We start from the raw sequence: 72089 nt of genomic DNA, 5'->3' as shown, positions 1-72089 counted from the left end.
TATCCTTATTAATGGGGATAATTTAAGGTAACATCAGAAAAACCACCATCTAGCTAATTTATCTGCTGCCCCCTCATCATTTCCCTCAATGACAACCAGGGTTTTTTCCGACAGATTTAGACACAGAGAAGTCATAAATTAGCTAAGAATCCACACGCTAAAAAAGAGAACAGAAAGGCTGAGATATTACGGCAGCAGGTACAACTCTACTCCAGACTCTCCTGCGTTTGGAAGATAAAAGGAAGAGAACCGCTAGAAGCTTTTAGACCTATCCACCAGATAATCATGGTACAAGTGCGTAAACAGGGTCCATTTCAACAGCCATTCACTCAAGTGCAACGTGGCTGCCAAATTCTTCCCTCCCAGGAAATACTTTATGAATAGCAAATAATGAATTGTTTGGAAAACCTGTCTCTAACAAGCCCATGATGTCAGTCATGAGTATTTAGGGTCTCCCTCTTTCCAGATAAGAGGCTGCCTGAGAAATTCTGACATTAGAACTTGCAGGCTCCAGAGGGCCTGTGGAGAAGATCTGAAGTGATGAACCCTGTGCACCCTGCCTTCGAGGGCGGGGGCCTGGGGGGGAGATACTCTTTCCAAGTAGCTGTGAAAGGCTCCCTCGATTTCCATTTCCAACATATGACAGACTGCATACCCTGAAAAACCCACCTGATTGAAAGAGCTAAAACACTGGATAAAATATTTAAAACAGGCTTTGTGACAAGTGCTGCTGAACAGGCAGAAAGGGAGAGACTCTTGAAGTGCCAACAATAAAATGTAACTCAGTGGTGAGTGAGAGTTAAAGCAACTCTCCACCACCAAGTCTCCGCCCAGCTGGGGACCTAGCGCTTCCCGGCGGTGGCACAGGGCTCCACGCGGGATATTCAAGCCCGGGACTCTTCCGAGGTGGGTGACTTCACGGAAGGCTACCTCGTTCCTCTGGAGAAGGTGCCATCTCAAAGTTCACTCATCCCTCATTGTAAGGTCACAAAAAAATATAAAAAGAGGTGTAATACTAGTTTCCTATTGCTGCTCTAACAAGCTACCACAAACTTAGTTGCTTCCAACACAAAATTATTATTTTAGAAATCTGGAGGTCAGAAATCTAAAAGCAAGATATTGCCAGGGATGAATTCCAACTGAAGTTTGCAAGAAAGAACCTGTCTCCTTGCCTTTTCCAGCTTCTAGAGACCAACTATATTTCTTAGCTCCTTCACTCTGACCTCCTGCTTCCAACTCCACACCTCCTACTTTCTAGCTGACCCCACCTGTGTCTCTCTTATAAAGCGTCTTGTATTATCATACCACCATAATAATCCAGGATAATCTCCCATCTCAATATCCTTAACAAGATCACATCTGCAAAGCCTCTTCTGCCATATAAGGTAACGTTCATAATTCCCAGGGATGAAGACATGGACATTTGGGGGGTATTATCTAGCCTAACACAGGGTATCCAAGGGGAAGTTTGTCATTTTTTGAGTTAAAGGAAAATAAATCTCCTTTGAGGTTTATTCCTCTTCTCAATGGTATGCAGCTTGAATTTATGCTATTGATGTAGTCCAAAATATTTCAGAGAGGTTAGTTGAAAGTGGTCACAGGTAGGTAGTGGCTACAACTGACTGGACATAGTAAATGCACATCCTCTCTGGAGCACGGAACCTCACCCCATGCCTCAAAAGCACTAGTCTGGCAAACATCTGAGCAGCTCACAGACAAGTCACAATATAAAGGAAATGAAGAGTCAGAAAAAGTCTACAGAAACAACATCCAGCAAAAATCAGACCAGAAAAATCTCAAAATATAAAACCACATTTAGTATGTTAAATCTTTAATTTGTTAAAAATACAAAAAGTATCGTATAAGTATGAAAAAGGAATAAAGAACCATAAAGAATACCCAAGCAGATCCTTGAAGAACTTTAGAAATAAAAAATACAATTAAAATTAAAAACTCAAGGCTTTGCTGGTGGTGCAGTGGTTGAGAGTCCTCCTGCTGATGCAGGGTACACGGGTTCGTGCCCCGGTCCGGGAGGATCCCGCATGCTGCGGAGCATCTGGGCCCCCTGGACCGTGGCCGCTGAGCCTGCGCGTCCGGAGCCTGTGCTCTGCGGCGGGAGAGACGGCAGCAGTGAGAGGCCCGTGTACCGCCAAAAAAAAAAAAAAAAAAAAAAATTAAAAACTCAGAGGATGGATTAAACAGCAAATTAGACATAATTGAAAAAAATAGTGAACTACAAATCTGAAAATATTACACAGAAGGCAGCTCAAAGACAAGACACAAAAAGTACAAAAGTGATTGACAGGATGAACAAACTAGTAAGTTCTAAAATTCATTTAGCTGGAATTTAAGAGTAAATAGAATGGAAAAAAGAATACACAAAGATGTTGGCTGAGAATTTTCTAGGTCTTGTGATAGAAATAAATCCTCATGTTGATAATAAATGCCAAGGGACTTCCCTGGTGGTCCAGTAGTTAAGACTCCGTGCCCCCAATGCAGGGGGGCCCAGGTTTGATCCCTGGTCAGAGAACTAGATCCCACATGCTGCAACTAAAAGATCCCGCATGCTACAACTAAAAGATCCCGCATGCCGCAACTAAAGGATCCCACATGCCGCAACTAAAGGATCCCACATGCCACAACTAAGACCCGGTGCAGCCAAATAAATATTTTTAAAATATTATAATGCCAAAAGAATTAAAAATAAATCTATACCTAGATACACAACAGTGAACTGAAGAGCATTACAGAAAAAGAAAAGATCTAAAAAGCAGTCAGAGAGAAAAAAAAAATGACCATCTTCCAAATAATGGCCATTTGACTGATGGCTTGACTTCCAAAATAAGTCAGAGCTGTAATATTTTATTTTAATGTGCTAAGATCAGTGTCAACCTAAAATTCCATAAGCAATGAAATTCATCTTCACAATTAAGAGCCAAAATAAAGACACTTTCAGATATTGATAAATGAAAACTATTTATCACCAATGGATCCTTACTGAAAGAACTTCTAAAGGATATACTTCATGAAGAAGCCATATGAGCGCAGACAGAACAGTTTAAGTATAGGGAGGAATGCTGCTATGAACATTAGGGTGCATGTATCTTTTTGAACTAGTGTTTTTATTTTTTTGGATATATACCCAAGAGTGCAATTGCTGGGTCATATGGTAACTCTATTTTCAGTTTTGTGAGAAACCTCAATACTGTTTCCCACAGTGGCTACATCAATTTACATTCCCATCAACAGTGTATTAGGATTCTCTTTTCTCCAGATCCTCACCAACATTTGTTCTTTGTGTTCTTTTTGATATTTCATTGACATGTGAGGTGATATCTCATTGTGGTTTTGACTTGCATTTCCCGGATGATTAGCCACGTTGACCATTTTTTCATGTGTATTGGCCACCTGTGTTTCCTCTTTGAAAACATGTCTATTCAGTTCTTCTGCCCATTTTTAATCAGGTTGTTTGTTTTCTTCATGTTGAGTTGTATGAGCTGTTTATATCTATTGGATATTAATCTCTTATTGGTCATATCACTTGCAAATAGTTCCTTCCATTCAGTAGGTTTTCTTTGCATTTTGATGGTTTCCTTCGCCATGCAAAAGCTTTTAAGTTTAATTAGGCTCCATTTGTTTATTTTTGCTTTTATTTCCTTTGCTTTAGGAGACGGGTCCAAAAAAATATTATGCAATTTATGTCAAAGAGTGTTCTGCCAATGTTTTTCTCCAGGAGTTTTATTATAGTACCTGGTTTTACATTTAAGTCTTTAATCCATTTTTAGTTTATTCTTGTATATGGTGATAGAGGATATTCTAATTTCATTCATTTACATGTGGCTATCCAGTTTTCCCAACACCATTTATTGAAGAGACTTTCTTTCCTCCACTGTAGTCTTGCCTCCTTTATCATAATTGACCATAGTGCATGGGTTTATTTCTGAACTTTCTATCCTGTTCCATTGACTTATGTGGCTGTTTTTGTGCCAGTACCACACCGTTTTGATTACCATAGCTTTTTAGTACAGTCTGAAGTCAGGGTGCCTGATTCCTCCAGTTTCATGTTTCTTTCTCAAGATTGCTTTGGCTATTCGGGGTCTTTTCTATTTCCATACAAATTTTAAAATTTTTTGTTCTAGTTCTGTGAAAAATACCATTGGTATTTTACTAGGGATTGCATTCAATTTGCAATTGCCAAGATATGGAAGCAACCTAAGTGTCCATCAACACATGAATGGATAAAGAAGATGTAGTGTGTGTGTGTGTATGTATATATATATACACACATACACATATACACACACACACACACACACACACACAATGGAGTATTACTCAGCCATAAAAAAATGACATAATGCAATTTGCAGCAACATGGATGGACCTAGAGATTATCATACTAAGTGAAGTAAGCCAGACAGACAAACACTGTGTGATATCACTTATATGTGGAATCTAAAAAATACAACAAACTAGTAAATATAGCAAAAAAAAAAAAGCAGACTCACAGATATAGAGAACAAACTAGTGGTTACCAGTGGGGAGAGGGAAGGAGGGAGGGGCAATATAGGGGTGGGGGAATTAAGAAGTACAAACTATTAGGTGTAAAATAAGCTACAAGGATATATTGTACAACATGGAGAATATAGCGAATATTTTATAATAACTATAAATGGAATATAACCTTTAAAAATTGTGAATCACTGTATTGTACACCTGTAACTTGTATGATGTTGTATATCAACTATACTTAAATAACAAAATAAAAATAAAAACAATTGGTATATTATAGGTATTGACCCATCAGAATAGATCTGCCAACCAATCAAAACTATGCCAGTCATAACCAGTATGTCCACTGGGATACTGACGAGAAAGCCCTTAGTCCAGCTAGATGCTCTTTTCATAAGTCACATCTAAAACATACGGACACGTAAATGTTGAGAACTGAGAAGTGGAAGAAGAGGCACTTGATAAACATCAAAGAAAAGAAAGTTGTTAGGTGATACTAGTATCAGACAAAATAGATTTTAGGACAAAAAACACTACCAGGGCTAGACAGGCACCATATAATTATGAAAAATATAGGAGCGTGTTGCCACTTCTGCCTTCTCACCGCAGCAAAGCTATTCATCCTGTCCCACTGAGGTCGGCAGTTTAGCCACACACGTACTCTGAGGTTTGGGAGGAATCCCTTACCAATTTGTTAATACAGCCATGGGGTTTTTCATTTCTTGTCTTTATTAGTCACTTTGGTTTGTAAGAGGAGTTTGGGGAAAGTTTTTAAATTAAGTTGTCGTCATATTCATGTTTAAATTATATTCATTTTGAAATTACTGGTTTCCTACCTCACTGTCAAATCATCTTTCCCAATAGTTTGTAGCATTTTATTTGCCCTTCACCAAGTGTCTGTCTTGTAGCACAAAGGTAGCACCCCAATCTACACGAGCTATACTCGTGATTAGAATGTACTCCCTGGGCTGAGGCTTGAGGGGGACTCCCTGAAAAGTCACTGGTCCTATTCAATCTGCTATCTTTACTCCACAGTTCACGTGCTTGCCAAAAAAGGACACGTTGTGCTCTGCTCTTCAGAAGGTAGTTAGCTAAAAAGCAACTGAAATCCAAGAACTAGAAGGGGAAGAACAGTTTACTCTGTTTATAGTTTCCATAAAGAGGAGAAATGCTTTGTGTAGACGCCAGCAATTATCCTGTATATTTTACTGTAATGCAGGCAGCCACGCCTGGGTAGTTAAGGCAATAAAGGGAAATGAATAAATCCCTGTCCTGTTATTATCTTTCAGATCCTACGGATCGGTAAAAGTTGTGGTGGGGGGGGAATGTTCGTCAAATAACTTTAGAAGGAAATGTTAATGCCCCAGAAGTTCCGGAGCCATTTAATTCCTCCGATGCTTGCTGTGTCAGTCACACTTTACCCAGTTAACGGAAGGCTCAATGTGTTTTTCACATGTGACTAAGTAGAAAATTTAACTTTTAGAATTATGCTGATTGACAAACAACTTTTCTAGGATTATTCCTGTTTGTAAACAATTAATCTTTCATTGCATGAGGATGAGTATTATAGAAAACCAGGTGAGGTACAAATTAATCTGTTCCGACAGAAAGAAGATCAGTAGCTGTCTGGGAATGGGGGCAGGGCAGAGAGGCAGTGGGAAGGATTACAGTGAGGCACGAGGAAACTCCAGAGTGATGAACATGTTCATTTTCTTGGCTGTGATGATGGTTTCATGGATGTACCTATATTAAAACTTCCCAAATTGTACACTTTAAATCTGTGCAATGTATTGCATGTCAATTACACCTCAATCAAGTGATTTAAAAGAAAAGGAATGGTGGATAGAAATGTACCACTTTGTAACCCTAAATGAAATGACATCAGGCAATCATCATCAGTGGAAGGCTGTCAGCACCTGGGACGACTCCATCTCAGCATCACTCAAGGTAGGACACTGGCCTCTTTGTGAAACACCCAGGAACACCTTGGAATATTCTCGGCCAAAAATTTGAACCTAAATATAATCAAGCCTCTAGCCTAGAGCTAACTTCCACTTTTACGAACGAGAAATGGAGGAACAGGTTAAATGAAACAAGAAAGCAAAAAGACAAATCCAGACTGTGGAACATTCTGTAAGACAAGTAACCCGATTTCTGCACAAATCGATGGCTGAGAAAGAAGGGGCTTGAGGAGGAGAAGGGTCTGCTCTAGATTTAAAAAAACCAAAAAGGCTTAAGGGATTTAACTAAATGCAACCTGCAGAATTTATAGTGAGACACTATTTCCCCAGGCTTTGGGACCACTGGAATAATTTGATTATGGACTGGGTATTAGATAATACCAAGGAGTTACTGCCAGTTTTGTTATGTATACTACATACTATATAACATGGCATGTAAGAACATGTCCTGGGGGCTTCCCTGGTGGCACAGTGGTTGAGAGTCCGCCTGCCGATGCAAGGGACAAGGGTTTGTGCCCTGGTCCAGGAAGATCCCACATGCCGCGGAGTGGCTGGGCCCGTGAGCCATGGCCGCTGAGCCTGCGCGTCCGGAGCCTGTGCTCCGCAACGGGAGAGGCCACAACAGTGAGAGGCCCGCGTACCGCAAAAAAAAAAGAAAAAAAAAAAATGTCCTGGGAGTTCCTTGGTGGCCTAGTGGTTAGGATTCCAGACTTTCACTGCCGTGGCCCAGCAACCCGGGTTCAATCCCTGGTTGGGGAACTGAGATTCCACAAGCCACATGGCACAGGCCAAAAAAAAAAAAGAAAGAAAGAAAAAAGAAAATGTCCTTTGATTCATTTTTAAAGACATAGGTATGAATAACATGATGTCTGAGATTTTTCTTTAACATACTTAAAAGATTTTTTAAAAAAGGAAAACCAAAACAAAAAGGTAGATAAATGTGGCAAAGTCTTGATGATCAGATAGATCTGGCTGATAGCTAGGTGTTGTTCTCTATACTAAAGTTATTTTTGTGTTTGTTTGAAATGTTCAGAAGAGTTTAATGAAATCAATTTCTTCATGAAACTGAGAATTCACCAATATTATGAAATTATCTGAACTCTTCAAGAACATATATAGCCACCTAGATTGTTATACTGAAATTCTGAGTGACATACCATACAAGTGAAGAATACTTGAATTGCCATTACCGTATTCAATCGATGTGCTGATCTGAGAATACTTAACAGTCTGATCACAGGAGTGGATACAGACCTTTAGAAGTTCAACAATCATTGTCCAGAATGGGCATAAAAGCTTACTGTTCAACAAATGTACTCTCATGCATGTCAGTAGTAATACCTGCTCCCAACTTTTAACTCCTACTGCATGCCAGACATGGGCACTGTAGTAGGTACTCACATATATTATTTCTGATTCTATTTCTGACTTACTTCTATTTCTGATTCATCCTACAATCTCAAAAGGTTGCTATTATTATCACCACTTTACAGATAAGAAAAAAGATTCAGAAAGTAACTTGCCCAAGGGCACACTTCCCAGGTCTCTTTGAATACTAAAACCAGAGTCATTTCACTACCCACAGCCTAAGAATTATGCCAAACTTTATTTCCTACAAATGTACATGTACTGATTATGTAGATTCCAATATAATTCTTGCCAAAGAAATAAACCAAGATGACCCACTGGCAGAAGGCTGCAAAAAGTTCAGGGGATTTTGATCCATTTTCAAATTTGTCCAAATGGACAGTGTAGCACTGTGTGATGTCCTGTCACCAGTCCTACCTGGATTCAAACTCCAGTTCTGCCACTTACAACCTAAGTGACCTCTGGCAACTTAATTCCTGAGTCTCAGTTTTGACACAACTGAAATGTGACAGTAATACCAAAAAGAGCAATTGATGAAAAGCTCCTGATTTAGTGCCTGGGACATAGCTGGATTCTAAATGTGAGCACCCTTCTCTCACCCACCTTTTACAATTTGTGCATAGAGAAAATTTCCAAATATAACTTTCTTTGAAGGCTAACCCTCATTGCCGTTAGCGAAAAAGAACCATCTATTGCCTGATATATTGCTTTTCTTGGCCCAAGGCATGGTTGCCGTGAATCTTTCCATATACAATTCTATGTTTTAACTTAAACATGATACGTAAGTCAGGACTGTACTGCTGTTCTCAAGAGTGGCTGGCAGTGGGCAGCAGAATTTACCTTCAACACAATGTCACTTAAAAAGCTGCTTTAGGAGAAACTGCTCCATCTGCAGTGTTTGCATCCTGCCTTGCACCCTTCCCCATTAGCAGACACTTTGGCTAAGTCAGATAAACTCTGCTACATACTGGCTTTATTCACTGAGAGTCAAGATAGCCTTGACAGGTGGAAAAAAAGAGCTGACGATCATTTGGAGGAAGACTTTTTTTTTAATTAGAGGCTTTTTATTATGCTATAGCTTATGTAGCATTGAGTTTTGGTATCTAAGATTTTAACCTGTACATACCCTTCCAAAGCCCTCTAGATGTTTTATGAGTTAATATTTAGACCAATATTCCTCCATGGGAAAACACCCTGAGGATGAAGACTCTGATTGACAGACCCAAAAAGAAAATATATAGCCTTATAGAAAAATATTTGTGAGCTTTATTTACTAGCAACCCATGATGCTCAATTTGGCCAAAAAAGTTAAAAGTAAATTACTTTAAAATAAATCTAGGACATCTTCCACTCTCATCCCTGAAGAAGTACTCATGTTCAAAATATATCAAATTTTCTGCTTTTAATTAGTTGCCATTTTGATGTCAACCTCCAGACAGCATGAAAGTGATCAGCTCACAGAAAACTGAGCATGACAAAAATCAAGGCATCTGAAACACAAAACGCCACCTTCTTGACTTTTGAAATTCCCAGCTCTTACTGTCATATGTAGAATGGGAAGCGGAAGGAGATGAAAGACAATTACAAACTCCCCTTCCACTCTCAAGAAAGACTCTCCATTTTCACAGCTCCAGTAAGCCGGCCAACAGAGGTTTCGCTCAAGAGAATTAAGACCTGCTATATGCAGTGAGTAAATCTTACAAGTTCTTTAAGGGATGCTCGAGAAACCTGGATATGTTATTTAGCCCTAACAGCTGCCAATATTTACATCTGAAGTCATCACTCACCAGGGATTGAGAAAAATCAAGATAAGACAAGGCTTTTTGAATTGCAGACAGTGGGCAGGATAAAGAGTTTGCATGTTATACGGACTGATAGCCCCAGAGTACACTGAAGCCCCTGTGGATTTTTGTAGACTTGGAAAATAAATAAAATAATCCCATGGACCTTAGTTATATACAGTAGAGAGGAATAAAAAAAACAATGGTGTAGAAATCCCACGATGAAATGTGTTAGGGAAAAATTTGGCAAACAATATGATGGAGAAAGGGAACCCTCAAACCGTGATCATTCGTTCATCACTGAAAGAGTGACTGTCAACTTCTATGTACATAAAAATTATAATGGCAATGGGTGGTTATTAAAGATTTTGAATCTAGGAAGCCAGCCTCAGAGGCTGTGACTTAGAAAGCCTTGGAAAGGACCCTGGGAATCTGAATTTTTAATAAGCACTGCAAGTAATGACAATGCACATGGTCTGAAAACTGTACTTTGAGAAACACTTCAATGAAGGAGAAAAAGAAAAAACAACACAAACTCGACTCTCAGAAACTAGAAAACCAGATAAAACCCCAAATTTCACATACATATGGAAGAGCTGCCGCTAGCAGTGAAAATCAAAGCACTAAGTCTGAAGAAGCGAAGCGGGGAGCAGAGGCAGAGCTCAGAGCCATCACGGTCTACTTCCGAAAGCTGAGGGACACATACTGAGGTGCAAAATCTAAGTCCCTTTTTTTTGTTTTTGTTTTTGTTTTGTTTTTGGCCGCACCCCATGGCATGTGGGATCTTAGTTCCCCAACCAAGGATTGAACCCAGGCTCCCTGCAGTGGAAGTGCAGAGTCTTAACCACTGGACCACCAGGAAATTCCCATCTAAGTCCCTTTTTTTTGAAAAGGAAGAGCAGGATGTAGAGGTAAGTGCCAGGAGTTTACTGGACTAGATGTGGCTCTAAGACGAAAGAGGATAGAGCCCCTTAGATGAGCTAGATCTGCAAGCAGTACTGTCTTCCAGGAGGGAAAGAGAAACTTTGAAAAAGGGAGGAGGTTCACTAACCACCTATTTATGCTGACTTGCAAACAGTAAAGTTTAAGCAAACTCACACACACAAAAATGCTGGATGAAGAAAATGCCATCTAATCTTAACAGGGCCTTGACCTCTCCCCAGTTTAATCATCCTGCAACCTCTGTTCCAGAAAACCGTCACCTCTTTCAAATAGAATAATTAGAAAGCAAATCAGGATCTACTGAAAGGTGTCGTAAGCAAAAAGGAACAAGAAAAACAAGAAACAGCTCTCACTAGAAACCTTTGGCCATGAAGCAGATGAAAATTGCCACCAAAACTTTTGCCATGAATTTTTAAATCAAGAAAAGCAACTGCCTCTAAGAAACAAGGGCACAGTGCAGAGAAGAAAGACTCATGTAGAGATGGAGGAAAAATTAGGGGGAGAGGAAACATGACTAGCATAGAGAATGAGAGGAGAGGGTCAGGGGTGGTAATCGCACCATGAGAGAAGTTGAAGCAAGACTGAAAGAATCATAAGGAGAATGGACACAGTTGAAAATACAGAAAGAGATATAAAGAGTAGAAATGAGAAACTAAAAAAAATGAAATGCAAGTAAATGTTTTAAAAGAATTAGAAATAAACTGACAGTTACTATGGGATGGCATAAGCATAACTTGCTACTCAAAGGTGGGGAATACAAGGTAGAGCTGAGCACTTAGAGCCATAACTTAAGAATGTCCATCAACAGATGAATGGATAACAAAGATGTGGTACGAAGATGTGGTGTGTATATATATATATATATATATATATATATATATATACACCATGGAATACTACTCAGCCATAAAAAAGAATGAAATAATGCCATTTGCGGCAACATGGATGGATCTAGAGATTACCATACGAAGTGAGGCAGACAAAGACAAAATCATTTGATATCACTTATATGCGGGATCTAAAAAAATAAAATGACAGAAATGAACTTATTTACAAAACAGAAACAGACTCACAGACTTAGAGCATGAACTTATGGTAACCAGGGAAAAGGATCGGGGTGGGGAGAGATAGACTGGGAGTTTGGGATTGACATGTACACACTGCTATATTTAAAATAGATAACAAGGACCTACTGCATAGCACAGGGAACTCTGCTCAATACCCCATAATAACCTAAATCAGAAAAGAATTTGAAAAAGAATATACATGTATATGTATAACTGAATCACTTTGCTGTGCACCTGAAACTAACAATAGAGTTAATCAACTATGCTCCATTATAAAATTTTAAAAATTTTTTAATTCCTGAAAACATGAAGGTATACTGAAAGGGTACATCATGTCCCAAGACAAACTAACCCAGAAGAGCAAACATCAGAAATAGTCTAGGAAAGTTTGTGTACTTTAAAGATAACGGATCATGTGTGCAGCCAAGAAGAAAAGGTCAAGTTCTAAGAGGATAATAAAATCAGGCTGGCCTCCATCTCCTCCAGATATATTCAACTATATCCTTTCCCACAACTATTCCTTTCTCCCTAAGGCTGAGTGAAATCTCAGGTGAAACCCAAAACTGTCTGGGTTGCTCTTGAATAACAAGAAGTTACATCTAATCCCAAGGACATTCCCAGCTCAGTATTTACATTTTCCAGTCTCATGTAACAGCAAACTTCATTTAAAAATAAATTCCTTGCTATATATTGAATTTTTAAATTCTTAATTGTTGGAGAGGAAATCATTAATATGGCTCAAATACATAAATAAAATAATTTTTTTAATAAAAAATAAATTTCATCCCAAACCTGCCTGGCTCTGTCCACTTTGAGCCAGAAGCCAATGACGGCAAAGGCAAGGGCAAGGTAGTGTCTTCAATTCCAGGGCCTGGGCTTCTTCTCCTTCACAGTTTAGAGCCAACTGTGGCTTCTGGCCCTCTAGGGTTAGCATACAAGAGGGAGAGGAGTGAGTTTGGGGCACAGCATAGTTCTTGCCTGGTACCATCATGATCTGGAAGCAGCTTCTGGGCTTAGATGGTACCTAAATCTGACATTCTCTCTTAGAACATATTGTCAATTCTTTGGAGACCTTCTCATCACAAGGATTCTCACACCAGCTTTTCCATTAATACAAGTTATGTCCCTCTGGCCAGGTGCTCATGGTGGGGCAGGGTGACATCACTTACCCCTCAGAGACAGTCCTCTCAGACAGCATCCTTTTCAAAATGGCCCTAGGCTAACATCTTCTCCATGTAAGAGTGGCATCGTAGAGGAGCGGATCTGAGTATTTCCAATTAGTGTGGTCTTCATATTCCAAAACAAAACTCTCAGACTTTTGTGCAGAAAGACTTTCTGAAGGTTGTATTTTTAAGATTCCAAACACTAAGACAGTTAGTTGGTGGGAATGAGGCAGGAAAGATGCTTAAGAAGAAAGACCATTGGTCATAAGCAGCCAGAGGATGCGGGTATTTGGGGCCAAATCTGGGGAGATGGAAGAGGTCTCCCATGTGAGAGCAACATGCAGTTGGGAGGCCTATACGACCTTCAAAGGAATTCACATACACCCCACAGTTGGACAGCAACCTCACAGAGGCCCTCCGTGGCTAGCAAGTTACCCAGAAAGGCAGTGCCAGCGACCAGTTACACGAGATGGTCTGTCTCCCAATTTCACGTCCACATCCACCCCCCCACACACAGGACATTTAACTAGAAGCAAAATATGTCTCTAACCAGGCAATACCCACCTCCCAACCGCAAGATGCCAAAATTGGAGGAGAAATGCAACAGATCGTGTTGCCACCCCACTCGAGGTCCCCTACCAGGGGAGGACAGCAGAGGAAACGAGATTTAAATCAGGTAACAACAGGAACCATCACAAGCACACAGAGCAATTATATTCCAGGTACTGTCCTAAGTGCCTTACGTGTCTTACTTTCATCCTCAACGACTATGAGGGTAGATGCAAGTGCTCTTATGTAAAGAACAGGAAATTGAGGGCAGAGAGTTTAGTCTACACACAGCTACGAGCAAAGAACAAAAAAAGTTTCTAGCTCTGCCCCAGGAGTCTATGTTCCTAAGCCCTACCCTCTACTAAAGGAAAAGTCAAGCTCTAAACAGGCAGGACCAGACTTTCACCAACTAAAATTAGTTGGGGAAGCAAGTAGACCTGCCTGAGATATCCATACAAGACAAGAGAGGGAGACTTGAAAGCATTTAAGGGCTGTGAATGAACAAGAATAAAAATTCATACTGAAGGGAGACTCTTCAGATAAAGCCACGTCTCAGCCTAGATGGCAAATGGGCAAGACGGGCTTTCCCAGCCCCTACCTTGCTCTTGCCATCCCCACAGTTGCCGTCTGATTTGGGAGCGGTCAACCACGGTCATACATCTGCTGGTCCAAAATCAGCCTCTGTGATGCCAGATGTCTGCCTGAATCTCTACCTGCAGCCTTTTCTCAGGTCCCTTCTTGCTCTGACACCTACTCCCACACCAGGTGCATCTCCTAAATCCTATCACCTTGCTTAGACGCCACCTGACTGCCTGTCACCTTCCTCTGCAGCCCCATCTTCTCCTGCTGTGTCTAATTTTCAGGCCCCTCCTCCCCCCCAAACTACTCTATCATATCACCTCAAGTTCCTGACCCTATCATTTTATATCTCCAATTTCCTCTCCTTTTCAATGCTAAGAATTCTGGATTTACTACCCATCAGCCTATAGCATAAAAACACTAGAGAACTAGAAGTGAAGACAAATTTGGAGGTCAGAAGAAGGACTCGACCTAGATCCCAGCTCTGGAATTCAGCAGGATTTGTGAGCAGTAAATAAGAGCCCAAAGACCTCTCCCAAGACCCAGTACATCAGGCAGACACCACAATTCCCAAAGCTTCGCTTTTATGGTTGTATCAGAAGCAAATTTCCCCTGAATGCTGGATGCGCCTTAGAGCACACCTCTAACACACAGAGACCCAGACCCTCAGAACTCTCGAGTTGTATTTACACAGAAAATGTCATAAAGGGAATCTCCCTCAACTCACTGGCATGCACGCATATGTAGGGTGTTCATTTTTTTGGTTAAATTATATACAGTTCTGGACTTCCGTGGTGGTGCAGTGGTTAAGAATCCACCTGCCAATGCAGGGGACATGGGTTCGAGCCCTGGTCCGGGAAGATCCCACATGCCAAGGAGGAACTAAGCCCGTGCACCACAACTACTGAGCCCACGTGCCACAACTACTGAAGCCCGTGCACCTAGAGCCCGTGCTCCACGACAAGAGAAGCCACTGCAATGAGAAGCCTGCGCACCGCAACGAAGAGTAGCCCCGCTAGCGGCAGCTAGAGAGAGTCCGCGTGCAGCAATGAAGACCCAACACAGCCAAAAAATAAAGTTTTTAAAAAGTATGTACAGTTCTGGGAAAACTATAGGAATTACAGCTTGCCTACTACTTCTTGAAACCGAAAAGCTTGTTGTGTCTTCTTAGAGCCCGCCCCCACAGAGATACTAAGGAAATTCGCTTCTGTTTCAAAACCACTCTTCTGATATGCTCAGTACCCAAACTCCTTCCCCCAATATCCTTTGTTACAGCTCATGCCTGAAACCTAAATGTGCATCCTAACTCAGGACATCCCTGGGGTGTCTGAATTTGCATAATCATGTTAGGAAATCTTTCCTGTAAGGACATGTACAGGCCTCATGGCTTATCTCCACTAATTCAACACTAAAGATGTTCTCCTGCAGTACAGATCCAGCTCTGTTCGTTAGAAAGTAGGTCACCTGGCTGCCCTACTGAGTTCCTCACAGCCAGTCGGAAAGAAGGCAGAAATGACTCAGCATTCAGCCTGGTCTAAAATGGTCCGGAGGTCTGCTTTCTAAGGCAAATCCCAGTACCCTCATAGCTACACCTAGACTTTTCACAATACTTACAGGTAAATGCATTCCAACCTCATCATGGCGCTATCAACTGGAGCCAAGTACTTGTATTACCTCAGGAACACAGTATTTCCCTTTCCAAATAATAAGTTACATGCTTCCTCATAAATAAGGCAGACATTAAAATAAACAAATTGGTGGGCTTCCCTGGTGGCACAGTGGTTAAGAATCCGTCTGCCAATGCAGGGGACATGGGTTCGAGCCCTAGTCCGGGAAGATCCCACATGCCGTGGAGCAACTAAGCCCATGCACCACAACTATTGAGCCCGCGTGCTGCAACTACTGAAGCCCGTGCACCTAGAGCCCGTGCTCCGCAACAAGAGAAGCCACCACAATGAGAAGCCCGTGCGCTGCAAGGAAGAGTAGCCCCCGTTCGCCACAACTAGAGAAAGTCCGTCTGCAGCAACGAAGGTCCAAAACAGCCAAAAATAAATAAATAAAATAAATAAATTTTTAAAGATAAATAAATAAATAATTGGTGATATCTCTTTAATTGTACCACAGAGTAAATATTGAGCACTGCATCCCACATCTAACAAATTAGCATCGCCAATGTGGCAGAGAATTTTAGCTTTGTGATTGTTCTGTGTAACTACCGTTTCTTAGGCTCTAAGGAGAAAAAAGCAGACCCCACTATGCCTGTCAGAATGAGTCAGTGATAAAGATCCTTTGCCTTGATACGTGCACAGCAGGTCCTGAACTGCTGAAACTCTAAGGAAACTTCTTGAATACGCTGGTTCTCTCCATGTGATTTTTAAGACATGCAATGCACTGTTCCTTTTATCATAAGCTATCCGAGCCATAGCTCTTATCTCATAAAGATTCTTGTCAGTATGACATAACTCAGTTTATGACCTGAAGGGCGTGCAAGTAATTCAGATGTCCATATAAACAGTTATTACAAACATCTTTAGATTTTAAGTGATTTTCACAAACATTGACCCCAATCCTAGTACATTCCTGAAAATTGCCATTTCTTTCCGAAAATAAAAAATGTATGCCAGTGAAGAAGAAAGAAAGATATCATTAAAGGAAAAAAGTACAAGCGAAAAGTCTTATGATATTTAGAGTTATTTTACTGGCGTCAGGTAATTACAAAATAGGTATGAAGGAAGAGTAACTTATTTGATGGTTACTAAGTTTCATTAACATTACAAGGTAAACAATGGAATAACTTACCATTCTAAGTTATCTGTTTAGATGAAGTGAGTGTAGCCATGCCTTAGGAAAAAGGATACCTACTAAATACAATCTGAGGATCTCTTCCAGGTTACAAGTATGTATCCTTATCTACTTGGTTCGTTCTTAACTACTTCTTAATTTGTTTTTAATTTTATTGGAGTATAGTTGATTTACAACATTGTGTTACTTTCTGCATATACATATATCCACTGTTTTTCAGATTCTTTTCCCATATAGGTCATTACAGAGTATTGAGTAGAGGTCCCTGTGCTATACAGCAATCCCACTCCTGGGCATATACCCAGAGAAAACCATAATTCAAAGACACATGCACCCCAATGTTCACTGCAGCACTATTTACAATAGCCAGGTCATGAAAGCAACCTAAATGTCCATCAATAGATGAATGGATAAAGAAGATGTGGTATGTGTGTGTGTATATATATATATGTGTATGTATGTATACACACACACAATGGAATATTACTCAGCCATAAAAAGGAATGAAATAATGCCATTAGCAGCAACATGAATGGACCTAGACACTGTCATACTAGGTGAAGTAAGTCAGACAGAGAAAGATAAATATCATATGATATCACTTATATGTGGAATCTAAACAAATGGTACCAATAAACATACGTAATACTTTGTAATTTAATGATGTAACTAGTCCAGGAGCCTCTGGAGCACACTGAGCCTGTCAGCTTACATGCAAAAGAAGTGCACTTGGATAGTATCCCTCCCTAGCCTCCTATCAGAAGACCAGGACAGGAAAAGCTGCGCCAGCAGCTCTCAGAGGTCATCTTGTGAGAACAGGGATCTAGAGACACCTGATCCTTCCATCTGTTTTACAAACAGGGCTTCCATGTAAGCATGCGCTTGAAGAACGTTTCCAAAACCAAAATGGGTTCAGAAGCACTCTGGGAGCGAAGTCAGAAAGAGAAAAGCAGGTATCATATACTACTGCATATATGTGGAATCTAGAAAAACGGTGTAGATGATCTTATCTGCAAAGCAGAAATAGAAACACGGATGTAGAGAACAAATGTATGGATACCAAGGGTGAAGGGGGGGGATGGGATGAACTGGGAGATTGGGATTGACATATATGCACTGCTACGTACAAAATAGGTAACTAATGAGAACCAACTGTATTAGCACAGGGGAAAAAAGTTTTTAATAAATAAAAATAATTGTGTTGTCTGGAAAAAAATAAAGCACTCTGGGTGTTGAACTCAACTGCTTGGTAAACACTGCTGCTTCCACTTTCTCCTTCACCTTTGTCTCCTCTCCCCACTCCTCTTATTTACCACCATAGGTTGGATCAAGGCAATTATCCTTAGAGATAAGTCAAACACCTGACCCTAAAACCCTTCACCCCCTAGGTTACCACCCCCTTAGCAGGATGGCTTACTGGAACCATCTTACTACTTTACCAGGATGGCTTGATTCACGTTTCTGAAGTTAAGAGTTTTTATTGAGAAAATTCAAAGATAAATCAATGGTACAGTCAGGCATAAAACATTTAGTCATCAAACCTGTATTAATGTTCAAAGGACAAAGATGTTTAAAGTTTTTCCTGTTTCCCTTTGTATTACTGAAGAAACTTTTACATTGCTGAGACCTATCATTAAAATAAGACACTTGGCTCACATTTCACATTAAAACATTTCCTTGGGCTTCCCTGGTGGCGCAGTGGTTGAGAGTCCGCCTGCCGATGCAGCGGACACGGGTTCGTACCCCAGTCCGGGAAGATCCAACATGCCGCGGAGCGGCTGGGCCCGTGAGCCATGGCCGCTGAGCCCGCGCCTCCGGAGCCTGCGCTCCGCAACGGGAGAGACCACAACAGTGAGAGGCCCGCGTACCGCAAAACAAACAAACAAAAAAACACATCTCCTAAAAATGTTCCCCTTTAAGCAAACTTTTATTAGTCCACTTAAATATCCTTTCAAAGGATTAGTATGCCTGTGTTAATACTGGTATAATACTATGTAGGACTACTACGTATACACACTAAGAGCTTGAAAAATCATTCTTTCTCACAATAGTATATATATATCAAGGTGAGCGAGAAATGATTTAAAATGTGTGACTAGAAATTGTGAGATTATTAGAATAAGCTTCCTATGCCTTTCACCACTAGAACTCACTGTTTAGATTGAATTCTAGTGTGTGATGAGTTCTGAACAAAACTGCCACTTCTGAGTAGAAAGTACAGACACAGATTCACAATTATTCCGTATATAAACATGTGAAAAGCTGAACACTGTATTAGAAATGTTATCTAAAATTTCAGACATGACATCTAGGATTTAAGATCATCACCTAACAAGACATCAAAATAAAAAAGACTAAGAGAGCTTAATTTCCACCATAAACTTTTAAAGAAAGAGCTCTAAAACGGAGAAATAAATTTCAAGTAACAGAAAAGCTACCCCTAAAAACTTTATTATTTAAAAAGGGACTTAACTATGTATTGGGTTGGCCAAAAAGTTTGTTCGGGCTTTTCTGCACAATCTCTGTTAGACATGAAAAACCAGAACGAACTTTTTGGCCAATCCAATACTTAGCGAGCCCAGGAATGGGTGGGTCCAGGGGCCCATATGTGGAGAGTCACCGTCCTTCTCTCCTGTCTGTGCCGATTCTGCTTTCAAGTGGGCTTTCCCAACAAGGTGAGAAGGATGTTAATTACAACTTCCAAGCTCACAGATGACCAGTTCTGCAAGCTCAGCAGAAAGAGGGCACATTTTCCTCATAGTACCAGCAGAGGTCTAGGGGGCCTCTGATTCATCCAGGCCAGGAGTTGGAGGTGGCATCTGCCCCATCCAGGCCACACAGACCAAGAGCGAGCAAGATATGTTCTTCCAAAGAGAAATCCGGTCCTGCTACCACCAAAGAAGCACAAACAGCTGATTTCCCCTACATGAAATTGAACGGGGTTGCCGAACCCAATTCCCATGTGTGTGGGAGTCTTCCCAATATCAGTAAGCAATTCTCAAATCCCAGGAGGATGTCAACTCAATTCTAACACTACCTACCCAGAGATAGAAGCAGATTCCACAGGCCAAGAGCTCAACCCCACAAGACCACCCTCCACTTCAGGTGGCAGTCGCAAGCCCTCCCTGTTACCTGGTGTTCTGACCAACTGGCTACAAGCTCAAGGTTTCCGTGATCTCCTCTTCAAGTACTTTACTAGAACAGCTCACAGAACTCAGGAAAAACCTCTTGACTCACTACTCATTTTTATTACAAAGGATGTTAAAGGACATGAAACAACAGTCAGATGAAGAGACACACAGAGCGAGGTCCCCAGCAAAGGAGCTCCTGTCCTCCTGGACGTTGGGGCCTGGCACGGTGCCAGGTGGAAGGGTTCTGGTTCCCCACTGTGGAAGCCCTCCAAAGGCCAAAAAGTGTTCTTTCAGGTTTTTATGGAGGTTTCATTACACAGTCACGATTGACTAAGTCACTGACTAACAGCAAATGATTCAACCTCAAGCTCCTCCCAGAAATCAGGAGGTGGGACTGACAGCTCCAACCTGCTCATCACATGGTTGGTTACCCTGGCAACCAGCCTCCATCTTCAGGTGCTTCTGAGAGCTACCTTATCCACATAACAAAGGGTACTTTTCTCACACTTAGGAAATCCCAAGGGTCTGGGGCACTATGAGCCAGCAACTGTGGATGAAGACCAAATATATATGAGAAATCTATTTTGGTTTTTTTTTTTTGTTTGTTTGTTTGTTTTTTGCGGTACGCGGGCCTCTCACTGTTGTGGCCTCTCCCGTTGCGGAGCACAGGCTCCGGACGTGCAGGCTCAGCGGCCATGGCTCACGGGCTCAGCTGCAGAGCGGCATGTGGGATCCTCCCGGACCGGGGCACGAACCCGTGTCCCCTGCATCAGCTGGCGGACTCTCAACCACTGCGCCACCAGGGAAGCCCGAGAAATCTATTTTGGCCGTCTGAATGACTACTACATGCTCAACTAGGAAGCCTCCACAGCAGGGGCTTGAGCCGTCCTGAAGCCCATCACTCCTCCTCTCGCCTCACCGACTGCTGCCAGAGTGCCACGCCCCCACCTGAGTCCTGAGGAGGGGTCCTGGCTGCCCGTACTGGGGGGCTGCCTCCTGCCCCGACATGGATGGCACAGCAGGCACAAGCCAGCACCAGCAGGAGGTGCCAGCGCCCTGGGAATCCCTGCTGATCCCGCCCAAGGGCCAAGGGTATGAGAAAGTGCTGTCCAGACTGAAAAAAGAAATTGAATTCCTACAATTCCTGGATTTAATAACAACACAAAACAAAAAAACAATGCTAAGTCCTAAACAACTGGAACCTATCTCCTACATCTACCAAGACAAAGAAGTTTCTCTGTTGGAATATGGAGAAGACTGTTTTACAGGAAGATATAAACCTTACCTGCTAACACCCCACATGTGGCAAGGATTCAGGAAGTTCTCACATCTACAAATGCCCATCTGAATTGGCATTGGGCCAACTGGGTCCACCCGCAGGAATTAAGTCTGATAAATTACCTGTAGAATTCAATTGGCTATTAATTATAAACTGCAATTGGCCGAAGACATTATTTCTCTGGTACCTTTGGCTACAAGTTACATTATCTACCTTGTATTATTTACTTTTGTACCTGTTTTAGGATAATCACCATGCTTGATCTATCATTCGTCTCTCATGTAATGCTGTCTGGTTCAGTCTCTTTTAGCCATTTATTATTTAATAAATATTTATTGATCTGCCTTAATTGTTAATATTCTAAGAGAAAAGACCTGGTTTTTTCAGGTTCTCATCATTAGGCCCCATGAAACCATACAGAGAAAGGAGCAAGGTTTGCAAGTGCAGCCGTATCTTCACTTTTAAGAATTATTTAGTTTTCTTCAGAAAAACAGAATGATTTCTTTTTCTTACATTTGTTGCTTGAAAGTCTGGGGGCTGCTTCCATTACAAATACAAAAAAATTGAACTTAAGAAAAACAGTGCATTCTTACTATTTGAAAAGTCATTTTATAGCATTGGGATCAAAATGCAAATTGTACTTATTTGCTGTAAGTGGTTTCCATTAAGATAATACCACTGTGAAACATTTTCATTTTTCATTGTATCTTTTTACAATACATACCTAGTACCATGAAACAGTGTTAGTACTTAGCAAATTATTTGTACTCCTAAGTGTTTTGCAGATGCTTCCTTATACTTTTCTAAAACTCATTATCACCATTTTCTCACTTTGAGTCATTGGGACCCAGCTTTCTCTATTCAGGATACTGAGTTGAGATCCATGGGGCTATGTATAACTATTTACCTCAAGTAAGTGGGGCTATGTCAAACAATATATCACAAATTCTTTGTTCTCAAAAGTCTGAAAACTGTCTAACAAATCAGAAAGCCTGTGAATCTATGCTTTTTGTATAGGTTGGACTTTTTACACTGGTCCATATATAAGGCCACATCCCTGCCTCGTATGTGGATAAGCAACATTAACATGGACTCAAGGGACCACATTGATTTTGAGCCTGAGAAAGGCCACCTTTCCAAAACCAGTACCTACACAAGCTTGAAATCTTACCGTTGGAGATTCAGTCCTTCAAAGCAAGGCCTTGGATAATTGAGAAAAAAAAACAAAAAACAGAAGCCCTGGACTAGAGAAAGAAAGAAGGAACTAAAAGGGAAGTTGAAGCCACACCAAGTACTTCATACCTTCCCTTAGGTCAGGCCTGACTGCCCCTTCATTTAAGTCCATGAAAGCAAGCACAGTCAGAGCACAAGAATCAGGGAGCAGGGCTTCCCGGGTGGCGCACTGGTTGAGAGTCCGCCTGCCGATGCAGGGGACACGGGTTCGTGCCCTGGTCCAGGAAGATCCCACATGCCGCAGAGCGGCTAGGCCCGTGAGCCATGGCCGCTGAGCCTGCGCGTCCAGAGCCTGTGCTCCACAACGGGAGAGGCCACAGCAGTGAGAGGCCCGCGTACCGAAAAAAAAAAAAAAGAAAGAAAAAAAAGAACATAAGAATCGGGGAGCAGTCAGTAAAACACAACATCGCCCCAGCACTGACAAGCGCCAATTCCCAGGCCTCGGCCCAGAGTGGAAAAGGGCACTGCAGGCAGCTTGGTACTGTACCTATGTTTGGATGCTTTTGAAGATTCACAATGAAGTGGTGGGTTTTCTACCAAAGAAGCACAAAAACATCACTACAATAGCACCTAAAAAAAAAAAGGGAGTCCCTTCATATGAAACTTCACTACACATTTTAAATTTCTTTCCAATAAATTACATAGTGAAATACAAATTTACACAGATAGGTAGACATATGATCTTTAAAAACAATACCTTCTGGATACATCCTAGGAAACTTTTTCCCTTGAGCTTCTGTTTTCTTCCTCTTACCAAATAGTGCCAGTCCTGTGCATTGTTCTGCACCGTAAGTTGAGCAGGTGACACATGCAATTGGATTATTAAAAATCTCATTTTCCCCTGATTATAATTTCCAACCAACAACTACATACTGTCTTTAAATAAGTTTGATTAGAATTCTAAGGGTCATGACATGTGAATCACATTATTTCCAAAGGTTTGAACTGTGTGAGAGTTAAACACTGAAGTCTACTTTCTAACCATCACCAGCAAATGTCCTCAGTGAACAAGTGGACACCATGAAAAACCATGATCAGTCCCACTATCCAGTGCTGTTCTATGTAAAAACAAAATACTACAAGTCCTCCTGATTTGGCCCTCAATATTAAAGTAATGTAGCATGTATGGAGGAGCACTGAGAAAGGTAAGAGAAAAACGAATCAAGTCACTTATTCAAAGTGATTTGAAGCACATTCTATTCCATATGGCTTTTCCAAGGAAATCCCAAATTTGAGGAGAGCAGCTCATTCATTTCGATGGCTTCTAACACATTTAAGAAGCTGATGGGTCAAGAAATGCCCTAAGGAAGGTTTTAAAGTTTTTAAACCAAGTCCTTTGCCTTTATCTTTATTTGCTGCCACCAGAATACTAATGATAAAATCTGAAATTGACTATGTTCTCAGAACTGTTCTAAAGTGCATTTTATATAAATTGTTGCAACAGAGACCATGTGGCCTACAAAGCCATAAATTTCCACTATTTGTCGTTCCCTGGTCTGAAAAATGTGTGTGGACCCCAGTCCCAATCTAAACTCAAGAGGTTTTAAGATTCTCCCTGTTTCATTGCTTTGGTTAAATGTCGGCTTTTCCTGTTACTGCATAGTCAAAGTCTCCGCATTTAAATTCTGCAGCTCAACTCTACTTACTAAGAATCAAGTCTCCCGTCAGCTCTCATGAATCTACACGTTGCTAAGAAAAAAAGTATGTTTATACACAGCCCTTTCGCTTCTGTATCATAAACCTGCCTTCCAGGTACTCCTTTGATATGGGTCTCATCTGACTTTTATAAGCAAAGTATAGGACAGCCTTAGAGCGATCCCAGCTGTTTCTAATTATCTAACTGAGCAAACAATGAGGCAACCAGACATTTTAAAGTCTATTTTTCACCTACTGCAGCTAGTAAATAAAGCTCTAAATTTTAGTCACTAATCTCACTGGAAAGGGAGAGACCAATTCACGCTTCTTTCATGAAAGTAGCAGTTTTCTGGAACAGGCCCTTAGAAGAAGGCAGCACTAAAACAAAGAGAAAGAAACCCCAAGGGCTGGAGTTGGCAGGATGAGAAGGAAAATGTGGAATACCTGTTGATAATCTTTCTGTTTATCCCCTTCATCTCAACAGTTAAATTCCTACAGCTGCCTGCCCTTCCATCTTTCCATTTCCCTTTTTTTTTTTCTTTTCCTTATTTTCTCTTTCCTTGTCTCCTGGAAGAGCAGAGCGGAACCCCATATCAGACAGGAAAGAAAAAGAAAGCAGCAGAGAAAAAATTAGTTTTGTTCCTTCTCTGCTCAAACCCTGGTCCCATCCCACCCTGTCCGAAAGGCTGACACTGCGATGCATTTTGCTGTGAGATACATTACACATTCAACATGAAACATCACAAAAGGTAGCACAATGTCCTAGAGAGAGACTTCAGCCACATGCATTATGTAGGATCACTAATTAAACACAAAGCCTCAAAACTAACAGATAGAAGCAATGAGGTCCAAACCAAGAGGAAATCACACTGTTTTCAAACAGGACTCTTAATAAATATGGAAATCCTGACCTATTCCTCAAGGGTGTTGTCAATATTCAGGTTACAGTTTGGGTCAGGGCAAGAAGAAACGAGGTCAAAAGACATAGCGTGCATGGATAAAGAGGATTCTAGAAGAACTACTGAATAATCTTCAGGAGAAATGACCTGTACCGCCGGCAATAAAGAAGTCTTTGGGGACCCTTGATAAGATTCTTCCACAGAGCAAAGGGGGAAGCTCGACAGTCACACCGTGGGAAACAGAAGTAGGAACAGAATCTGTGGATCCAAAGGACAAAGATAAAAGAATAAGGGTTTGAAGCATAAAAACCCGAGGCTCCTACTCCATCCATATCTCATTATATTTTTCTATCACTGCAACACGGGAGTTCTAATTAAAAGCAGTAATTGAAAGAGAACAGAGGAGCAGAGAGAGAGGAGGGAAGAGAAAAGAGGGGAGGGGGACCGAGAGAAGGTAAGAAATATGTGCAAGAAGGAGCTGGAGACTGTAAACGGTCAAAGACAGAATTGTTGGCTGGAAAACAGAAATCCAGTACAAAAAAAATCAAAGTGTAGAGCGAGGGAGAAACAACGTAAGGGGACACAGGAGAAGGACAAGAACCAGGGAACAAAGGGGGAGTCCTACTCAATGAAAAAGAGAACTGAGGAGAGAATTAATGGAGAATTAATCCCCAAGGAGGACGACGACGACGAAGAAGCAACGATGAAAGAAATATTAACCCAAAAGCAGGGAGCTACAAAATACTAGTTTTTAAGATACCACCAGAAATTCGAAACCATCATGGTACTGTCTATTGGTATATGTTATTTTAAAAAATTGTTTAACTCAAAAGAGGGAAAAGATACTCCTTTTCAGAATCAAGGTTCAGGATGGAAGGAGAGGATCTGGGCTAGGCTGGGATTTGAGATGCGGACTCTGAAAATTCTGATGAGTTCAGGAAAAGAGACCTCTTTCAACATAATTTGGCTATTCAAGTACAGTGACAGGAATCATCGCATGTTGAGAATGGTGTTCTTTTAACATGCTCTGGGGTAGAAAGCATCTTCATTAGTCATTCGACTCCAGCAAGAGAGGGAGAATGAAAAACTGCACTGTCTATGTCGCCGTGTGCCCAGCACAAAGTAGGGGCTCATTAAATATTGATAGAATGAACTCATCTCTTTCATTAATGTTACGAAATATTTAAATATCATGGGTTAAAGGACATCTGAAATCCCAACCCAGGAGCTGTAAGAAACAACTATGTCTTTCTGAAGCTGTAACCAAAAAGAGACAGGAGCCAGGATATCTCTGAAAAACCACTCCTGCTTGTTGAACTCCTAAGTGTGAGACAAGATCCTATGCCCTCTTTGTACATAATCTCATTTGATTGTCACAGCCTACCTGCAAGATGGGTCTTATTCTCTCCTACAAAACTAAGGCTCAAAGAATTTCAGTGTCTTACCCACTAGTCAGTGAGGACCTTTAAGGAACGGACCACATCTACCAGAATGTAAACCCCGTGAGGCCAAGGGTTTGGGGATTTGGCCTATTTTGGTCTCTGCCGTTCCCTCTTAGATAAACGCCTGACACAAAGAAGAAACTAAATACTTATTAATGAATAACTAAATGAATGAATGCCTATTTATGATAAGACAATCATTATGGCCAGGAAAAAATACATCACCTCGCCAGCTGATCTTATTTTGAATTCATCATGGTTAGCCTCCAAAGTGGGCTCCTCGCCTTGACATAGCAAATCCAAGTTCTTTCAGTCCATTTTATTTTTATGTTATATTTAAAGCCATGAGTCAGGATGAACTCACTTCAAAATGAGTGTAGGGGAAAGAAAAGATCCAATGTTTACAAGCCAGGGAGGTAAGGAAAAACCAGAAAACTCTAAGAGGAGCTAGTGTGGCAGGGGAAGACCTAAGAACGTGGCCCAAAGAGAAAGGAGTATTTTGAAAAGGAGGGGATAATCGGTCAGTTTCCCTAAGAAACAGACTTCAAGAAGTTTTACTGCGGGATTAGGACAAATAAGGCATTAGGAAACACGAGATACTGCAGAGGCCTTGGCCAGTCTTACAGGGGGTTCAGAGGCTGGAAGAGCCCTGTAGGTATTCCCCCCATCACCCTCCAAGCGAGAGGCCGGCACCCAGCTGTCACTGATGTAGCCGTTCTTGAGGCCACACCTGACATTCATTCTCATTCACCCGCCTCTATTCACTAGATGCACTTAACCCTTGGGGTGGCCCCAAATTCCCCTCCTGATCACCAGATCAAGAATTAAGGTCAAGGGCTTCCCTGGTGGCGCAGTGGTTGAGAGTCCGCCTGCCAATGCAGGGGACACGGGTTCGTGCCCCGGTCCGGGAAGATCTCACATGCCGCGCAGAGCGGCTGGACCCGTGAGCCATGGCCGCTGAGCCTGCGCGTCTGGAGCCTGTGCTCCGCAACGGGAGAGACCACAACAGTGAGAGGCCCGCGTACCGCAAAAAAAAAAGGAAAGAAATAAAGTGAAGTCACAATAAAATCTGACGAGAAAAGTTCTGGGCCTGCTAAGGAGAGGAAAGGGTCTTAACACCAGAAGAGCTGCAGGGTTTAGCACCATGTTCACCCTTCCATATACCTTCTAGCGCTGGGCGCAGTAGGTTTGCTCAAATGCTCACTTGTGTGTGGTCTGGACCACTGACACACTGCTTCCCCCTACAGCCGATGGTGCCCCTTATGCCATCTCCCTGAGAGGTTATACATGGACTCCCCTGTTGAGGCCCCCTCGGTCCTTGAGGATTTTCGCTTCGGGGTTCAACACTATTCTCTCCAACACTATTTTGGCCCTAATTCTCGGTGAGTTCAATATCCACAAAGGGGAATCCTGCAATACCCCATCATTTCAGTCCTCTGACCTCCTGTCTTCCAAAAGCGCCTGCTGTTTACACTTCCGCACCTGCCCCCTTGCGAGCTTATGCACAGCCAAGACGGAGGCCGCAGCCCGTCTCCCTCCGCCATGACGGAGAACCGCTGAAGACAGACGAAAGACAGAGCTGAACTGGACCTGCTTACCCACTCTCTGCAAGGCTGTCATCTTCGTGTCCGATGCTGGAACTGGAAGTCCTCAGGGGAGGCGGCTGGAAATGAAGTGGGGGAAAGCAAAGACAAGTGAGAACCCAGAAGGACAGACTGGAAACCATGTCAGGCTCTGGCAGCCTCCCACCTGGATGACGTGGGCACCCTGCGGGACACAGACCTGGCCCAGGGGCCGAGAGGCTGGAGGAGGGTCCCGGCTGGTGCGGTGGCAGGACTGGGGCTGCCTCACAGCAGCGCGGCAGCCAGCATACTGGCGACCATGCGTAGGAGCTGCAAAAGCGCCGGCCTCCTGCGCAGGAAAACAACATGGCGGCAGCGTCCCGGCGCCCCTCCCTAAATACAAACACACCGGAAGGCGGTCCGGCCAGGGTGCTTCAGCTGGGCCAAACCGGCTCGTTGCAGAACTAGCCGCTCCATCATCTTCATTTCAGGACAGCACCCTCTGGCGGCCAGCTCCCCTCTCCCCAGCTCTTGCCCTCTGCAGCCCCGCTCTGATGGTCTCTGATCCCACTAGAAGCATCCCGCAATCCCTGGGTCCTTTCAAGGTCGCTCACAGTCACTCTAGCCTCAGTTTCCCCTGCACCCAGGACATTATCACAGGAGGCACTCCCTCGCGTAAACCTGCACTGCGCTTTCTTGTCTGCATGCTCACCTGCTGAAACACCGCCCCGCCCCCCTCCATGGTTAAAGCCAACTCCCCAGTTACTCACCGCCTGCACCTGCACAGCCAGAACGTTACTGCGAAGGGCGCACAACACTTCTGACCGGCCTTCCTCTAAACAACCAGGAGTTCCTTCACTTCAAGTGAACTCTTAGCTCTCTCCAGCAGCCCACCTGTACTCCCCCAGGACACTCACAGACACCCTGTCTCGGCCCTTCTCCACTTCATTCTGCGCTTCACACTTCGGACACACCCCGCTCCTGCCCAAACTCAGCTCAGGACCTTGCTCTTACTGGCCTTCGTTACCTATCCCTGCATAGCCGAACACGCGAAAAGGTGATGGCTTAAAACAAAACTGACTATTCTGTGACTTGGTCAGTTGGGCTGCGCTTACCTGTTCTCAGGTGGGTTCACTCACAGGTGTGGGCCTCAAACGAGATGGCTGGGAAGGCAGAGGCAGCCGGCCTCTCTCCGCGTGGATTTTCATTCTCCATCAGGACTCCCGGCGTGAGAATGGAAGCGTCCAGGCCTCTCAAGGCTTAGGGTCTGCCTTCTAGTGGACACAGAAAACCAGGAGGCCGGCTTAAGGACTGTGGAAACAGACGTCACCTCTTGATGCAAGGATAATTTGTGGCGATATTTACAATCTCCCACATTTTATTACTCATGAAAAGACCAATGTACCACAAATAGGGACAGAAAGCAAAAGAAACACCATATCCATGCATTTTTTTAAAATTTTTATTGGAGTATAGTAGATTTACAATGTTGTGTTAGTTTCAGGTGTACCACAAAGTGAATCAGTTATACATACACATATATCCACTCTTTTAGATTCTCTTCCCATGTAGGCCATTACAGAGTATTGAGTAGAGTTTCCCTGTGCTATACCGTAGGTCCTTATTAGTTATATATTTTATATATAGTAGTGTGTATATGTCAATCCCAATCTCCCAATTTATCCCTCCCCCCCTTATCCCCTGGTAACCATAGGTTTGTTTTCTATATCTGTGACTCTCCTTCTGTTTTGTGCATATCCATATTTTTTATTGCACCTATTTTATCAATGTTCTCATACACGGATTATAAATATGTATTCAATATTTGTGCCATTGTGTCTTACTTTAAATATTAATTGACACACATACTAAATGTTCCACGGTCGAGGTCAGCACACTATGGCCAACAGGCCAAATACGGACTGTAAATAAAATTTCGTAAATAAAGGTTTTTTGGAAAACAGCCACGGACACTCACTGATGTATGTGCAGTTGTGTTCACACCGCAACAGTGGGATTGAATAGCTGCAACAAAAATTGTATGGTCTGCAAAGCCTAACTTAATTACTATCTGACCTTTTCACAGAAAAAACAACGCCAGCTGCTTCAGGCTCCATAGCATCACTTTCCATCTCTGAAGTAAGCCTGTTGATGCCACAGAATTCTTACAGATGTAATGTCCATAACTCAAAGCTCATAGGTTTATGCCAAATGACTGCCTCAGCAGAGCCACACCTTATAGACTTGACCTTCTATGGTCTGAGAAATGTCTTGGTAGGCTTTTCAGATTCTACCATAGACAATGAAATATTTATTTTATAAAACAATAGAACTAAAAATCACCTGCAAACAACATTTAGAACAGCTACCTCTTCAAATGCCACTAACCCTAAAGTAAAGCCTATCTATCAAACCGTTAATCCAACGTAGAAGAGTAACACTTAAATATGGTTCTTAAGCATTATTATACTTCAGAATCATCTGGGAAAGTTACTAAAGGGCTGAGTCTTAGGCCCTACCCCTCAGAGACTATGATTCAGTCATTTCTGAAGGCTGGCCCAGAAACCTGCATTTTTAACAAGCACTATATTGATTTTGATGCTGGTGGTCTACAGATCTCACTCTGAGAAACTCTGAACTAAATGGGTTGAGGAATTAGAAATAAATAGAGCTTAGTTAACCATTACTTTTACTCCTTTATTTTCTACAAAAAAAAAAAAGCACAGTATCCCCAGAGGTCACCAGGTCATTTCCTTAGAATTCTCACGAGGATTTAATAGAAAGCCATTTTGGGGCACTTTGGAGTCTATTCCAAAAGATTACTTTGCCAACTTTCCTAATGCTCTGACAATATTGATTATATCTTTGTTTTACCAGCATTTCAAAATTATCAAAACTATTGGACTTTATTTGGCATTCTGGAAGGTACTCCTCTATTCCCCCCCTCCCTCGTTGGAACCCTATTCCAATAATATTTGCCAAGATTTTTCTTAAGAAAAACAGTGTAATGAAATGGAAAGAGAACTGAAATTAAAAGACCTAGATATGACACATCTGTGTATGCAATCACAAAGCAAAATTCTCACTTGTTAACACGAGGGAATTGTAATAACCACAATTTGCTATACCTTACAAATTTGACAATCTGTGATTTTCTGCTATTCACATTAATGTTGAAGCTTTAAAGATCAATTTTAAGTGTTAACATGTAATACTTATGTGGGGAATAAAAGTGGATTAAAAAGGTTCTCCTCTCACCACAATTATTGTACCTATATCTTCAGTAGGTGGCTATACAAAAAGATAGGAAACTATACTTTAAATTGACACCCATAGGAGTAAATGGTATTCTTTTTTCCTTCTAAATCCGCGAATATATGTAAGTTACATTTCATGACAACTTCAATTTTATATGATTCTATCACTGGAATATTGCTAGTGAAATTTGATGATAGTTTAGGCCATCAGTTCACCTATGAATAACTGAGATATCTTAGCTAGATGAATTCTCATTCCGTGTTGACTATTTTGCTACTACCGTAAATAATGTTCAGGCAGAGCTATGTGGAAGAAAATGAAGAATTTTGTGCAGTCCGTTTGGTAGCACAGAACTGAAAAATGCCCAAAATTGTTCTCCATTTTTTTTATTCTTTTGCATTTATATAGCATCTTAAATGCAACTTAAATCCCATAAAAATTGGAGGCATTGGATTGATGCCTGAGAGAACCCTAACAGAACATGTCTCAGAATGGGGCGTAAATGCTCCCGTGATTATGATTTTATAAAGTCAATTGCTTTTTGTTATTTTTTTTTCTATTTGTGTGCCCATATGCACATATGCAACAATATATCCAGTGACTTCCAGCAAAGCCACCAAATACCTGTCAAAGAGACAAAGCAATGATAGACTCTCAGAAGCAGGGCTTAATGTCAGCACCCCAGAGGCAATGGCTTTCGGGTCAGATGTCCCTGAACTAATACGACAGCCACAGTAGTAGCAGCAATCTCAATTTATATATTGCTTTTTAGGTACCAGGCACTAGCATAAGTATTTTACATGCATTATTTCATTTAATTTTTACAAAACACAAAATCCCTGTAGGGAAAGTGGTGAATCCCCGTTTTAACGATTTGTAAGCAGTGTTGGAGGTTAAGACATTGGGTCACGTTTACATCATTAGAAAGATGCAGAGCCCAAGGGCAGATCTGGCTGTGACCTCAGGTGTGTCTCCTCCACTCAGGTGAGTAATGACTTTCTTCTTCTCTCTTCGCTCCTCATTTCTTCCACTCTCCCAATATCACACCTTCTCCAGAAGCCCAGTGCCTTATTCAGAATCATTTCTATTAAGAGCTCATCAAGGGCTTCTCTGGTGGCGCAGTGGTTGAGACTCCGCCTGCCGATGCAGGGGACACGGGTTCGTGCCCCGGTCCGGGAAGATCCCACATGCCGCAGAGCGGCTGGGCCCGTGGGCCATGGCCGCTGAGCCTGCGCGTCCAGAGCCTGTGCTCTGCAACGGGAGAGGCCACAACAGTGAGAGGCCCACATACCACAAAAAAAAAGAGCTCATCGAACTCCTTAGCACACAGTAGGTGCTTAATAAATAGCTGTTCTTTCCCTTCTCTCCTCACTGTGAAAAACTACTCTTTCATCATGGTTCAGCTCTTTACTGTCTGAAATGGAAGCTACCTGGCTGATAAACATACTCCCAGTAAAAAATAAATGATGAAAACCGATATTAATGTGTTACCTTGGTATGTTTACACTTTAACATGGGACTCCCAAAAGCACAACATTTAGTCTAAAGGATTCATTTCAGATTCTGTGAAGGGCCAGTGGTAAAAATGTTTGAGGCTCAGAAGATCTTAGAATGACCAACCCACCCAGCTTGCCCAGACAGAGGGGTTTCTCAGGACATGGAACCTTCAGTGCTAAAATTGGACCATCCCAGGCAAACCAGGGTCATCCTATCCTAACTTCTCTGAAACAACTCCAGTGATACCCCCTTAGAGTTGACCCACTAGTGCAGAAAGGCCATGTTTTGCCCACTGTAACAGACATACATAAATATTAGCTAAGGAGAAACTTTTAGAAGAATGGATGATGGTATAAGCTTGTGAAGCAAAACCAAAAGTATATAGCTCAAAAACATGCTTTTAATATCACTAATCAGATTTCATCTTGAACTACTCAAGGGGACACTGGCTATAATCATGGGACTTCCATACAATTACATTACACAGTGAGTTCACATTTTCTTTTTTTTTCCCCTTGGGTGTGTTTCTATGGAACTTGACTTTTTCAAATATTTAAAATTTGTTTCATATATATATAAACTTACTCAAAACTGAGTTTCCTGATATCACGTGTCCATAGGCATACCTGCTTTCTCATAATATGAGGGACTAATGAGACCAAGGTGGGTATTTATTTACTTTGACTGAAATTTTCAGTGAATTGTATTTCAAGATTAAACTCACACACTGAGGCATTGTTTGTAAGTTAGATGTGAGAAACTAGTCAAGAGTTTCTCCATAAGGTAGCTACCCTTAAGACGTTATAATATCTGTGTCCTATGCCTTCTAGAAATTCTTTTCTCACAGATTATATAGCAATGAAAATGGGAAATACAAAGTATTTTTTCGACAAAAGAAAATAGGCAATGACAGTGCTTTTTTTTTTTTTTTTTTTGTGGTACGTGGGCCTCTCACTGTTGTGGCCTCTCCCGTCGTGGAGCACAAGCTCCAGACACACAGGCTCAGTGGCCATGGCTCACAGGCCCAGCCGCTCTGCAGAATGTGGGATCTTCCCGGACTGGGGCACGAACCCATGACCCCTGCATCGGCAGGCGGACTCTCAACCACTGCGCCACCAGGGAAGCCCAACAGTGCTATTTTTATCTGAACTTTCTTGACATATTTTCTCAGAAAAACACAGCACCTGATGACACTATGAACAGAACAAGTTTTGTGTTTTTTTCAACTTTTTGTTTTATATTGGAGTATAGTTGATAACAATGTTGTTTCAGGTGTACAACAAAGTGATTCAGTTATACATATATATGTATCTATTCTTTATCAGATTCTTTTCCCATTTAGGTTTTTACAAAATTTTGAGCAAAGTTCCCTGTGCTCTACAGTAGGTGCTTGTTGGTTATCCATTTTAAATATAGCAGTGATAAACACATTTTTTTTTTTACAGACCTCCTAAATTTCCAGGAATAACTAACCATAAGCAATATACTGAGAAAATTTAATGTTCAATTTAAATAATAAAATAACTATAAACATTCTAATGTCTTTGTTATAAAAAATTACAATTTCCGTAAACACTTTTTCAAATCTGTGAGACTCTCTTCTGAAGAGAGAGGAAGGAGAGGGAGAAATAGATAATTTAGTATCAGTTCATGTATCCTTTTTGTAGCTAAATTATATTGCACCATTGTTCCCAACTTATCCTTGACCTGAAGGAAAGGAAGTGGGAGCTGAAGCGGGGGTGGAAGGCATGGGGCCAGTGAGTGGGGGAGAGGTAGTGAGTGAGGGTGGGAAATCGTTGTCACTCGTGATCATTCAGGCTGCGTTCCACCTCCTCCTTAGCACCACCGTCCCGATAAAATACTTCAAATCATAAACACAGCAAAGGCACTATTATACTATCAATATGAACAGTAACTAGCGGGACAGGAAAGGAGATTACAGCATAAAAGCATAGAGTTTCTTTTTTTTGTTTTTTAATGGAATCATACAGTATCTGTCTTTTTTTTTAATTTATTTATTTATTTATTTTTGGCTGTGCTGGGTCTTCTTTGCTGCGTGTGGGCTTTCTCTAGTTGTGGCGAGCTGGGCCTACTCTTCGTTGCAGTGCACGGGCTTCTCACTGTGGTGGCTTCTCTTGTTGCAGAGCACAGGCTCTAGGCACACGGGCTTCAGTAGTTGTAGCATGTGGGCTCAGTAGTTGTGGCTCGCGGACTCTAGAGCGCAGGCTAAGTAGTTGGAGCGCATGGGCTTCGTTGCTCCGCGGCATGTGGGATCTTCCCGGACCAGGGCTTGAACCCATGTCCCCTGTATTGGCAGGCGGATTCTTAACCACTGAGCCACCGGGGAAGCCCAGCATGGGGTTTCTCATAGCTACTACTTCTTTGTAACATTTTATGAATTTTAGCTTTTGTAACAAATTAAATTTTTATCACTATATACTAAATGCTGTTATTTGTGAGATTTCCAGTGAGTAACTAGGATTTTTCATTAAACAATAAACCATTGAAAAGCAAATGTAAGCACTTAAGTCTAAAATTGACAGAGTGGGAGCAAAGGGCAGATGATATCAAGAACCTCTTTTATTTCTGTCAAAGCCCTTCTTCTCCACTTCCGATCAGTTAGCATACATTATCCCCCCATTCTGTACTCAGAGGCTGAATCGACACAAAAAGAAGAAAATCAAGTGGGCGTTAGAGAATTAGTAATAACTTAGACTTATTTAGGACTGTCCATATACCAGGCACTCTTCTAAATGCTTTACATATATTCATACAAAGTTAATATCTTCCTCCTTAAGGACATACCCCATAAGGAAAATACTATTATTATCACCACTTTACAGATAAGGACATTATGGCAATGAAAGCTTGAGGAACTTAACCAAGGTGATATACCTAATAAATAGAAGAGCTGGGTTTTCAACATAGACACCCTAGTTCCAGCTTCTGTGCTCTTAACCACTCCCATCTCTCTAAGAAAGGAAAATGGCTATTTACAAGTAAAGTATCAAATTCAGATAGTTAAGATGTAGTGGATGGATGAGTGATCTAAAACTACATGCAGCAACATGGATGAATCTCTCAGACACAGTACTGAGTGAAGGAAGCCAGGCAATGGAGGACAGACCGTATTGTTCCACTTATATTAAACAAAAAGCAAGCAAAGCAGATCTGAGCTGTTAGAGGTTAGCATGGTGGTCATCCTGGGAGTGAGGGGCAGTAACTGGAGGGAAATTCAAGGAGGGCTTCTAGGTGCTATTAGGCTTGGTTTTGTCTTGGGTGTTGATTACATGGTGTGATAACTTGTGAAAATGCATCCAGCTATGCACTTGTGATATGTGCCCTTTGCTGTATGTATATTGTATTTCAATAAAAGGTTTGAAAGGGGGAGAATAGGAACTTGTAGGTCACCTCCTATAAAGCAGGGAACAGCCCTCTGCTCGCTCCTGTGAACACTCTCCTGCTATTCCGTTCTAAGGCAGGGGATACTGCAATGTCCTAACCCCTATCATACCTTCCTTATGTTTCTTTCTCTTTTTTCCCTTTCATTCTCTCTTGTCAAAAAACTAAGAGAAGGGGCTTCCCTGGTGGCGCAGTGATTGAGAGTCCGCCTGCCGATGCAGGGGACACGGGTTCGTGCCCTGGTCCGGGAAGATCCCACATGCCGCGGAGCGGCTGGGCCCGTGAGCCATGGCCGCTGAGCCTGCGCGTCCGGAGCCTGTGCTCCGCAACAGGAGAGGCCACAACAGTGAGAGGCCCGCGTACCAAAAAAAAAAAAAAAAAACTAAGAGAAAAAAAAAGCTATTTCTAGTTTCCTCCACTAACTAGCAATTTGGATATCCAGCCTCAATTATCTGAGAAAAAGGGTTACAAATAAAAGTTAAGAATGTTAAAGTTTCTTTTGCTTTTAATTTATTTTTGACTGTGTTGGGTCTTCTTGCTGCGCGTGGGCTATTCTTTGTTGCGGTGCACGGGCTTCTCATCGTGGTGGCTTCTCTTGTTGTAGAGCATGGGCTCTAGGCACACGGGCTTCAGTAGTTGGGGCTCATGGACTCTACAGCACAGGCTCAGTAGTTGTGGCACGCAGGCTTAGCTGCTCAACGACATGTGGGGTCTTCCTGGATCAGAGATCGAACACGCGTCCCTGCACTGGCAGGTGGATTCTTAACCACTGCACCACCAGGGAAGTCCCCAAGAATGATAAAGTTTCTGAACCATCAATAATTAAAGGATTTGTCAGTGACTGAACAACTTTTCCCGAACATCAAGACTGGGGTATAAATCTGCCTCAGCCTCACTGCAGGACTGTCTTTCCTTATCAGCACATCTCCATCCAGCACCAGAAGGGGAACACAGGGGAGGTGGTATTAGAGATTGGGCTTTTTTCAGAATTAGGAAGAAAAAGAGAAACTCAGAATCCACATTCTGAAAGTTTAAAAAACTAAAAATCAAAACTATGATATCTGATTTTCATGGCTTGAAAACTCTCAGAATGTTGGTTTCAAACAGGATATACATTTTTTCCAAACTGCCATATGGACCTTTTGAGCCTAAGACACCTAATAATGAGAAAAATAAGGGGGAAAACGCACCACATTCTCAGAGGTTGTTTCTAATGGAAACCCAGTTTTGACAACACTACCACCTGCTTTATATCATTAAATTGAAGGAGACTATGAATAGGAAGGGGGTGGAGGAGAGACACTGCTAATAAAATATTTAAGAACATCAGGAAGAGCCATGTCAGGCTTTTAGTTTATCCAGAAAAAGCATCTTCCTAAATCATCAGTTAACCAAGACTTACTGTATTCATAAAATCACCTTCAGATTATAAAGGTAGAAAAGATACCATACATGCAGACAGATAACCAATTTTTTAAATCTGGAAATGAAGGTACAAAATGTTCTAGAAGAAAGGCAATGCCGAGCATCTAGCTCTTGCTGAACCAATTTTTTAAATCTGGAAATGAAAGTACAAAATGCTCTAGAAGACAGGCAATGCCGAGCATCTAGCTCTTGCTGAACCAATTTTTTAAATCTGGAAATGAAAGTACAAAATGTTCTAGAAGAAAGGCAATGCCGAGCATCTAGCTCTTGCTGCTGCAGCATCTTACTTACTTTGATCTCATCACTCCCAGGTGACAGGTACTGAACACCAATATTTGCAAATCACCTAGGAGCTATATTCTAATGGGCCAGGAATGTCCACATGTTACGTAAGATTAGTATCCCTTCAAGCAAACAAACAGGGATGAGTACATAAAATCTGAACTACCACCTCCTCCACAATTATTGCTGCTATAGGAGATGAACGATTGATTGCATTGGATGGAATTTACCATCTTTCAAATGTGAATATTCCTCTTGAACACTGAAATAATTACGGTCCCAGAGAGCCACGCAGATTGCCCAATCTATCAGCATTTTTCTCTGTTTGACTTTCATGCCTCTGCATTTGATTGCTTTGGAAATAATGGTAGCAGAATTTAAAAAAAAAAAAAAAAAAAATACTCTATATTCCCCAGGTGATTTTCATTTGTGATAGATAAGCAACTTCAATTTTCCCTATTACCCTCCCCAGGGAAAGACACCCCTGTACATTAGCAAGCACAATAAATACAGGAGATGGGGATTCCGCTGGGTCCACCAGCCCACTCAGAAGAGAGGGAAATAGGGCTTCCGTGGTGGCGCAGTGATTGAGAGTCCGCCTGCCGATGCAGGGGACACGGGTTCGTGCCCCGGTCCGGGAAGATCTCACATGCCGCGGAGCGGCTGGGCCCGTGAGCCATGGCCGCTGAGCCTGCCCGTCTGGGGCCTGTGCTCTGCAACGGGAGAGGCCACAACAGTGAGAGGCCCGCGTACCGCAAAAAACTAAAAAGCTAAAAAAATAAATAAGAGAGAGGGAAATAGGGATTAAGGGCAGCTAAGCAAGTAAAGTCTGCTTCATCCACAAATTCTTCGGAAGTGACTGGACATCCTATTTAAGCATTAAAAGTATATCTCTTTCTAATTCTGAGGCCTATTTTCTACATAGTAAAAATGAGATTAAGCACAAATCCTGTGATTTTGCACTAATTTAAAGTGCCATGAGAAGACTGAATTACCATTTCAGTAAATTTGAGTTGTTACCTCCGTCTGCCTTTAGCTCCCCTGCAATAGAACTTTTCCCTCCCCTCCCCCTCCTCTCACCCACACACCAAACCAGATAGTTATGAACAATGGGAAATTGTTTTCTTTCTGGCATTTACTGTGTATCACTGCCTGCGGAGGGGTCTGCGGAGGAAAATTCTTAAGAGTTTTGCAAGAAAATGTGAGCTGTCAGCTTCACTGATCTGCATAAAAATCCCTCCTCAATCTCAGCTCTTTTGCTTCTCTTTGGGGTTATTTTAAATGGGGAAAGAACATGAAGGGGAAAATGTTTTAGAAGTCCAACCTAAGGCTTCTTTCACTCCGTATTTTGTTACTTCTCTTTTTTGGCAAGAAAAACTTAATTATGTAAAGTAGTGACAGCTCACCCAGATATTTCACTGATCCACAGCACAGATAAACAATTTTGAGGAAGTTAAATATTCAGTGAAGATACTGCTAATCACTACCCCAGGAACAGCCCAACAGAAAGAAAGATTATTCTCTTCATTGTGGAAGTGCCTGTCATTTTCAGAGCTTTGCAAATACTCCAAAAGGCAGAGGCTTAGAGAAAAAGAACTCTCACAGGTGAAAATGGAACGTTTACACTTTTTCATAAATTAAACCATGAATATAAAGGTGATAGAATATTCCTAGAAATTAAGGGAGAGGTGATTCTTATAACTTCAGAAGAAAACGCATAGGAAACAATCTTACACGAGATGGAATCTCTACAAATTAAACCAGTTTGCTGAAAAATACCTGAGTATATGTAAGAAGACATTCTTCAGAAACAATGATCAATGTATTCTAAGAGCATTTCTAACTGAGGCTAGAAATATGTTTCCCCATTTTTGAGCCAACTCTTGGCAAAAATAGTCTCAGGTTGGTACCTGCATGCACAATACCATACTTCATCACATTATACTTGGACCATAAATTATTATTAGAAAAACTCCCTAACCTTGAAATTCAATCTGTTCTGTTTGGGTAATTTGGTAGTCTGTAGAAAATGCAACCACGCCTAAACTTAAAAAAATGAAATTTAAAAGCCCAATGAAAGTATAAAGAACCGCATCATCATGTAAATGATATATGAGTGAATCAGTAAGAAGATAACCCAAAATGTAATTTAAGCAATACAACTATAAGTGTCATGGTTTTGGATGTCCTTTGTTTTCTCTAAGCATAATGAATCAGTTATTTGCAGCACCGTTATTGGGTTCTTTCTACAAAAACTTCTGAGGCTGTTAATGTCGTGAAATTCACAGGCTGAGCCTTTGCCACATTTTCAGGGGCTTGGGTTTCCACGAAAACCTCTAGCTCTGAGCTCCTGCTTCCCTGAGTTCTTTTTTTTTTTTAAACATATTTATTGGAGTATAATTGCTTTACAATGGTGTGTTAGTTTCTGCTTTATAACAAAGTGAATCAGCTATACGCATACATATATCCCCATATCCCCTCCCTCTTGCATCTCCCTCCCACCCTCCCTATCCCACCCCTCTAGGTGGACAAAAAGTACCCAGTTGATCTCCCTGTGCTATGCGGCTGTTTCCCGCTAGCTATCTACTTTACATTTGGTAGTGTATATATGTCCATGCCACTCTCTCACTTCGTCCCAGCTTACACTTCCACCTCCTTGTGTCCTCAAGTCCATTCTCTACGTCTACGTCTTTATTCCTGTCCTGCCCCTAGGTTCTTCAGAACCATTTTTTTCTTTTTAGATTCCTTATATATGTGTTAGCATACGGTATTTGTTTTTCTCTTTCTGACTTACTTCACCCTGTATGACAGACTCTAGGTCCATCCACCTCACTACAAATAACTCAATTTCATTTCTTTTTCTGGCTGAGTAATGTTCCATTGTATATATGTGCCACATCTTCTTTATCCATTCATCTGTTGATGGGCACTTAGGTTGCTTCCATGTCCTGGCTATTGTAAATAGTGCTGCAATGAACATTGTGGTACATGACTCTTTTTGAATTATGGTTTTCGCGGGATATATGCCCAGTTGTGGGATTATTGGGTCATATGGTAGCTCTATTTTTAGTTTTTTGAGGAAACCCCATATTGTTCTCCACAGTGGTTGTATCAATTTACATTCCCACCAACAGTGCAAGCGGGTTCCCTTTTATCCACACTCTCTCCAGCATCTACTGTTTGTAGATTTTTTGATGATGGCCATTCTGACTGGTGTGAGGTGATATCTAATTGTAGTTTTGATTTGCATTTCTCTAACGATTAACGATGTTGAGCATTCTTTCATGTGTTTGTTGGCAATCTGTATATCTTTGGAGAAATGTCTGTTTAGGTCTTCTGCCCATTTTTGGATTGGGTTGTTTGTTTTTTGATATTGAGTTGCATGAGCTACTTGTAAATTTTGGAGGTTAATCCTTTGTCAGTTGCTTCATTTGCAATTATTTTCTCCCATTCTGAACTGGTATTTTCATCATTCCCATTTCGTATACAGGAGACCTAGTGAAGTTCAGAGAAGTGGAGTTACTTGCTAGGGTCACACAGCTTGGTGGAATCAAGACCAGACTCTGTGCCCTGGAGTCCTAAATTCCTCTCAAGCCAAGTTTCCTGCTCCTCCGCCAACTGCTTTTCTCTCCTCTGCCTCAGATAAAGACTGAAGTCCTCAAGAAGGATAATTCACATATTATATGGTTAACAGTGTAGCAAAGACACATCAGCTCTGTGGTTTCCAATGCTTTTTCCCTGAATCAGCAGCATCAGCGTCTCCTGGGGACTGATTAGAAATACACATTCTGGGGCCCAATCCAGACCTACTGAATCAGAACCTCCGGGACTGGGGCCCTGCAATCTGTGTTTTCACAGTCTTCTGGTGGTTCTGATGTTCTCTAAAATTTGAGAACTACTGGACTAGCTGCTCATCAAACCAGCTTCCTCTTCTTCCCAGGCAGCTAGACCACATTTTCCAGACACACTGTATGTAGCCAACAGAATATGGACAAAAGCAATGTACACTATTTGCAGGCTGGGCCCATAAAAGTTTCCACTAATGACGCTCCATGCTATTTCCCGTGCCACTGTCTTGTTGCAGGTATGTGAGGTGACCCTGAAAGGTGTGTAGAGAAGAGGCTGGGGCCACGGGCTAAAAGGAAGCTGGATCTCTGAGGCACTGCTTGATGGAAAGCCACCAGTTGATCAAGAATATCCAATGTGGGGGGCTTCCCTGGTGGCTCAGTGGTTGAGGGTCCGCCTGCCGATGCAGGGGACGCGGGTTCGTGCCCCGGTCCGGGAAGATCCCACATGCCGGGGAGCAGCTGGGCCTGTGAGCCATGGTCGCTGAGCCTGCGTGTCCAGAGCCTGTGCTCCGCAACGGGAGAGGCCACAACAGTAAGAGGCCCGCATACCACAAAAAAAAAAAAAAAAAAAAAAAGAATATCCAATGTGGGACTTCCCTGGCGATCCAGTGGTTAAGACTTTGCCTTCCAATGCAGTGAGTGCAGGTTCCACCCCTGGTCAGGGAACTAAGATCCCACATGCCTCGCAGCCAAAAAAACCAAAGCATAAAACAGAAGCAATATTGTAACAAATTCAATGAAGACTTTAAGAAAATAATGGTCGACATCAAAAAAAAAATCTTAAAAAAAAAAAATACCCAATGTGTGTAAAGAGGTTTGAGGCTTGATGTTCATCGGCTATAGCTGCCAGCGTTGCCCTAACTCAGGTATGAGAGTGTTATTTGGGGTGGGCATACGTTCTAGAACTCTAAGGAAGGTAAACACACGCCATCCCTATGTGCCTGTTTCCTGAAGAAAGGCATCAGAGAAAAAAGTCTTCCCTGCTAGAATGGGAGCAAATTGCCGTATGAGTTCTGACTTGCTATTGGTGGGGAGACAGCAGGTTATGAGAGGCGGCGAATGAGAAGAAGAGATACTTAGGTGCCAGAAAAAGAAAGGGCAGAGGCTGTAATAACAGGAGCCATGAGCCATTTCTCATACCATTTTGGATCATGTGGATTCCATAGGTGAATCCACCCAGGATTGAAATGAGCTTGTGGGAATAAAACAAAGACAAAAAACTTAGCATTGGAGGCTGTTATGGACACTAACAATTATCAGGCTAAGTCTTACCATTTTGCAGAGATTTCATTAACTACCCAGGATACTCAGTGGCAGAACCAAGCCAAGAGCTTGGCTTACCCAACTTCAAGTCAGTAATTCCTTTGTAGCATCTAACATTTTTAACTCACTTTAAACTTTAAGGTACTTTCTTATAAATACCATTTCCCTCTTAGATTTCACACCCAGAACATACTACAGAGGTTAAGTACCAAACTTGGCTCCACTGTCAATATTTTAAGAATTCTGATAGCTTTATTGACTAGATTTCTATAATAATAGGGGATTCATTTGTCCATGAGAAGCTATAGGTAAAGACGATAATCCCCAAACTCTCTTTTTTCATGAGAGAATGTGCAAAGCCCAGACAAGACTGAGGAATGGGAAGACTCCCGGGCCTAATCGGGGAGTCCTAATGGAATGTTTACTGAGAGCTACTGACTCAGATGCAGCACACTGATTGGGTCTCTAACTCCACACTCTGTAATGCTTAGCTGAAAGGAAAAGTATGGCAATAGATAAAAGATGTCAGCAATGTCAGCTGCTGTGATCACAGGTTTCCAAAAGGGATTGTGACAGTTAGTGAAGCATCTTTAACGTGCGTTCCCAGGAATATGCTGCCAAGTATACATGCAGTAAGATCCAGGATAGCAGCCCAGATATTTCCACTTCAGAGTCACATGCAGTTTTAATATCTAGGTTTGCCTGTTTGTTTTTTTTAACATATTCGCTTACTGGATATTGTGTATTGCCAACCGAAGAAAACTTAAAGAAATAGAGACACTTAGGAAGTTCTCTACTATGATAAGGCTTTATTCTATCAGTCACCTCAGTTCCCATCTCTGTAAGGGTCTGGATGAATAAAATTAAACAGATCATATATTAGAGGGCCAGCATGGCACACGGACTTGAGTTAGACTGTCTGGGTTCAAATCCCTGTGTTAGCACTTAATGACTGTGTCTTTGGGAAAGTTATATAACTTATTTGTGCCTTAGTTTCTTCAGTTATAGGATGGGGATAATTAATAGTACCCATTTCATAGGATTAAATGAATTTGTACTTTTTTTTGGTTTTTTTGTGGTACGCGGGCCTCTCACTGTTGTGGCCTCTCCCGTTGTGGAGCACAGGCTCTGGACGTGCAGGCTCAGTGGCCATGGCTCACGGGCCCAGCCGCTTGGCGGCACGTGGGATCTTCCCAGACCAGGACACGAATCCGTGTTCCCTGCATCGGCAGGCAGACTCTCAACCACTGCGCCACCAGGGAAGCCCATGAATTTGTACTTTTAAAGTGCTTAGAACAGTGACTGGCACATAATATGTGATATAAAAAGGGTTTTTTTTTTTTAAATAACAAGATAACATATGTGGGCAGCTGGGTCAACCTGGGGGCTTCATAGTTATTTAAATGCTTAATAATTATGTAAATGCTTCCGGGCAGATGACATCACAAAGTAAAGTGACTCAGACTGCCACCAGCCAAAAAGATAAGAATAGGTCATTTGGTTTGTCGAAACAAAAAAACGGTGTCCGAATATTATTAGAAAAGTCTTTACATCCTGCTAACCTCCTCAAGTAAACCTGTGAAAACCACACACAAAAAAAATCATTTTTTATATATCTAAGAACACAAAATATGAAAACAATCAATCTCCTTTTTTAGCAGAGGTATTTAACCTCAGGTTAGCTAGCCTATGCCACTTAGCAGGTTCCCCCAACCACCAATTATTGTGTATTCAGGGAGTGCAAACCAATTAACCCGGGCAAACATGAGTAAAAAGGTAAATTTCCAGAAGGTGAAAACCATACAATGCTCTCCAGAATGATTACTGCCTGTATGACTTGCAATCTTCATTGATTCTCTCACTCCCTTCTCCCTTAGTCAGGGTGGCTAATCAAAATTTGACCATATACAATTTTTATATAATGTTAAATGTTCCTGAAGGATGTAAGAAATAAACAGAGCTAAATATGGCTATATTAAAATAGCAGTCAAAAGTACATACCACAGGAAGTCAATAAGTGAAAAAAAAATGATGAGTAGTGAAAAAGGATGAGAGATGAACTAAAACAAAAACCACTTACCCAGCTAGAAGGGAACAAAAGAGCTACAGTCAGGAGTAGCTATGTAATCTGTGGAGCTCAGAGCAAAAAGAACAGGCAGAGATCCTTGTTCAAAGCTTATTGAAAACTTCAAGGTGGCAACAGCAGAGCATTAAACCAAGCATGTGGCCTTCTGAGTGCGGGGACCATGTAAACGCACAGATTGCATGCCCCTGAAGCCTGCCACGGTCATGAAGGCATGTGTTTATAAGTAAAGTGAGAATAAATAAAGATAAGCATGTGAATTCAGATGAAAGTCTAGGAATATTTAAGGGAATGGAAAGGGAAATGTCAGAAAACCTGATGAACGGTATTAGATTAAGGGAATGGCAGGGAATAGAAAGAGAAGAATAAGAGACAAAGATGAAAGAGTGACCAGATTAAAAAGACCATAGACATATGGACCAAAAGAAGCAAGTCCATCTTTGGGTCTCCATATCAAGAAACCAACAGGTTGGTACTGTGTGCCGTCCCTCCAAGGAAATGATGACTCCAGTTACCCATGGGGCCGAATTAAAAGCTGAGGAAGGAAGGATGGTGAAAACGGCAATGACTAAGTGTTATGTTAAAGTTCCCTCACACTCCTTTGAGCAGGAAAACATCTTAATGTGAGTCAATCTATTTTTTAGAATAAAGAGGCCGTCTGACAATGGCAACCATACTACCATAGCTGGCTTTTCAACTGATGGAAGAGATAAGGCACTTGAACATGAAACAGACAGAACTCTTCATTATGAAACATTGCTTTATATTACACAAAAAACACGAGTTAGATAGCTATTATATAAATGATAGCTAAAATGGATTGCCAGCCACTACACACAGCGAGGCAGTACAAAGAATAAATTCACAAGGTCCGTTCACATTACTATTGTGATCGATAATCAACTGCTGTTTGAAGTACAGGCTTTGACGTTTAAAGAATTCCAGTGTTCATATGTGTATCAAATGAGTTGGACCGTTCAAGTCTATTACCTTGAAAAATTATATGTACTTGCATCCTGATAAACTGCAATTGCTCGAAAACATTTTAGAATCATTTTTCTTTATGAATTATTTTTCAACGCCAAGAGTTTTTGAGTTGTTCTTTTTTAATCTGCTCGCAATATATAAATCTATGGAATTAGAGAAATTTAGAACTTGCGAACAAGCCTAAAGACTACATAATCTAGCCTACAGCTTCCTGTCAAATGGATTAAGAAACTGAGGTCCCAGCAGATTTGCCTGAGGCCTCCACATTTGGCTCATAAAGAGGCATGATGACTACAACTTAACTCACATTTTTCCTTGTCCTGTGGTCTTTCCACACCACTAGGAACCATTTGCCAAAACTGTATGACCTTCTAGAAAGTCACTGACAACTACAGATATCAGCGACAAACATGCTGAATTTTTACCATTTCTGAAAGTCAAGTCAGTCAGTCCTGGTTGTCATGACAGTAACTCTTCTTACTCCCAGGCAGGTGATTGCGTATGTAAAATGCAGCCAAACCAGACAGGAATAAGCCTCATTAAAACAACATTCTAAAAATGGCATTGCTTACCTGGTTTGCCCATTCTGAGCTCCAGAATCTTGACTGTGATTGTCACCTAAGTTCAACTCAGTCCAGATATCTGTGTTTCATTGTATCGGGAGATATTCTTTGTCTTGGGAATACAAGGGGAAAAAGTGAAAATGGTTGAGAATAACTGAACTCAATATTATGAAATTGAAATTAAAGAGGTTACTGTTTATGCATTAGTATAATTATTTTTAAAAACTGTAAGTAAACAATGAGATTCTAATATTGAATCCCCTCACTAGTAATTAATGAAGCCCCTAGCCTCCTATCTCTGTTTACTTTTCTTTTTTTGCCCATCTTTTCCTAACCAATGCTGTTCTTTTCCCACGCATGTATGTGTTGTGGGCAATTTCTCATATGAGAACATTACTACAGGCTCTACGCCTACTCTCTCTCAGAATTCAGATTCAAAACAAGTTCTCTCTCACTGTTTCCTAAGGAGATGTTTTGCCGTTTACAACGCAATCTAAAAAACAAATGCCTATAACCAGCTACTAGAGGTGTGTTTTCTATTCCAACCTGAAAATTTCATTCTCTAAGTTTCTACCCAACCCGTCTCTGCAAAGGAAATTTCCCAGTCCAGCCCAACCTAAAAGCTGATCCTCCATAGGAGAGAAGCAGGAATCCTAGGTGACTCCTTTAGTAAGTGCTGCAACCTAAGATTTTATCACTCAGACCTTCCATGATACACACAAGTGCTACTTCAAACATTTCTACCACGTATGCAATTCTTCTGTGTCCCAGCATAGATCTTCCATAAACTGATCCCCGGTTAGACCGTTCTGAGAGGTATTTCATAGGCTCCTCAAAAGACCCCTGCAAGATCAAGCACCAACCTACAGCAATAGCCAACTTGGTAACTCATCCTTACTTGGTTTTCCCTCCTTCCTTATTTCATGCCCCTAGCCTTCCCTCCTGGCCCCTGCAGTTAGTCTCCAAATAAACTCCTTTCATGAAAGAACTTGTCTTAGCCTCTGCTTTCAAAGGAAACCAGTCTAAGACATTCTCTTTCATTAAAAGAATTTTTGTGTTGGAGGAAAAGGTTGTTATTCAACTGTTATTTTAAACATAATTTTAAATTTATAATGAATGCCAAATATATTATGGAAAAAAATTCACATTTTACATTTATTTGTATCTTGAAACATAAAACTTTTTTAAAAATTCACACTTTGAGTAACATAGGAAAGGCGTCTTAGAAACCAAATGGTTACCATAGTAGATGTGGAATACGTCCCCAGCTGTAAAAACTGATGCTGGTACCCTCGGTGTCTATGGGCCAACTTTCACCGACCTGTCTGAATTTCACTGCCTGAGGGGTTTTCTCTGAAGCTACTGAGAGTCTGCTCTGCCTAAGCAAATAGTAGGCTGGAAGTTCCTGGAATCAACCCCCTAAAGCAGCCCTCAACCCATGACTGATGGGAGTGAGGAACTAATATTCAGCTCCCTAGAGAAAGGAAGAAAGAGGGAGAGAGACAGAGAGAGGGAGAGAGAGGATGTAGATACACAGAGATGGTAGAGATAGAAAGTTATAGATATTACTATGGTCTATGTAGTATCCCACCCCCCCAAAATTCATATGTTGAAGCCTTAAGCACCAATGTGACAATATTTAGAGATGGGGCCTTTGGGAGGTAATTAGGTTTAGATAATGTCTTGATGATCGGGTCCTCATAATCAGATTATTGACCTTATAAGGACAGATACCAGAGAGTTTGCTTTCCCACCTTGCTCTCTGCATGTAAGGACACAGAGAAAGCAGCCACCTGTGAGCCACAAAGAGGGCCCTCACTGGGGAACTGAACTTGATCTTGGACTTCCCAGCCTCCAGAACTATAAGAAATAAATTCCTGTTTTTTAAACCACCCAACCTATGGTATATTGTCATGGCAGCCCGAGCTGACTAATACAGATACAATACAGATATATACCCATCATCTCTGAAGTGGGAGATCTCTGAGGTGTGTATTTTATACTATTTTCCCCCTGGGATTATGCATCAGTGGTAGTAACTGGTAGTAACTGACGTGATAATGAACCTCTTATCGGCTGCCTTTTCTTCCCCATCTCTCTTCCCATTTCCTTACTTGTGTTTCCTACATTTCTCAAATAAATTATTTTACTCTAGGAAACTGTCTCAAAATCTGTTTCTATGGGCACCCAAATGGAAACAGTTTGGTTGGTATAAAAATCTGCAAAAGCACTGCCCTGGGTCACATCCAAATGAGAACACTACGACAAAGCGAGTTCAGCAATTTAACCCACTAGTGTTCAACCAGCTTAAGTGAGATCCCAAAATGAGAAATCAGAGCTTAATTCACAAGAGGATCTGTGAGGAGAAGTTCAATATGCATGTCTATTCTTAAAACAGTTGTGCCTCAGTGCCTACATGACTTAGGGCTAAATTGGGATGGGGTTTTTTGTTTTGGTTTTTTTTAGATTTTTTTTTTTTTTTAAGACAGTGGTAAATTTCATTCCGGAGCTGTATGGAAGCTCTCAGTAAATCTCTAAGAAAAACATTTACTGAGGTGACTTCCCCGGTGGCGCAATGGTTAAGAATCCACCTGCCAATGCAGGGGACACGGGTTCGATCCCTGGTCTGGGAAGATCCCACGTGCCGCGGAGCAACTAAGCCTGTGTGCCGCAACTACTGAGCCTGTGCTATAGAGCCCGCGAGCCACAACTACCGAAGCCCACACACCTACAGCCCGTTGTCTGCAACAAGAGAAGCCGCCACAATGAGAAGCCTGGGCTCCGCAACAAAGAGTAGACCCTGCTCTCCGCAACAAGAGAAAGCCTGTGCGCAGCAACGAAGACCCAGTACAACCAAAAATAAATAAATAAAATAAAAATTTTTTTAAAAATTTACTGGGCACTTTCTATGTGCTAAGTACTATATTAGTTCTCAAGAAATCAATGTTTAAACATTTATACTTTTTTTTACCCTTTTTATTTTATATTGGAGTATAACCAATTAACAATGTTGTGATCGTTTCAGGTGCACAGCAAAGTGACTCAGCCATATATATAGTACAAGTATCCATTCTCCTCCAAACTCGCCTCCCATCCAGGCTGCCACATAACATTGAGCAGAGTCCCCTGTGCTCTGCAGTAGGTCCTTGTTGGTTATCCATTTTATGTATAGCAGGGTGTACATGTCAATCCCAAACTCCCTAACTATCCCTTTCCCCACGCTCCCCCCCGCCAGTAACCATAAATTTGTTCTCTAATCTGTGAGTCTGTTTCTGTTTTGTAAATAAGTTCATTTTATCATTTCTTTTAAGATCCTGTGTATAAGTGATGTCATACAATATTTCTCTTTCTCTGACTTACTTCACTCATTATACTTATTTAATAATTTTCAAAAAGCTGACAAGTTATTGTAAAAAGCAGACAAAGTAAATCCCAGATTTCATTACAGTTTAAAATTGTGACCACTGAGCTCTTCACTTGGGGGCTCCAAGAACTCAGGAAGCAGCCTCTCAGTGAGCCTGGGGATTCAAGAATATGGGATATACTTTTTCTCCACCATGACATAATAGAAAAATCCACTCCCCCACCCCCCTATCCCTCCAAAATTCATAGCAATCTAAAGAGATACATTTTTTCTATCTCTTTGTACAATGGGGCTGAAACAGTACATCTGATGAAAGAAAACAGTACCAAATAATATAACACCCTTGCCCCCACTAGGATATCCTTACCTTGAAGTGTGAAAAGTGATTCACCTATCCTAGCAATCAACATTTTTTTCCCACAAACTTTGCTACACAAGTATTTACATGATATTAGTGAAGACAGCATTCTCTAGGTTCTGCTATTCTTTTAGCCCCAGTTCACTAAAAAACTGGTCAACTTCCTTCTTTCCTTTTCCCTCCAGCTCACACATAGCCTCTTCTTTTTTTTGTAATTTTTAATTTTATTTATTTTTTTATACAGCATGTTCTTATTAGTCATCCATTTTATACACATCAGTGTATACAAGTCAATCCCAATCGCCCAATTCATCACACCACCACCCCCATCCCCACCACTTTCCCCCTTGGTGTCCATACATTTGTTCTCTACATCTGTGTCTCAATTACTGCCCTGCAAACCAGTTCATCTGTACCATTTTCCTAGGTTCCACACATATGCGTTAATATACGATATTTGTTTTTCTCTTTCTGACTTACTTCACTCTGTATGACAGTCTCTAGATTCATCCACGTCTCTACAAATGACCCAATTTCGTTCCTTTTTACGGCTGAGTAATATTCCATTGTATATATGTACCACATCTTCTTTATCCATTCGTCTGTCAATGGGCATTTAGGTTGCTTCCATGTCCTGGCTACTGTAAATACTGCTGCAATGAACATTGGGGTGCATGTGTCTTTTTGAATTATGGTTTTCTCTGGGTATATGCCCAGTAGTGGGATTGCTGGGTCATATGGTAATTCTATTTTTAGTTTTTTAAGGAACCTCCATACTGTTCTCCATAGTGGCTGTATCAATTTACATTCCCACCAACAGTGCAAGAGGGTTCCCTTTTCTCCACACCCTCTCCAACATGTATGGTTTGTAGATATTTTGATGATGGCCATTCTGACCAGTGTGAGGTGATACCTTATTGCAGTTTTGATTTGCATTTCTCTAATGATTAGTGATGTTGAGCATCCTTTCAGGTGTTTGTTGGCCATCTGTATGTCTTCTTTAGAGAAATGTGTTTAGGTCTTCTGCCCATTTTTGGATTGGGTTGTTTGTTTTTTTGATATTGAGCTACATGAGCTGCTTGTATATTTTGGAGATTAATCTTTGGTCAGTTGCTTTGTTTGCAGATATTTTCTCCCATTCTGAAGGTTGTTTCTTCGTCTTGTTTATGGTTTCCTTTGCTGTGCAAAAGCTTTGAAGTTTCATTAGGTCCCATTTGTTTATTTTTGTTTTTATTTCCATTTCTCTAGGAGGTGGGTCCAAAAGGATCTTGCTGTGATTTATGTCACAGAGTGTTCTGCCTATGTTTTCCTCTAACAGTTTGATAGTTTCTGGCCTTACATTTAGGTCTTTAATCCATTTTGAGTTTATTTTTGTGTATGGTGTTTGGAAGTGTTCTAATTTCATTCTTTTATGTGTAGCTGTCCAGTTTTCCCAGCACCAATTATTGAAAAGGCTGTCTTCTCTCCACTGTATATTTTTGTCTCCTTTATCAAAGATAAGGTGACCATATCTGAACAAGAATAAGAATTTTTAAATCTCTATATGTAAAATGTTCCCTAGCAAATCTTATGATTAACCAAGATTGGGAACCACTGGACTAAATTATCTTTAACTCTCCTTTATTAGTCAATTTAGCTTAAATTATGCTGTGGCAACAGATTGCTCCAAAACCTCAGTAATTTACAGTAAAAATGTCTATTTTTTATTGATTGTACGTGTTCACTGTAGGTCAGGTGAGGTCGTGTCCCACCTCTATCATCTTCACTCTTGGGCTTAGGATGATGGAGCAGCTTCAGCTGGAACTTTGACTGCCTTAGGCAGAGGGAAGAGAGAGATGGAAAACCATGAGCTAGCTCATAAAGCCTTTGTTAGAAAGTGATACATGTCACTTCCACCCACATTTCATTGGCCAAAGCCTGTCACATGGCCACACCTGAGTTCAACAGAGTAGGGCTGTGCAATCTTCCCACAGAGAGAGTTAATGAATAATAGTGACCAAAAATAGAATCTACCACTGGTCCTTCCAAATCTAAAAACTATGTAATAAAATCAATGACTCCCTTATAGACATTAAGAGTAATGTTGATTATAAAAATTATCTGCCTATAAAATGGTTCCTGTAATAGTTTGTCAACCTGGAATCTTAATTTTTGCTCCTATAAAAGGAAACTCTAAGACAATAAATTCGTTTAAAAAATAGATATTTTCTGCCTCTTAGAGGCAGATAGATTATTTGGAAAGTAAGACCAGGAGGCATGTTAGGAAGGTAGGCAAGTGAGACAGGGAAGGGAGAAGAGCCAATAAAAAGTAAGAGGGGCTCAGTTTGGCTGGAGACCCTCTCAGAGACCTTCTGAGACAAACATCAGGACCCTCCCACCAGAGGACAGGCTGGGACACTTGTCCACCACTCCCAACCCCAGTGATTGAAGGTTGCCTCCCAAGGGTTTAGCTCTCTCAAACTTCAGTTTAGCTTTTACAGCTGAGCACGTTCCAGTAACACTGGACAAAACCCTCCAGCAGGGAAAGGGGAAGATGCAGGGACCTATGGTGGGAACATGTCAGGGAGCTGGGGGTTGTCCACAGGGGCAAGAAAACTCAGGTAGACAAGGCGACGCTGGTGGACCATCATTAGCATCCACTACATCTAGTTCAGAGCTGGCCTCCATCAGTTATGAGATATTTTATTATCAGACATTTCATTTCTTTAAGTCAATCTGACCTCACCCACAGTCCAAATTGATAACTTTTTCTCTATTCACTATTAGCAATTAATAATGCCTTAGTTTTCAAATGATACAGATGAACTTATTTGCAAAGCAGAAAGAGAGACACAGATGTAGAGACCAAACATATGACACCAAGGGGGAAAGGAGGGTTAGGATGAATTGGGAGATTGGGATTGACATATATACACTACAATGTATAAAATAGATAACTAATGAGAACTTACTGTATAGCACAGGGAACTCTACCCGTTGCTCTGTGGTGACTTAAATGGGAAGGAAATCTTAAAAAGAGGGGATATATGTATACCTATAGCTGATTCACTTTGCTGTACAGCAGACACTAACACAACACTGTAAAGCAACTATACTCCAATAAAATTTTTTTAAAATATAATAATGCCATAGTTTTCACCTCAAGTGCCAACTCAGGTTAAAATGACTACCGGAAACACGTGTTGAAAAAGATACAAGGTCAGGTGTGATGTGCAGTGACCAACTAAGGAAGTCCTCCAGGGACAAAGGGGGGATATAGTATATTTGTCGTACACCTGGTAGCCTTTAACTTAGTACTAAAACTCTATCAGTGTTTCTAATGCTTTAAATTAAAATGTACTAAAGAAATGTTTTTCTACTTGTAAAATTTTTCTGCATTACCAAAAATAAGAAAGTTTTTAAGGTTTTGACAAAAATATTTAAAAGTCATGGGACAACTATACCTCTTCCCACTGACTGTTAAAGTTGTTTTGTATGGTTTTAACTTGCATGGTCTTTTTCATGGTTTCACACTACTGTGCAAAGCCATGACTCCCTTTGTATTCTAGATACAAATCCTTTGTTGGATTTGTGGTTTGTAAATATTTTTCTCCTGGTCCACAGCTTGTCTTTTTATTCTTTTGACAGGATCTTTAATTTTAATGGAGTCCAGTTGATCGACTTTTTTCTTTTATAGATTGTTTTTGGTGTCACATCTAAGAATGCTTTACCTAGCTATGAGTCTTGAAGATTTTCTCTTCCATTTTCTCCTAAAAGGTTTATAAGTTTATGCTCTACATTTAAATCTATGATCCACTCTGAGTAAAGTTTTGTATAAAGTGTGAGGCTTAGGTCCAAGGTTTTTTTTTTGTTTTTGTTTTTTCTTTTTTCTTTGCCTGTGGATGGCCAATTGCTTCAGCACCATTGGTTGAAAGGAATCATTCCCCTGTTCACAATCCTTCCTGTGGGCCTCAAAAATTATCTTTCCATCTATGTGTGAGTCTACTTCTGGGTTCTCTATTCTGTTCCACTGATTATGCATTTATCCCTCCATTAATACTATACTGTCTTAATTATATAGCTATATATTAAGACTTACTATTGGGTTGATTGTTTCCTCCCATTTTATTCTTCTTTTTCAAAATTGTATTAGCTAGTCTAATTCCTTTGCCTTTCCATATAAATTTTAAAATCAACTTGTTTATATTTATGAAAAAATCTTGCTGATTCTTAGATAGAAATTATAAAATTATAGATCAATTTGGGGAGAATTGACACCTTTACTATGTTGAGTCTACTAATCTATGAAAACAGTATGTATTTCCACTTATTTAGGTTTTCTTTGATTTCTTCCACCAGAATTTTGTAGTTCTCAGCATACAAATTTTGTTAGATTTATACCCAAGTATTTCTCTCTTTTTTTGAGTGATTATATACAGCATTGTGTTTTTAATCTGTCTCCTCGTGTTTGTGTCTTGCAACCTTGCTAAACTCATTTAGTAGTTCCAGAAGTTTTTTTAATAGATTCCTTGGTATTTTCTATGTAGATTTTTATGTCATAGGCAAATTGGGCCAGCTTTATTTTTTTCCTTTTCAGTCTGTGTACCTTTTATTTCTTGCCTTATTGCACTGGTTAGAATTCCCATCAGTATGTTGACTCAGAGATGCACAGCATTTTTTAAAAAGAGCCTACAGTCACAATCTACACCAGGGATTGAAACCTGAAATATCCCTCCCTAGAACCAGGCAAATAACTTAAGTGTATATTGGGCCGATTACGATAGTAGGAATTGGCAGGAATGTAGTATACTGAAGAATATGTGTAGCTCTTAAAGAAAATCACATCCCAAGACTTAAAAAGCGCTGTTTTTGCTGCTGGCCAAACATAATGTATTTTTAAGCAGGATTTGGCTAAAGATAATCATTGATCTCCCATCTCTGCATGGAGTAGCCTTCAAAGAAAACACAAACTCCACAAGACTTCAATAATAATTTAGATTCTGTATGTAGCAAATAAAAGCCCTAGTTTTGGGGGATTACAATTAGATCATGCTCTTGAGATAAAGGTTAAAACTTAGTTGGCAATGGATGTTATATTGGTTAGCTATTCATGTAAAACATACCACCCCAAACCATTTATAGTAAGTCCCCTACATACGAATGAGCTCCATTCCGAGAGCTTGTTCATAAGTCCATTTGTTTGTAAGTCCAGCAAAGTTAGCCTAGGTACCCAACTAACACAATTGACTATATAGTACTGTACTGTAATAGGTTTACAATACTTTTCACACAAATAATACACAAAAAACAAACCCAAGAAATAAAGAAAACATTTTTAATCTTACAGTACAGTACCTTGGAAAGTACAGTACAGTACCAACTACATCACTGCTGCTTTTACACTTGCTTCTGGACATCCTGGGCTTGAAATAAAGATACTATACTCTATACAGTACTGTACAGTAAAGTACACAAAAGCACAACCATTTGTAGAGGATGCGCACATGTGACGATGCAAGCCAGACACGTGAACTACCTTACGTGATTGGACATGCAAAAGCATGTTCACATCTTTGAAAGTTTGCAACTTGAAGGTTCATATGTAGGGGGCTTATTGTACTATTGTGTTTATGACTAGTCTATGCATCAGTTGGTGTCTTCTGAACTCACTCTTAATCTAGGTCCTTTTAGGCTGCTTTTAGCTGGGCTTGCTCATGTGTCTACTTTCAGCTTGCAGTTGGCTGTGGTCTGTCTTGTCTAGGATGAACTTGGTCTTATGTGTGGAGCTGGCCGACTGACAACTAGAGCAACAGTAGATACGTAGGCTGTGGATCTCCCATTTTCCAGTGGAGGATTGCAGGTGTGTTCTCATGGCAAAGACGAAGGAACCAGAGGGAGTGGAAGCATGACAGGCTTCTTGAAGCTGGGTTCAGAACTGCCACACTTTCACTTCCACCACTTTCTGTTGGCTGGAACAAGTCATGCATCCAGCCTGGATTGAAAGGTAAGGAAATAAATTCTGCCTCTTAATAGGAGGCACTTCAAAGGTATTTTACAAAGGGTGTGGAGACAGGGAAGCCATTAATTGGAGCCTTCTCTGCAAACAATCTACTGTAAGCATGGAGGGTCTCCTTAAGGTCAGAGATTATTGTTCATCCTTTCATTTCTTTATCTGGAGAAATGCTTGGCATATAGTAGTATGTACTCATTTGTATTTAAATATAATTACTTATTAATTCTCAGAACCCTATGAGATAGGTGCTTTTATTCCCATTTTGCAGATAAAGAAAGTAGGTACAGAGAAGAAACTTACAGTCTTATAGTGAGGAATCTCATTTTCCATGTATTGTCTACAACTATAGTCATACCTATGAATATTATAATATTATTGATAATAATGGTGATTTTCTACTTCCATCTCCAAGTAGACGACATTTGATTGAAGGAGTTGCCATTCTATGCGAAAATTTAAGAGCTTAACTTGACTGTTGGCTATAGCTTTGCGTTTTTGCATGCAAGTATCAACAAGGATGCCACCAAGTATCATGTATATCCCTCCCTCCCCCCTAAAAAAAATATATATAAGCTGTGTATCTGCTTAAGTACTTGTATAAGTCCATGGTTAAACCACATTGTGGAAGTGGAATTAGAATTAGCTTAACATGAAAAGATGTTCAACATCGCTAATTATTAGAGAAATGCAAGTCAAAACTACAGTGAGGTACCACCTCATACCAGTCAGAATAGCCATCAATAAAAAGTCTATAAATAAATGTTGGAGAGGGTGTGGAGAAAAGGGAACACTTCTGTGTTTCTGGTGGGAATGTAAATTGGGCATATATCTGAACAAAACTATAATTCAAAAATATATATGCACCCCTGTGTTCAAAGCAGCACTATTTACAATAGCCAAGACATGGAAGCAACCTAAATGTCCATTAACAGATGAATGGATAAAGAAGATGTGGCATATATATATATATATATATATATATATATATATATAAAATGAAATATTACTTGGCCACAAAAAAAGAATGAAATTAATGCCATTTGCAGCTACCTGGGTGAACCTAGAGATTATCATACTAAGTGAAGTAAGTCAGAAAGAGAAAGACAAACATCATATGATATCACTTATATGTTGAATGTAAAATATAACACAAATAAACCTATCTATGAAACAGAAACAGACTCACAAACATAGAGAACAGACTTGTTCTCTATGCCAAGGGAGAGGAGAGGCGGGGGATGGATGGATTGGGAGTTCAGGGTTAGCAGATGCAAATAGATAACAAAGTCCTACTGTACAGCACAGGGACCAGTGGATATTCAGTATATTGTAATAAGCCATAATGGAAAAGGAAAAAAAGAATTAGCTTAAAATATTTTAAGGTAGGTTTTGACTTTACAACCTATACAAGAACTTCAATATCTATAGTGTGCAATTGTAAAATTTCTGATAGAATTTCCCGAATAATTTAATGGAAAAAAGCATTTCCAAGTTAATGAGTTAATTGGCCTGGTAAATAAATTTATTAAAGACAGTCCATTGAATGTTGGCTAATGCCTATAAAACACAATGATTTTAGTTTCAGCGAGCTATATCTTTTAACAATAGCTATATAACATGTCCAACTGCATTTAGAAAACCCTTTCTCATCATAGACAAGCCATGTCATTTAATGTTTTCTGCAATAGTTGAACTTGCTTCCAATTCATGAACTGTTCTGAGATGTTTGGCAAGACACTAGAAACAGGTAGAAAATAAACTGTGAATTAAAATACAACCCTAATTTTGTGTGATATCAAACTTAATTTCTCTTTTATCAGGCAGGAATGAAATTTCCAATCTGGCCCCGGGAGGATGTATTCATTTTGACTCCAAGAATGCCCCACCCTATAGCTACACCTGACTGATTAACATAGAAGATTCCTGCTCAAAATATCAAAGGGTGAAAAGTTGACAAAAGCTCCAAAGAGCCTTAAATATATTTTTCAGAGCCAGAGGTGTTACAGCAGTGATGAATACTAGAACCCTTATACTTGAGCCACCAAGTTTGACTAGGAATCCATTTACTCATTCAACAAGCACTTACTGACCTGCTACCATGTAAAAGGCACCTTGTCAGGGCTAGAGATCCAGAAATAGCAAGTATGCACATTTTCTATTCTCAAGATCAATACCATTTGGAAGGCAGGCAATGAATCCTATGATTATATTGCAGTACAAGGTGAAGTTGAAATACATATGGAGTGAAATGAGAGGAGAGCGTTGTGGGTCCTACCTCAAGCCAGGGGTCTCAGAGAACACAAGAGAAAGTGATGCTTAGCCTGACCTTGAAGGTAGATAAGAACTGAGGGGTTGTTCCAGGCAGAGGGTCCTTCATGTGCAAAGCAAGAAGGAATGAGGGAAAGTGGTGAACTGAAGAAATTACTTGTATGTGATGTAACCAGAATGATGTGAACTGCCTGAGAATGAAAGGCAGACAGTAGCCAGATTACACAAGACCTTGTTTGAAATGGTAAGAGGTTTTGATTTTGCCCAAAGGTGATAGAAAACTATGAAGAAATGTTAAATAGAAGAATGACATGCTCATTCACTTTTTTTTACTGTGGTAAAAATCACATAACATACATTTTACCATCTTAACCATTTTGATATATATAATTCAGTAGTACATGAAACAGGTCTTTAGAGGTTTTTCACCTGGCAAATCTGAAACTCTATACCCATTGAGCAACAACTCCTTTTTCCCCCTCCCTGCCACCAACTCTTGGTAACCACGATTCTACTTTCTGTTTCTATGAGTTTGATTACTTTTGATACCTCGTAACAGTGGACTCGTATGGTATTTGTTTCTGTAACTGGCTTATTTCACTTATAACGTCCTCAAGATTCATCCATTTAGTAGCATGTGGCAGGATTTCCTTCCTTTTTAAAGGTGAATCATATTCCATTGTGTGTATTTCGTTTATCAGTCTTCTGTCTGTGGGCACTTGGGTTGCCTCCACCTCTTGCCTATTGTGAATCACGCTGTTACGAACATAGGCGAGCGGATATCAGCATGATCATTTCAAGCAGACGCTCTGGCAACCACGTATTTGGAGGATGGTCTGGAGTGGTTTGCATCTGGAGCTGGGAAGGTACAATAAGATGATGACTTCTGAACTCATATAGTGGTAGCTGTGGAGATGGACAGTGTGGGACAGATTTGAGGAAGACTTAAGCTTATAGAATTGAAAATACTTCCAAATCGCACAGTTGGATGCAGTGAAGGAGGAGGGAATTAGAGAAAAGCAGTGATTACAGTTGGTTTGTAGGTAGAGCACGAAGGAAGCCATTGGCTTTTGAAGCCTAGGTCAACCTAGGGATGGATTTGTGCAGAGAGGCTGTGCCTCACTAAACGGGAAGAGGAAAATACTGGACGAAACAAGGGGACTCACAAATGCCTCAATGTCCAGGTCTAATTGATGTGTAGGATAAAATATAGTCATGAGAACAGAGGGGGTTAGTTGTGGCCACATTTTTTTTGTAAACTTGCAGCGTGAAAAGAGCTCTTAGAGAAGAAATATCAAGGGAAGTTTTTGCACTGTATGAAGCAAGTTTTAGCTAGCTTGGCATTAAGTTCTATTATTACAGGATCAAAGGCTGTATATAATGCCAAAATACTCAAGTTCATGCCCAGCTTTGAAGCTTGTGGACCTCAACTGTGAGTACAGTATTGGAATAATCCTAGAGAGCTCAAAACAAGAGGCTGCACATATCAAAATTCTTTTTGCTGAAGCCACTGGTGTGGTCCAAGACTTAGTTTATATTAATACCAGTTGTACACAGTGCTTAGAAAAGTTGTTAGCATCCCAAAAATGTGCATTTTTTAATGTTTAAATTTTTGCTGCACTAATCCCCTTTCTAGATATTTGGAGTTTATTTTTTAATTTTATTTTAATTTTTTATTAAGATCATTTTATTTTAAAAGTTTTCAAATTATTTCAAGCAAACTGGAAATAATTTTACAGTAAACACCTTTATGTCCATCACCTAGATTTTATCATTGCCATTTAATGATAACCTCATTAAGATATGACTCATATACCATACACTTCACCTATTGAAAGTTATGTATTTGGACTTTAAATAAAGACTTGCTGTTTTAAAATTTTTACCTGGAAATCATTTCAAATTTATAGAAAAGGTGTAGGAAAAGTATTAAGAAAACCCAAATATCCTCTACCCAGGTTTACATAATCTTGATATAATTTGTTTAACATTTAAATGATTTAACATCTGCTTTTAACATCCCCCCTACAGTGTGTGTTCCTGCCACTTGAGAGTAAGTTGTATGCATCATTGTGCTAGTACTTACTGTGTATTGGCTAAGAATGGGGATATTTTCTTTTTTTTAACATCTTTATTGGAGTATAATTGCTTTACAATGGTGTGTTAGTTTCTGCTGTATTACAAAGTGAACCAGCTATACATATACATATATCCCCATATCTCCTCCCTCTTGCGTCTCCCTCCCACCCTCCCCGAGCTGATCTCCCTGTGCTATGCGGCTGCTTCCCACTAGCTATCTATTTTACATTTGGTAGTGTATATATGTCTATGCCACTCTCTCACTTCATCCCAGCTTAGCCTTCCCCCTTCCCGTGTCCTCAAGTCCATTCTCTATGTCTGTGTCTTTATTCCTGTCCTGCCCTTAGGTTCTTCAGAACCATTTCTTTCTTTTTTTTTTAGATTCCATATACACATGCTAGCATATGGTATTTGTTTTACTCTTTCTGACTTCACTCTGTATGACAGACTCTAGGTACATCCATCTCACTACAAATAACTCAATTTTATTTCTTTTTATGGCTGAGTAATATTCCATTGTATATATGTGCCACATCTTCTTTATCCATTCATCTGTCGATGGACACTTAGGTGCTTCCATGTCCTGGCTATTGTAAATAGTGCTGCAGTGAACACTGTGGTACATGACTCTTTCTGAGGGATATTTTCTTACATAGCCACAATACAGTTGTCAATGTAAATAACTTTAATACTGATGCAATACTTTAATCTACTTTCTATATTCCAGTTTTGTCAATTGACCCAATGATGTCCTTTTTAATATCCTTTTTCCCCTTCCAGTACAGGGTCAAGTCTAAGATCAAAAATCTATTTAATTGTCATGACTTTTTAATCTTCTCCAATCTGGAAGAGTTCCACAGTCCTTCATGACACTGACATATTTAAAGGATACAAGCCCTTTTTATGAATACAGTGCTCCTCGTTTGGGGTTTGTTGGGTATTTCCAAATGACCATGTTCAGGCAGCTGTCCTCGTAGGAGTCCTACATAAGTGATGCTGAGGCCCTTTCAAAGTATCACATCCCGGGGCATATCACGTCCATTTTGTCCCCTTTGGTGGTGCTACTTTTGATCACCTGGTCAAGGTTTCGTCCAATTTCTCTACCATAGTTTTACTGTGCTTTCCTGTATATTTAATAAGCAATTTGTAGAAAGACACCTTGACTATGCAAACATAATGCTTCTCATCTGAAGTTTCCTCCTAGATTTAGCATCCGTTGACATTTCTTGCCTGAACTCACCTTTCCCACGATTGTGAAACGGTAATTTTACAAACCCGATGCCCTCTCTGTGTTTACCATTTGGCACTCAGCCTTCCACTGAGGGCTGGAACAAGAGCCCTTCCTACTCCCATTTATTAATCTATTTATTACCAGTTCTTCCTCCTGGGTTTTAATTTTTTCTGTGGCTTACAATTCATTACTGTCCCACATTTGGCCTGTGAGATTCCCTTCAAGTTATTTCCTGTATCTTTGTAACATCCTCCTATCAGATTTTCTGAGCATGTTCTTACTTTCTGGCATAAGAAGATTCAGAAGATTGAGATCTGATCATCTGAATCATGCAATGTCATACGTGTAATGTAAAATATAATCATTTTGTTCATTTGTGGGACCATCATCTAGGGATGAAAATTATTAAAGGGCTGCCTACACTTAGCCACCCCAAGACAGAATATCATCTAAGAAATCTACAGTTGATACATCAAACCTACAGCAACTGACAGAAAAATTCAGGCATGCATCATAGAATAATGAAGTATTTTAATAAATCATTGCTTTGTAAATGTTAAAAGTTTTTACTTGGTGACCCAGTTTTAATGGCATATTGCGTATTTTTAAACAATCTTCATAGAAGTAAATAAACAAAGCTTTGAATATAGTCTCTCTAGAAAGGGTACTTAACTAGTGGTTCTCAACACAGAAAAGTGTTCATTTTCTTTATTATTCTTTTAGGGTTATTAGGATACTTTAAGCAAGGTATTTGAGATTTCTCCAGAACTTGTGCTCTAGATATTTCTTTTTACATTTCTATAATTCAACATGCTATCAATATTTCACGTAAATTGTCACATTCTTCCACCTGTGCCTTTTTATTTCATGCTCATGTTTCTCCTCTCCTTACATATTTTCCTGTCAACTTTGGCTACAGGAAAAAGAAATCAAAGTTAAAGAGATGCATGTCAGAGGCCTTATTTAATGAAAATGTCCCTTGTGAATGGTATTTAGAATCAGTTCTTCAGAGAGAAGCATTTTCTTTGTGTGTGTTATTCCTTTGGACTCAGTTCATTGTACCTCGAGTGATTTTCTAACTGCATCAAGGTGAACACACATGCAATGATACGCTCTATTAAAAAGCAGTTAAATGGGGTAAGAAAAATTAATTCAGCAAGTATTTATAGAGTGCGCACTTGGCACCATGTTAATTTAGAGGCATCCAAAAAGTTCTATAATATTCATTCCCATGAAAAGCTTAAGACTTTGAGGAAATAAGACAATCACAAGAAATATCAGATAATAGTACCACTGAGAGACACTGGATTCGTTAAATTAAGACTACTACTTTGATAGGGCTGTGCTTGAAAATCATTCTCCACTGTTTATCTGTTGGTGGAGGTGTGCCCACTGCAAGGGATCTCATCTGCTGGCTGCTGGCCCCCATCTGTTGGGGTTCAAGTGGATGGCGGGGTAAGATAGCCTTAGTTTCAAGATCTTGAGGACTTTTGGAGAGTTACAGTAGTAGGAAGTTGGAAATATAAGATTTGAGCCATCTCTTTGATCTTGCCTCTCTCTAGCTACCAGCACATTTATTGAACCCTGGGGGAGAAGGTGGTGAAAAACTAGAAATTATTTTGACGCTTACATAGTTTTCAATGTGATAGGTGAGATATGCATTAAACAACTAATTTCACAGATAATCATTTAATTATAATTTTTATAAGAAAAGAATAAAATACGAATTTATTTACAATAGCATAATGTATAAAATTGTTACAGCATGATGATTAAAAAGTAGAGTGAAAAGGAGATAAAAGTGTACCTGGCTGTATTACGTGGTATGTTTTTTTTAAATTTTTATTGGAGTATAGTTGCTTTACAATGTTGTGTTAGTTTCTGCTGTACAGCAAAATGAATCAACCACATGTATACATATATCCCCTCCTTTGTGGATTTCCTTTCCATTTAGGTCACCACAGAGCATTAAGTAGAGTCCCCTGTGCTACATACTAGGTTCTCATTAGTTATCTGTTTTATATATAGTAGTGTATATATGTCAATGCCAGTCTCCCAGTTCATCCCACCACCACACTTTGGTGTCCATATGTTTTTTTTCTCTATGTCTGCATCTCTATTTCTGCTTTGCACATAGGTTCATTTAATTATAAGTGTGATGATGGCAAACAGTTTCGTTTATCTGAAAGTCCATGGAAAGTATCAGATCCTTTCCTCCTGGGCAGACACACGAAGTCTGCTGCCAGCAAATCTTCAGAGACGCTACATTTATGCAACTGCAAAATGAATCGGCAGTGGCATTTTGGGTTTAGAAAAGGCCTTTTTGGTGGAGGAGGGGCATCTCTTGCAAACTGCTCCTTTTGTTGATGTGACGAGTTCTGAGAAAACACGTATCATCTTCTATAACATTATCTTCAGGTTCTCACTGTATCTTTAGCGTGTTGAACAATAGTACATCTGGGAAGATTTCACAATTACAGAAAATTTTTGCTGCTCAGGACACAATTTCTGCTGCAGTCATAGGGCACATTAAAAAATTAATTAATAATCCATTAAAGTACGATGCTGGGGCAATTAGTTTAATATTTGATGTGCCTCATATCCTCTAGTTTATTTGTATTAAAAAAAATTCAGTTGAAATTTTAGTCTTCTTTTAGTGTATTAAGTTTTCACCACAATTTTTTTAGGGTGTATTGGTTACAATTCTTGTTTTGTTTCTATGATTGTGCCATGATGCTATCATGATGGTTGTCTAATTGTGATAGAGATAACAGTTTTTTTGGTGTACAATAAATAAATAGGAAAAATTTCACATGCTGAAATAAATGTTTTCCCCATTTTTCTTGAAACCTAAAAATGCTTGGTTTACCACATCTGAGACAAACATATGTAAAGAAATAGTTTATTTTTCTTTTGACTCATTGAAAGAAAAATTAACAGTGCATCACATTGATAAATGGCAACTGCCATTTGGCCTTGAGTCAGGGAGGCAATAGGGAATAGTAGGGACTGGGGCTTGCATGGAAGGGGCATGCTGGGTGCAAGGGAGCAGCTGCTACTCAGCTTCAGCCCATTGTTGCCATTTGGGAATGTGGGCCCTTTGCTGGAAGAGCTTCCACATTTTCAAGAGAAGTTGTAACTCCAAATTTTCATGTGAAATCTACTGGCATTTAAAGGTCAATTTTAAATAGACACCATTTGGGCCAAACAAAATGTATCTGCCGGCTGAGTCTGACCTGTAAGCTACCACAGACAGGGGCTTTAGAGTGAGTGGGAAAGAAGGGCACAGGCCCCTGAGGTCCCAGGGCTGCAGGCTGCTTTGGAGAACGATAGCTGTGCGAGTGAAGCTGAACCAAAGCTGGGAGCAGCTAGAGTCTGACCAGGTACTGGGGCAGCAGGATGGGCAGCAAGCTGTTTGCGCATCGCCCCGTGTACGCATGCTGAGAGTAAGTGGGACAGTGGTGGGCCACCTGGACTCTGGTCTGCGCTTCGCTTGGCCGCAACACTGCTTGGTTTGACTGCCCTACAGGGTGCCTGGATCATTCAGGGGGAGACCCTGAGAAGGACACAGTAGACTTCCTTCTTAATGGTGCTGGTGGGTTCTGGGGCAGTTAATTGGAGAGGGAGCGACAAGAGAGAACTGTGTTTAGATCAGATAATGAAACAAAGGTTACAGGTGATGCGAAGAGGCCAGAAGGCTTAACAGGAGGGTATGACCTGCTCGAGGGTCAGGGAAGCCTCCACGTGAAAATCAGTTGAAGTCGAGATCTGAAAGGTGGGTAGCAGTGAACCAGGCAAAGGGCGGGAAAAGAGACCTCCAGGGGGAGGGGCGAGCCCGAGAGCTGGCCCTGAGGTGAGAAGGCCCGGCGTGCATTGAAGGAAACCGAAACTACCCAGAAAGGAAGCGTGGTCCTTACGAAGCTGGAGCCATGATGTGACAGTAAGGTTGTAATGCTGTGCTGCAACGGTGTTGACCTTTAGTCCTCAGCCTAATGTTAAATAGGAGCATGGCATGATCAGATTAGTATTTTTTTTAAAGTAGATTTTATGTTGAAATATAACATATGTAGAGAAAAGAGTATGAATCCTAAGTGTGGAATTTAATGAATGTTTACAAAGTGAACACCCCCATATAACCAGTACCCAGAATTCCCTGTTCCGGTCATTGTCTCCCCCGTCCCCACACCCCCAGGGTTACCAGCATCTTTTTTTTTTTTTTGAAATAAAAATCCACAATTTTTTTTATTATTGGGGTATAGTGTTTTACAAAGTTGTGTTAGTTTCTACTGTACAGCAAAGTGAAGTAGAGTTCCCTGTGCTATACAGCAGGTTCTTATTAGTTCTCTATTTTATACATATTAGTGTATATATGTCAATCCCAATCTCCCAATTCATCCCACCCCACCATTCCCCTATTGGTGCCCACACGTTTGATCTCTACGTCTGTGTCTCTATTTCTGTCTTGCAAACAGGTTCATCTGTACCACTTTTCTAGATTCTACATATATGTGCTAATATACAATATTTGTTTTTCTGTTTCTGACTTACTTCACTCTGTATGACAGTCTCTAGGCCCATCCATGTCTCTACAAATGACCCAATTTCATTCCTTTTTATGGCTGAGGAATATTCCATTGTATATATATACCACATCTTCTTTATCTATTTGTCTTTAAATGGGCATTTAGGTTGCTTCTATGACCTGGCTACTATAAATAGTGCTGCAATGAACACTGAGGTGAAAAAAGAAAATTACAGACCAATATCACTGACGAATATAAACACAAAAACCCTCAACAAAATACATCTCAGTAGATGCAGAAAAAGCTTTTGACAAAATTCAACAACCATTTATGATTAAAAACTCTCCAGAAGGTGGGCATAGAGGGAACTTACTTCAACATAAGAAAGCCATATGTGACAAACCCACAGCAAACATCATTCTCAACGATGAAAAACTGCATTTCCTCTAAGATCAGGAACAAAACAAAGATGTCCACACTCACCACTATTACTCAACATAGTTTTGGAAGTCCTAGCCATGGCAATCAGAGAAGAAAAAGAAATAAAAGCAATACAAATTGGAAAAGAAGAAGTAAAACTGTCACTCTTTGCAGATGACATGACACTATACATAGATAATCCTAAAGATGCCAACAGAAAACTACTAGAGCTAATCAATGAATTTGGTAAAGTTGCAGGATGCCAGTACCTTGACTTCCAACATCGCAAATGCGTTTTGCCTAAAGGACCTAAATAGACATCTTTCTGAAGAAGACAGTGGCTTCTTCATCAAAAGTGCTCAGCTACACTGATCATCAGGGAAACTCAAATCAAAACCACAATGAGCTATCACCTCACACCTGTTAGAATGGCTGTCATCAAAAGCACAAGAGATAAGTGCTGGTGAGGATGTGGAATAAAGGGAACCCTCCTACACTGTTGGTGGGAATGCAAATGGTGCAGCCACTATGGAAAAGAGTATGAGGTTCCTCCAAAAATTAAAAACAGAACTACCATGTAATCCAGCAATTTCACTCCTGGGAATATATCTAAAAGAAATGAAAACAGGATCTCAAAGAGATATATGCACTTCCATGCATATTGCTTCATTTAATTCAAAATAGCCAAGATATGGCAACAACCTAAGTGCCCATTAACGGATGAATGGATAAAGAAGATGTGGTATATATGGAAATCCTGCCATTTGTGACAGCATGGATGGAACTTGAGGGCACTATGCAAAGTGAAATTAGTCAGACAGAGAAAGGCAAATGCTGTATGATCTCATTGAAGGTGGAATCTTTTTTTAAAAAAAGTCAAACTCATAGAAACAGAGAGTAGGATGGTGGTTACCAGGGGCTTAGAGGAGGGGGAGATGGAGAGACACAGGTTAAAGAGTACAAGTCTTCAGTTTTAAGATGAATAAGTTTTAGGGATCTAATGTACAGCATGATGACTGTAGTTATTAATACTGTATTATATACTTGAAACTTCCTAAGAGAATATCTTAAGTATCCTTACCACACACACACACACACACACACACACACACGGTAACTCTGTGAAGTGAGGTGATAGATGTGTAAACTGACCTGATTGCGATAATCATTTCACAAAGTATACACATATACAATCATTGTATTATACACTTTAAATATATATAATTTTATTTGTCAACTAGACCTCAATAAAGCTGGAGAAAAAGAACCCCTTGGCTTTGCTTAGTATGCGGGCCTCTCACTGCTGTGGCCTCTCCCGTTGCAGAGCACAGGCTCCGGATGTGCAGGCTCAGCAGCCACGGCTCACGGGCCCAGCCGCTCCGCGGCATGTGGGATCTTCCCGGACCGGGGCACGAACCCGTGTCCCCTGCATCGGCAGGCGGACTCTCAACCACTGCGCCACCAGGGAAGCCCGGCTTTGCCTAGTTTTGAACTTGGTATATATGGCACTATAAATAGGTACTTCTTTGTGTCTGAGTTACTTCCCTCAACAGCGTGTTTTCTTCTTCACTCAACATTCATGCCGTGGCACCTAGGTGTAGTGCATTCTCCTTACCTTGCCGTGCAGAACTTCAGTGTTACCCTTTCTACCGTGATAGACGTTTGGATTGTGTATAGTTTGATATTATTATGAATAATGCTACAAGGAATATTCTTGTACATGTCTTTTGGTAAATACAGTATATGTGTGGCTTTCTGTTGATTGTAGCTAATGTTTTAAAAACACCATCATAACTTCTGTGGTAGAATGAAATGGAGGGAAGGAAAAAGAAGAGGTGGAGAGAAGTGGAGAGTCTATTGCAGTAGCCCAGGTACTGCGGTGGTGGTGGCTTGGACGAAGGTATTGGTAGTGAAGATGGCAAATTGATGGATCCTAGAGCTTTTAGAAGCATTGCCACAACTTAGGTACTGATTGGGTATAGCGGATGAAAGAAAGGCAAATGTCAGCAGTACCTCCAAGATTTCTGACTTGGTTAATGTGGAAATTGGTGTTTACTTCATCATTAAATCATTCTGCTTTTACTAACTTGGAAGCCATTTGTGGAAGTGTATGAGTTATCATTGCTTGAGTTCATAATTGCTTGAATTGAAAAAAGTATGATTTTAGAAAGTCAACTAAAACAAGGTATAGTTATTTGCATATAGTTTTTACCAGAACCTGACCACTGTAATCTTAAGCTTACAAAACTGATATATATATTCTCCCTAAAGTGGTCTTAAATGCACTCATTAGCAATATTCCAATTAAAAAATGTTCACATTTAAAAACATGTAGATGAGTAGGGAGGAGATTTCTATTCCTAAGGGGATTCAAACATTTTTCACTTTTGTCATGGCTTGATAGAGATTGGAATTATATCACCTGATGGCTAGATGTTGTGTAAAACGAATTGTTTTCAATTCAATTTCTTATAGACCAATGCCTTTGTCCCTCAATTGCTCTTGCAATAGCTACCTTATTGGCAGTCTTAGCAACTGGGGCTGAAGCTGAAAGAGCAGAAACTCAACCACTGATTTATCCCTGAGCATGGATTTGGATACAGGTTGAGAAGCTTAAGCGGAAAGTGGTATGGGAACTTCTACTACTCCAACAGTTGAAACAAGAATTTTGTTTTCACAGCATCAAACTACACCTGGTACCTCACTGAAATTCAGGTTAATAAGAAATGATATGTGTTGCAAAGATTCTTAAGTCCCATTTAATTGTGGTTAACTTTTCTCTCTCTTTTGTCTTTTTAAATTACAGTACATTGTATATGGAACAGGAAATACCTAAGTTAACAGACAGCTGTAACCTTTCTTTTAGGTCTCAATAGTTTAATTCCTTTAGTATAATATTACCATTGAAAAGAATTCTAATTTTCCTCATCTTTAAGTCCTGCAGCTGGCTGTGGTTTAATTTCATGGCACATGTTTTTATTCTATTCATTTGTATTCTGGCTTATCTGTGACACATCACTTCGGGTCCTCACTTCGTCCCTGAGAGGCCTCCGTATTTCCCTGTGTTTCTTTTCACTGACATGACTCATAGGGCAGAGAACTGGGTGCCAAGGGAGACATGAGCTATGGAAAACATGATCTGTGCCGTCACGTTCTCCAGTTTTAAATATCCTTCGTATTGAAAGTCAGAATAGTTGTTGTTGTTGTTGCTGTTGTTTTGAGAACATTTATTGTCTTCATTTTTAAAAAGCCTGATCAAATGTGCAAGATGCAGCTGTCATGTGTGTGATCAGGGTTGACTCCACTGTAGGACAATGCAGTAGAAAGAGGGTTAGCACACAAGTCAAAAAAACCTAAGCTGTAATTCCGGGCACGTGGCTTTCTAACCACCTCCTCTTTTGACAGGTCTAGAGACGCTTTAAGCTTTGTTTTTCTCATCTATAAAATCAGGATAGTAACATCTGTTCTGGTGACCTGATGGTGTTGTTGTGGGCATCAAATGAGACCCTGAGAAATGTTTGAAAAATTGAAACGTGCTATAGGAACGTACCATGAAATTGATATGTTATAATGATCAGTTGTATCTGCTAAGTTGTTTTGACTGCTTGCAACAGAGACCCAAATTAACAGCAGTCAAATTAACGTCAGTCTTGAAAAAGACTGACGTCTATGTCTCTCTCATGGAACCGTATGATCTGCACAGTCATAGGAGCATCAGCGTCCTTTTATCTCGTTGCTCTGCCATCTGTAGGCTTCTGTCCTCATCTGCAAGGTCCAAGGTGGTTCATCACTTTGTCTAAATTCTGACCAGGAGTGTGAATGAAGCAAGAGGAATGGAAGGGCACATCCTTTCTCTTTAAAAGTCACACGACACTTCCTCTCATATACCATTCACAGTGCAAAGCCAGGGGCCACACCTGGCTAAGGGGGACGCTGGGAAGAGTGGTCTTCATTCTGGCAGTCACCCACGCAGCTGAAAAGTATAGGCACTTTTGAGACAGGCAGGGACCTGGGACCCTTTGCTGCAGTGCTGGCACCAGGACACATCTCTCCTCGAGCCACAAAATACAAAGAAACTCTACGGGACTAAAAATAACTGCGTGCATGCGCAGTTGGGACAAATTCCGGACAACAAAATACAAAAAGACCAAAAAAAACCAACTGCCGCTTTTGAAGAGCCTGGAGCAAAAGCAGGGGGTTGGGAGGAAATGCAGGGTACTGCGCATGTCCCCTGCACACACCACCACCTAAGGGGTGGGCAGACCACCAAAGCCACTCCTCCAGCCGGTTCCCCCCCACCCCCACTCAGGGAGCAGGCAAGCAAGGGAACCTGTTGTTTGTTCTCACTCCCCTCTGCTGCAGCAGGGACCCCAGTAAGGCCTTGTCTGAATCTCTTGTCTGGCCTCTGATCGGTTTCTATTTATTAAGGAGGACAAGAACCCTGGTCGGTAATGCTTTCGCCAAACAAGATGGGGTAAAGAGATATTGGGATACATTTCTAAATCTCTGCCTCATGAATTGAGAAGGATAATAAGACTGAACTTTAAAAGAACAACCCTGTCGCATATATAATTTCTAATTTTCTAGTAGCTTCATTGCAGAGTGAAAAAGAACCAGGTGAAGTTAATTTTAATGATGTATTTTATTTAACCCAGTATATCCTAAAGATTACCTTTTCAACATGGAATAAATACAAAAATCATTAATATGATATTTTACATGTTTTGGGGTACTAAGTCTTCACAATCAAGTGTGTAATTTCTAGCTACATCACATCTCAATTTGGACTAGCCACACTTTAAGCACTCAAGAACCACCTGGGCCCAGTGGCTACTGTATTGGACACAGCAGCTCTAGAAAGAAGTAGACAAATGTTAGCGTGAAGAATTAACCTTCTGCATCATGTCCTGCTGATTTTATATTTTATGCAATATTCTGTGTATTGATTCATTCAACAAATATTTTCTAAGTATCCACCATATTCCAGGCACAGTACTAGGCACTGGTGACACAGCAGTGAACAAAACTAACAACATCCCTGTGCTAATGGAGCATACATCCTGGTGGGGGAGACTCAGGCAATAAACAAATAAACAAGTAAATAATGTGTCAGATAGCAAAACATGAAGAATAATATGGAGAAGAACAAAGTAGAATAACGTATTACGTGAAAGAAGAGCTATGGATATCTGGAAGAAAATTGTTCCAAGCACCAGGAACAGTGAGTGCAAAGGCCCAGAGGCAGAGAGTGCTTGGCAATACTTAAGGAATGCTAAGAAGGCCAGTGTGGATTGCGCATTGCCTGTACTTTTTGTTTGTTTTAATATTTGTCAGTAAGACA

The sequence above is a fragment of the Phocoena sinus genome, chromosome 1 (genome assembly GCF_008692025.1).
Source record: "Phocoena sinus isolate mPhoSin1 chromosome 1, mPhoSin1.pri, whole genome shotgun sequence".
NCBI lineage: Eukaryota > Metazoa > Chordata > Mammalia > Artiodactyla > Phocoenidae > Phocoena > Phocoena sinus.
The sequence above is the reverse complement of the archived record's forward strand: the minus strand, read 5'-3'. Positions refer to the sequence as shown.